General features: G+C 33.6%; 1 protein-coding gene across 3 annotated transcripts; it reads left to right on the forward strand.

The window, feature by feature from the left end:
• The first annotated feature begins 31,770 nt into the window (after positions 1-31,770).
• On the forward strand, positions 31,771-58,554 carry LOC131858622 (uncharacterized). 3 transcript variants are annotated; one of them, XR_009358992.1, is made up of 3 exons: positions 31,771-32,321; positions 37,858-37,958; positions 58,389-58,554. XR_009358992.1 is itself a non-coding variant. In XM_059211919.1 (3 exons), exons 1-2 carry the CDS (start codon positions 31,790-31,792, stop codon positions 32,297-32,299), a joined length of 396 nt encoding a protein of 131 aa, XP_059067902.1. In that variant the 5' UTR covers positions 31,771-31,789; the 3' UTR covers positions 32,300-32,321; positions 36,541-36,756. The 3 variants fall into 3 exon arrangements, 1 of the variants encoding a protein (XP_059067902.1); XM_059211919.1 differs by lacking the exons at positions 37,858-37,958; positions 58,389-58,554 and adding an exon at positions 36,541-36,756 and having other exon boundaries at positions 31,771-32,083; positions 32,198-32,321; XR_009358993.1 differs by lacking the exon at positions 58,389-58,554 and having other exon boundaries at positions 37,858-38,856.
• Positions 58,555-72,089: the final 13,535 nt, after the last annotated feature.

The raw sequence follows: 72,089 nt of genomic DNA on the forward strand, positions 1-72,089 counted from the left end.
ATTATTGTCGTTATTTCCTCCATTGATAACATTCCTATTCTTTGATAAGAATTTAGGTTTGTCATTGTTATTGTTGTTGTTGTTGTTGTAATTGTTATTTTAGGAATTATTGTAAAGCTTTAGCTCTCCTTTCTTTACCATTACGTCTTCTATTTTTAGACCATTTTCAATCATCTTGGCAAAAGAAGGACATTGTATTTTTAGACGGTAACTCATTTCACTGATAAGATTGTCAATGAATATATCCATTTTCTCTTGATCAGGTACATCTCTTGGATACCTATTAAACATTCATTTCCATCGTTGTAAGAAGATCATGAAAGATTCACCATTATTTTGCTTAACATTGCATAAGTCTAGCATTGTTATCTCATTTCTTACATTGTAGGAGTATTGTGAGATAAATCTATTCACAAGTTCTTCAAAAGATTTGATTCCAGAGGGTAGTCTTGAGAACCATTCCATCGATTGTCCATTTAATCTCCTAGGGAATAGACACATTAGGTAAGTTTCATCGTATGCAAATTCCATACTCATAGTATAAAATTCCCTAATGCGATCTTTAGGATCAGATCTCCCATCGTATTTATCATATTTAGGGATTTTACAATGTTATGGGAATGGTATCATATTTTTAAACTTTTGTCAAAAGGATATGGGCAAATATTTTCCAATGAATACTTCTTGGAACTCATTCCATTCTGCATATCTTGTATTTTTTGTTGTAAGGTTTGCATTTGTTGAGCGAGAGTTAACAAAGGATTATCCATATGGATTCTCCTTGTATCCTCATAAGTTGTTCTATCACTACACTCTCTTCTTGTATCATCATGATCTTTTCTCATTTTATCTCCCCTTGTTTCCTCATGACTTTCTTTATTTATATCCTCGTTATTTGGATCATCTGTGTTTTGATTATTACTTGTCTCTGCATCTTGTTTTAAGACTTCTATGTTAAAGTCTTGTGACAATTTAGCTCATGATTTCGCCAACATTAAAACATATTTTTTATTTTTCTTTTTTCTTTGCTAATAACTTTTTCATTAGTCTATCAAATTTGAAATCTTGCTCAAGGTCTCTAATGGTGTTATTGACAGCTTCTTCATGAATAGTTGTATATTCAAAAGTTTGGAACATTGAATTATCTTCTTCCATTTGTTTTTGTTGTTTTATGAATTGCTTGTATTGAGCTCTAGTCCAAACTGGCATGTGATTGCCTCAAAAAATTTCTCAAGTTTTGACCTTCTAAAAACAACTCAATAGGTGATTATTGGTTTAGGAAGGTAGGCTTTGTTGATTTTACCACTGTTATTGGTTTGTTGTGATAAAGCGTCTCTTTGCTGAAAAGAACATCCTTGTAAAATTTCCCCATCAAATTCTGTCCTGCAGCCATGTAAATAGTGACAAAAACGGTGTAGGAATGTCCTATGTTTTAACAAGATCTTGTGATTGATATAGAAGAATCTTATTCTCTTCTGAGTAGATTTATAACTGGGTTTTGTTTTATTAAGCCAATATTTAAAAGTCATATAAGCATATGATAGTTTACAAGTTTGTTTGATTCCAATGTGAGTGCAATTCTGAATTTGATAAAACCTAGGTTCAAAATAGGAACAATATATCCAAGATAATGAACAAAAGGTGGATTGATCAAGTTTCGTGATAGAGGATTTGATATATCCTGATGAGAAACTGATAATGATGTTAATTTTTGCACTTAAGATGATTGAATCACTATCTTGTTGAATGTTTTATGCTTATGGAAACCTTTTGAAAATAGCATGTTGGATTGGTAACCCAATTATCGAACTAGTTTGAAGATCTGCAATAGTTTAAAGACAACTCTAGTCAAGAAGGGTTTTTGATACTGAATTTGAAATTTTGGTCTGATATGCTCTGTCTCAGATGCAAGAAAGCATTTTGCGCTAACTTTTTGGTCAAAAGCGCTACTTTGTTGCTTGAAAGCGCTGCTTTGTGATACTAAAAGAGGAAAATTTTGTTATAAAAGCATTGTTTCATGTTTAAAAGCGCTAATCCACTGATCAAATGGGTTAACATATGGCATTAAAGCACTACACTTTTGTTCAAATGCATCGTTTTGCATAATAAATGCGTGATTTTGCGCCTCAAAAGTGTTGTTTTGACCGTGTTAAAGGATTTTTCAATTTTTCCAGAAAGTTGTTAGATTTTTGCTCATTTTTAGATAATGATTTTCTTCAATTTTTGACCATTCTGAGCATGTTATAGACATAGAAGACACAATGTTTGAAAAAAAATACACAAGTAAGCACTAATCCTATGGCAGGCTGCGACAATAATTGTTGAATCTCACATGGGGTTTCCCCCGAGGCTATGCTATTCAAAGTGGATATTTAGATGCTTGACCCAACTGGCTCCACCCTCAACACTCACTTCTTCGGGGCAGCCAAGCACCAGTTTCCATGAAAACCTCATGGAAAACAATATATCTCTACTAAGAATTGTATGTGTGTGAGCCACTTCAGAGATCTGACCTCCTGCGCCAACAATTAGAAGGATTTTGGCAACTAGTACAAGTGGTTTTTAGTAAAGGCTTTTGGTCATGTGGCCATACATGCGGCACTTTCAACTTTGTAAATATAGAAGGTTCCCAACCTATAGAGGTTACACTCCCTAGGGTTTATGGGGAAACATAGTGTCAGTATGAACTTATTAGCACATGTTGTTTATGACTTTCATCACAAACATGATTTATTTAGAGTATATCGAAAGGACTCAATATTAGCCATTTCCACTTAGGTCATTCCCCTCTCACTGGCCGCCTTAAGGCAACTCGGGAAGGCAAGCCCTCTAAAGGTTACACATTAAAAAAAGAGTAGGTTTGGTTTTCTTATCACCGTATGAGGGTGAGAGCATACTTACCTACTACTTCATCAAGCACATAATAGACAAGTTTATTTTAGCCTTCTACAATCTATGTGCAACTACTTTAAAGAAGTCACTCAAAATGCAAGTTGCATGCTATCAATTTTTCCCCTTAGTTAAGCTACATGAGTAAGATATGATGTGTTACTCTCCAAAATAAAACTCCTAATTAACTATGTGAGGAAATGCATGAAATTTTCTTTTAAAATAATCATGCACATAATAGTTTGAAATTTTCAGTTCTTGGACAATAGTTTGAAATTTTCAATTCTTGGACATTTGGACCTGCAGAAAAGTTTGTTAGCTAAGAATAAAAGAGCCATCTTAGCAAATGCACGGTCTTCCACCTCAAAAGCGTTGACCTAGGTGAAAAAAACGTGAACCTGCGATACGATAGCGCTGCTCTACAGACTAAATGCATGATTTCATAGACAAAAGCGCTAACCTAAATGACACATGCATTAACCTGTGAGACAAAAGCACTAATATGAGAATTAAATGTGTTGATTTGCAGACAAAAGCGCTAACCTAAATGTCAAATGCGCTAACATGCGAGACAAAAGTGCTAATCTATTAAATGAAAGCACTGTCAGAATTCACATAGGTGTGAATCTGGATTACAAATGCATTAAACTTATGTTTACAAGAACTAGACAGGATATTGGAAAGATATATGTGAGGCTCCAGCCCCACAATGGGCGCCAGAATGTGTCGATTTGAATTTCATCTTCAGAATACTACCTACAACATATTAGTTTCACAAAATACAAAGGAAATGCTACAGGAAATCCAAACTCAACCAATGAAACTACATGAAATGAATATAAAATAAAAACACTATTATTACCTTCATGATTTAAGTCTCATTGTGTCCTAACTCCACTATTCCTGTTTGCAGGTGATTTGCTCTCAGACAAGCACTGGAAGCTTCCAAGATGGCATATGAAGAATGGACTAATAACTGATAATTAACTGATACTATGATATGCAATGCAAATGATTATACTAAATGAGAAATGCTAAATTTCTTCAAGATAAAAACTCATAGATGCATAAGTTTACTCAAATTGTTAACTTGAAGACTAACTCTTTCTCAACTCAAACTCCTACTTTTATATACTCTGAGAGGATAAGATGATGTGTCTAAGATCAACGGTCATGATCAGATCTGCAAATTTGGATGGTTGTGAGCAAAGGTGAAGGTTGCGAGAAAGGGGGGAGGAGAAGACAAGTGACAGTCATCTCACCTTGATTGGGTTGAAAACTGAGGAAATCTAGGGATGAATGGAGACGATTTAGGCATGAGAGGACAAGTGGACTCAAGTCCTTCCTAAGATATAGGGATGTTGGAGAGAATCTAGAGGAAGGTTAGGAATTATGTGTACGTACACAATATTTCATTTATTTTGGAAGTTGGAGATAAGTGGCTAATAAATGATTTATTTATTTTAATTTTGTTGAATTAATTTAGCCACATGATGGATGAGTTGGCAAAGGAAAGATGAAATGGAGATGGAAGATGAGTTGAAAAAAGGATTAAATAATTAAGAAATTATTTAATATAATGAGACTATAGGATATAAGAATAACCATTAATAGATATTTAATTAATTGATTAGAAGAAAAGGATAAATGAATTAATTAATAAAATATTTTAATTAAATTAATTAATAGAAGAATATGAAATGAGTTAAATAAATTAATCTTTTCAAATCAACTATTTAATAGAAGAATAATTATTAAATAAATATAAAATATTTATTTAATTGCTCATAGCCATTTTTATGTGTATACATAATGAATCGAAAATAAAGGGGAAAAGGGTTAGAAAGATCTAAATCTACTCCTAAGGGTAGCGATATCAACAAATAATGCTCTGATGGACGGATTCCAAATAAACCAAGCTCTACTTCGCCAAGATAATCTACAACTCCGCAAGAACTAGTGCAATCTTCTGGGGATGCTAGAGGATTTTTAAATTGAGAAAGTGCATTTGAATACCCAAAATGACACAATCCAAACGACTATCCACAACCTAACTTAGCACAATTTTAGTGGCTCAGGCTAACTTTACACTACAACTTACAATCAACAAGATGCAAAACGTATGAAACATAAAAATTCATCAAACTAGTCATTACAATCAAAACACTTTATCTAACAACTGAGAAAATAAATTCTACTCTAAGTGAGGAAGGTGAAACCATGCAAGTCTTGAAAAAATAATTTAAGTGGACACCATCAAAGAACAATGTTTCACTGTTATTATCTCAAAACTTATCGCAACAATTTCATACAAATCTCCCTCCTTTACAAATGATGGGGGTCACCCCTTTATATAGGCCATAGGTCATGATTACATGCAAAACCCTAATTAGGGTTTCACTCTAGAAGATTCCCCACTCAAGATGCAACAAGGTGGGAATTAGCAATAAATACCCCATAAAGCCCATATACAATTAATTACAATCCTTCCAATAATGGCACCCATAAAGCATTAATTAACCATTACATTCAAAAAGTGCCCACTATGCAATTAATGTACCCTCATGCAAAAATCACCCATGATGCCATAAATGCACCATCATCTCTTGAACGTGACGATTGCATGTAGAAGGAATCTACCATAATGCCATAAATGTGACGGCTACATGCAAAGAGACGCTTCATTAATTCAACGTGCATTGACTTGACTGCCACTTGGTGAGAAAACCTTGGAGAGAGAAAACTTCAGGAGAGAAGAATTTGATCCATGAAGAATTTCATTGGAGTTTCTTAAACTTTCCTTTCTCTTGAGGAGATTTTTAATGATTTTCCACCATCTCCTATTTTTTAGGAACTTTCCAAAAACAGGGTTCTAGGTTACAGGAGAGAGAAAAGTCTCCCACGAATCCAAATCTGAAAGAATTTTGATATTTGGATGTGATTTGATGCCCAAAAATGGAATTTTCAAAATTTTTCCCCAAGGGAATTTTCTCATTCAGTTCATCTTCAATTCCTCCCTTGCCTTGGAATTTTTATTTTCTTCCTTGGGCGGAATTTTCATGTCATGGAGGAATTTCATCTTGGAAGGAAAATTCATTCCTTACCTTCATTTGGCACCCATTCCTTTCCCGGAGCGTATTTTCTCCATGGTGAAGGAATTTTGATGTGGAGTAAAAATTCCTCCTTAACCTCATTTTGACCTTGATTCTACTTTATCCCTTGAGGAAGGAATTCCTTCATACCTTAGCCAAATTTCACATTTCCCAAGAATTTTGTCCTGAAGGGAATTTCCAATACTTAGTCATTTTTCACTTTCCTAGAGTTCTGTCCTGAAGGAAGGAATTTCCAACACAGTCAATTTTTCCACTTTCTTGGAATTTCTTCTTCTTGGGCGCAATTCTTCCCTATTGAAGGAATTTTTTTGAATATTGAAATTTTCTTCTTGAACCTTGATTTTTATATCCTGTTTCCAACCTTGGGCACATTTTGGAACTGGAGAAGAAATTCTAGAAATTTTATTCCTTGAGGAAGGAATTTTTGTGCTCTTTGCATTCATCATGTTCGTAGGGAGATTTTTGACCAATTTTTTGACATCTCCTATTTTTTAGGAACTTTCCTAAAATTTAGGTCCTAGGTCCAGGGGATAGAAAATTCTCCTACGAATCCAAATCTGCAAAAGATTTGAAATTCAGACGAGATTTGGTGTCTAAAAATGGATTTTAAAAAAAATTTCCCGAGGGGATTTTTTGTTTTTTCAATCCATTCGTAACCTTCAATCTCCTCATTGACCCTTGGATTTTCATGCCTTAGAATTTTTTTTTTCATTTTTCCACCTTAGGCATGAAATTCCCTATGTCTTTGAATTTCATCATTTCCTTGATTCTCTTTGACTTAGCCATTTCAACATTCTTCCTTGCCCAGGGCGCAATTCCTCAAGGAGGGAGGAATTCATGATTTTTTTACATTTTCCATGTATTCTTCATTTTGGCGCCCCTTCACAGTGCTTGGGCAAATTTTGACCATGAAGAAGGAATTCACACTTTTTCCATTCCTCCTTGACTTCTCCATTTTGGCGCCCTCTTGAGGAGTAGGAGGGATTTTTGCATAAGGGGAGGAATTCATCATCTTTCACGCTTTCCATGCATTCTTCATTTTTTCTCCTTAACTCACTCATGGGTGGATTTTTACATAGGTGGAGGAATTCATGATTCTTTCAATTCTTCCTTGACCACTCCACTTTGGCACCCTCCACAATGCTATGGCAAAATTTTCCATGTGTGGAGGAATTCATGATTTCCTTTCTTCTTCCCAACTTAGGCGAATTTCTGAGCTTCTTTCGGATTAGGCTACCATATATGGATTTGAGGTGATTTCCCAGACTTAGACAAATTTCTCAAGCTTTCCACTTTAGGAATGAGCTTCCAATAATTAGCCAATTTTGACTGATTCTATCTACTTTTCAAACCTTATGGATTTAAAAGTAGTCGTGAATGCTTGATCTTCATTGCCTGCTTGAATGGTCCTATCAAAAATCAAATTTCCAAAAATAGGACCCCAAAACAGGACACAAGAATGAATTACTATAAATAGAAACTTACTAAAAATAGTAAGTTTGATTTTTGGCAAAATGAAGACATTTCGGGACTCAGTAAAATCCCTAAAAAATAGGAACTTTCTAAAAATAGAAAGTTGCTCTGTTTTTGCTCAAATTTTATTGGGAGGCTCCTCGAAGGGTCTTGATTCTAGTTCCATGTTCATTTTTTCCAAAACCCTACTAGAAGCCCCTAAAATCTAGGACTAAAGGCAGAAACCCTACAATTGACGAAACAAGTCCTAGACTTCACCAAAACCACTCCAACGAAAAGCAGACTTGACCAATTCAACCCCCCAAACACCTGCAAAGAAAAGAGATTGGAGAGATTGCCACCAAAAGACCCCAAAAACCAAAATAAAAGACCGCGAGGGCCTAAAAAGTAGGGAGTCCCCATCTGGAATGGGGCGATGTGTGAAAACGTCACAACATCTCTTTAGTGGTAAAACCCTTCTGATACATTCATGATGAATAACACTCTCATTAGGTCTAAAATGTTATATAATGGCTATAAAAGATATCACGAGCTTGTGTTTTTTCATTTATTGACAACACCTATGTTCACCGCTCTTACCAGCTTGGTCTGTCTTTACTGTTCTTTCACTTGTATGACCATATACTCTAAAGTTGTTATACTATTTCTTTGTGTTTTCCTTGGCTTTGGACTGCTTTTTATCATCATTCTACTATCTTCTAAGACTGCTTTGAGCATACATTTGTGTTCATATGCATAATATGGTTGTTCTCTATGAACTTCAAGTCTGAGATCCTCTTTTGAAGTGCCATGACTATTGATAGATTGTCTTGTGAATGCTGATAGTTTGTCTTGTGAATATTTGCTGCTATGAGATCTTCATGGTTTGATTTCTTGTCTCTGATTCTTTTTTCTTCAAATAGTCATTATGTTTATGATTGTTCTTTCAAAACACTGTTCTTATGCTTTTTGAATTCATTGTTTTCAACCTCCATTGTCACTATGTGTTGGTTGTGTTTCTCTGTCTTTTGTAGCCTCAAAGGCACTGAGACTGCTCCTTATAGCTGTGATTGTACTATGCATGAGGCTAGCTATCCTTATTGTGTTGATGCCTTAAAAGAATAACTCCTCTAAGGTTTTGAGAGGAAGCTTATAAAGATAATAATAATAGGATTATATTTCTCCCATATTTCTTTGTTGCTTTATGACTTTGATTGTATTTTCTATGTATAAACAGTGAATTCGTTTACTGTCTTTTGGCTCATGTCCTAAACACCCTTTTTATCATGACCTTTTAATGATCTTATTCCACCATATACTCTTTGTCTAATGGGTCTCTGTCTTAGATCTGTTCATTTGTGTTTTTCAATGCTACCCTTTGTGACTGTGAATGTGCTCATCATTGCTCTTCGCTTCTATTAGTAGGCAACAAAGCTGCAAGGTTTTAGTTCATTATTATTTTGTTTGTGTTGATTCAATGATATTTCTTTTTCGTTTGTGATATTTTTTGATGTCTTGGTTGTTTGAATATTATTTTTCATAGTAATCTCTAGTTTGTTCTAGGTTTGGAAATAATTTAAGAACAACAATCATTCCAATATTATCATTATCCTAGAATTTAACAAATTGATTCTACCAGATATGAACATTCTCACTTTCTCATTAGATTATAAGCTATGTACACCTTTATTTCACAATTAATTTTTGAAGCTAACATTTATTTCTAAACTATCTAAACACCAATGATGATTGATTAATCTAGATTAATTTATGTTGTATATAATTTATAATTAGTAATAAAGACACTTCTTTATCAAAAATAAAAACATTTCTTAAAGAATTAGTGTGTCATGTGACATATAAATCATGTTTAAATTGGACAAGCAACTAAAACCATGATAATAAAATCCTAATAAAGAAGAAACAAAAATTATAATAGTCGAGAAAGAAAAATAAGAAAATGATTGGTAACGAAATGTTGAGAAATTACCAATAAAAAATAAAGAAAAAGTTGTAATGAGTGAATTCATAAATAGAGTAAACCATCAAAACATTAAAATAACATTTTCTAACTAATATTAACAAGAAAAAAAATTAACACTAAATTTAGAAAATTTAGTCAACACTAAATTTAGAAAGAAAAGAAAAAATAGTTAACACTAAACACCTCAATACTGATTATTCTAGGGTTGATTTGCGCACATTTCCAAAAGTGCAAATAAAGAAAAAGTAATCCTAATTTTACAATATAATTTTTTTTAACAAAAAATGTTTTACTTAATAACAATCTATGTAAGGAAAGGAATGTGAGATTAAAACTAAAACTAAAATAGTGGGGGAATGTAGACTACAAGCGGCATTTAACAAATCTACAAGATATGCATCAAGAATTCAAAATGAAGTAGTAATCAATCCATTTGTAATTGTTAAACTTGAAACATATGTAGTCTACAAATGGTGGAATCCTTCCAAATAATGGAAACAACAAGCACAAACTTCTACAAGAATGCAAACAACAAATGGAATAATGAAAACTAGAAAAGGTTTGGGTTAAGAAAATTGGCAAAGAAATTGGGTGAAAAAGGACTCACATACAACCATGACCTAAATAGTAAATACTTGGAATGTGCTATTTAAATCTCACCAAATTAACTAATGATATTTTGTTGAATTTAAAAATACGTGTCAACAATATCTGTAGTGTCAAAAAAACAAATTAAACTAGCGATCGTAGTACATGAGGTAAATCAATAGGTCATTTATTAAGTGATTTGTATGTGCAACAAAGGTCTAAATGGAGAAGTGATAGCTTCAAATCATCCATGCATTCACACATAGGGATCTAAGCATGATTGAAAGAAAGCCTCTTGTAGACACTTAAAAGCAATTATTTTTAATTCCTCACATAATTAATTAATTAATTATGTTAACTCAAATTCTCCTGAATATTAATTAAATATAATTGATATTGTCACTATAGTATGTGACTGATTTATTTAATAAATCAATCCCTTTCTTTATTCTTCTAAAAATTAAATTCTCACAAATCTCCCTCTTAGCTAATTAATTTCAATTAATTAGTTAACCCACATGCTTCCTACAGACCATCATCTTAATTTATCATTAACCTAATAAAGTCTTCTAGAAACTCCCTAAACTCACTTAACCTTATTCTTCTAATTTTTAATTCACTCCACTCATTCTCTCTCCTAGTCAAATCCTCCTACAAATCCTAATCCCACCTAACATTTCCTCTAATCCCCTTCCTAATGAGTTGCTAGTGACTAATCATCATGATTAGTCACAAAGTCAACCCCTTGTCCCTTCCATCCAACCACTAGCTTTAAATGCTCTTTTCCTAGGTGAATGTGAGATTTTCAAAATCTCATATTCCTCTAGGCATCCCCTCTCCCAAGGAATTTTTAATTCCTTCTTATTCCTCCAGTCCCTATGATTATCCATTTTTGGAGAATTTTTAATTCCTCCTCTCCATTCTTCAAGGAATGTCACATCTCTTGCTCCTCTTAAGGCACATTGGGAAGCATTCCCAATGCACCTTGCTCCTCTCAAGGCACATTGGGAAGCCTTCCCAATGCACCTTGCTCTTCTCAAGGTACCTTGGTAAATCTTCCCAATGCACATTGAGGAGTGTGGAGACAAGAAATGCCTTTAAGGCATATCTCTTGGTCTCCACACCCACTCTTGGGCCTTGTGTGAGCTCACAAGCAATCCTAGCCCTTATCTTGAATCCATCCTAGCCATCCATTCTTCCTCTCCTCTTCCTATAAATTGAGGACTCCATCCCTCCATTCTTCATCTCCAAGTTTAGTAATCTTATGTTGTCCTTTTGAGCCCAGGAAATCATCTTGGCAACCTTATCATGTTCATATCATATCTCATCCACACTTGATCATCTCATCCTTATCATCTTCCAAATCCATTCTATTTGTGCACAACATTAGAGAGCCATCCACATCAAGTAAGCAAGAGGAGCACAACAAGTGGAACATCACCAAGGGGTGCCTTCACTTCATCAAGCTCAATCTGAGGGAGAGGTATAAGGTTTTGTGAGGTATATGCATCTTATTCATGTTTTTATGTGTTTTGGAGTTATGTCTTTGATTTCATATGATTATATGTTTGACTTGCACGTTTTCTAACTAAATCCACTTCACAAGTCTTTTCCCCTCTTCACCTCTAAATTAGTAAGATAATAAAAATTAATTACCAATAGGCTCATATTATGTTTGCAATAAGGAGAGAGAGAGAGAGAGAGAGAGAGAGAGAGAGAGAGAGAGAGAGAGAGAGAGAGAGAGAGAGAGAGAGAGAGATAATGATAAGTAAAGATAGGAACATACAAATAGATATAAGAAAGGACAAGTAGAGAGAGGGAGAGATATAGGGGTAGAGAGATGGATGAAGAAATGTAGAGAGAGGAAGACAGATGTAGAGATGAATAAATATAGGAAGAGAGAAATAGATAGTGAGATAGAGGTAGAGGTAGAGATAGAGATAAGGAGAGAAGTAGAGATAGAAAAATAGAGATGGAGAGAGAGAGATAAAGAGAGAGAAATAGGGAGAGATAGAGAGAGATATGGAAAAAGAGGGAGAGAGATCAAGATATATGGGAAAAGGAGGGAGGGAGGGAGGGAGAGAGAAGGAGAGAGATCAATAGAGAGAGAAGAGGGGGAAAGAGGGGGAGAGAAGGAAGAATGGGAGAGAGATGACTCAATATATAGAGAGGGAGAGATATAAATAGAGATGGAGAGATATACATAGAGATGTAGAGATAATAAGATATATATATATATATATATATATATATATAGAGAGAGAGAGAGAGAGAGAGAGAGAGAGAGAGCTAATTAATTTATTCTTTTACTTAAAAGCTAACAACCTTGTATTTATTATATAAATTAAAATTATATGTACAACTTTCGTATCATTTGTTTTATAGATAATGATGTGATCCACTAGAAACATTAATATCAAGCTTTGTTATTTCAAATAGAACATTTCTCCTATCACATATAAATTTGGTTCCAAATATAATTTTTGTCATGTGCATCACCACTTGTTTCATTTCTTTTGTCAATACACGAGTTTACAATTATGCCGAAATTATTAATGGCGATGTGACCTTCCCTGGGATTTGTTTTTTATTTTCGCGGAAATCATTTCAATGAGAATATATTTTTCGATCCCTCATTTTTTATTCCATAGATCTCTTTGTCTCTATCGATGATATTTTTATTTTGAATATTACTTCGAGTATGTATTTTCTCCCTTTGTCGAAATGCCACATTCGATCATTATAGTTGTCTCCCCATCGAAATATTTTTGATGTCCATCAGGTTTCATGTCGAAGAGACCTAGGGCTTCGGTGACTTCCTTTATCCTTCCATTGAAACTCTCTTTCTATCGACATCACTACACCCCATCGATAAACAGGTCTGTCATTTCATCGAAGTCTTCTTTACTTTTGCTAACTTGCTTCTACCATCATCTTTTCATCGATGAGCTCATTTGTAATTTTTCTCGATCAAGTTGCATCGGTGAAACCACACATATCGACAACATACCTTTTAGCCTCCTTGAAACTCATATCCTTATCGATATCTTTTATCAATATAGTTTTCTTCTGTTTTATCGATATCACTCTTTCAATAAGAATACTTCTTTCGGTGAGTTTCCTTCGTGCTACGCCGATAGTATTATTTCCTCGAAAGCTTTCTCCTGTCGATGAAAATGTCTCTACTTTCTTCGATATCTTCTGTCGACAAAAAAATTGCTTTCGATGGATCCTTTTTAGAGTCCATCGATGTTCCCTTTCCTTCAATGCCCTTTTTATATCGATGAGACATTGCTGGGTCTCATTGATATTATTTGGATTTTGGATATTTCGATAGAATGCTACCAGATTTGTTCAATAACTCATGGGTTATTACGGTATGATGATTTCCTCCAAAGGTAGATGGCTTCTAAGATTTAATTTTTCAAATCAAGATATTTTACTTAATTCAGATTTGATGCTCAACACAAGGTTCATGACATCATAATCATAATTTGGCATAGATTAGGTAATGTCATAGATAGAATGCTATTGATGATAGTATCTCCCAAGTCTTCTCCAATCAGTTCTAACAAAATCAATATTGGTATTTTGTGGTTCACAATCAAGAGACTCTTCATCTGACGTTTGTCCCTCAAACGAATGGATTATATTAGCACATACATCTTTAATATTGCAAGTTCCTTCTTGAATAATTTCAATAGATTAATTTTTATTTTGAAGTTGACATACTCATGTACATGACATAAAGGATTATTTTGCTATCTTTTGTCTTCTCTCGAACTCAGCTTCTTCTGGACTAATAGTCAATCTTGCTTGACTATCTATTAGTTCTTCCATACCTTGGTACGTCTTACACATCATTTGATAGAAATCTAATATTTCCTGATACTGATCAATAATTGTTTGTGTTTCTTGTGGTGTTACTTCTTTTTCTTTTTCATCCTCTTTCTTTTGTTGTCTTGTATATGCCTCTTTCCTTTGAATTCTGAGTTCTTGTCTTCTTTCTAATTCTATCATTTGTTTTGTGAAATTGAGTATTCATTTATAATAGTTGTTTGTTCTTCATCCTTTTCTTCACTTGATACACTAGATGATAAATCTAAACCCCATTCATATGCATTTGAATCTATCTCTGAACCATTGTCTAGGATTATACCACTACACCATACAAGAATATTGTATGGTGCAAATAGTTCTCTGATTTTGACCATCTCTTCTTTCACTGCTTCTAGAATATCTTGCTCAGATTCAACACTTGTTTGTATTCCTTGAACTTTTTTGCAAGATTCTTCTTCTCTTTTGATTGCAAGTTCTTTTTGTTGTTTCTCATATTCTTCTTGTTTTTGTTTGTTGGCTACTATTTCTGCTGCTTGGTGTAGATTTTCTTTCCATGGTTCTTCTTTAGGAACTGCTTTCTTTCTCCACCTTGGTTGTTGATAATTATGTTTTTTTTAATTTGATTTTGGATATCCAAGTCTTGATTTATCTTCTTTAGATTGCGAGTGAGGACAAATAGGTTCTAAAATACCTTCTTGTCACTTACCAATTGGTCCTTTTCCTTCATATCCCATTTTTTGCATGATCTTATAACCATTGCCATATTGCTCTATGGGAATATTGACTTCTGCAACTATTGCTGTAGTTTCATTTTCATCTTTGTACAACCAACTAAGAATGTCCTTGTTTTCAGGTTCTTTTGCAAGTGTTCCAACTCTAACAAATGCTTCATCAAATATTTCAACTGATTTTTCTGAGATCAGCGGTTGAACATTTGTAGGCTTTCCATATGATTTAGGTGAAAGTGGCAAGCTATGTAAATAATATTTTCCCATTCCTTCATCATTTAATTAGATTTTTTTCTCAAAGGTTTCCCATAATTTTTATTGAATTTCTTTGGTGGGATAGACCGATTCTCTGTTATGTGGAACTCTTGTATCTTGTGTTGGCTTCAGATTATTGCAATATTAGCTGGAGTATGCAATTATAGTGACTTATTGTCCCTCATGGGGAAACTTTACACATTGGTGATATGTAGAAGAAACTGCTTGCATGTTGTGAATCCATGGTCTTCCCAGAATAATATTATAAGATAGATTCAAATCTAAAACCTGGCATAATGTATTCCTTTCCACAGTTCCTTTAGAAGAACACTCTTCTTCATCATAAGACTGAATGGTTATCTTCTTCTTTGGATCTACTGCATTTTTTAAATATCCCAAAACCTTTATTAAACTTAATGCACAAATATTTAAGCCAACTCCACCATCTATGAGTATGCATTTGACACGAGTTTTGTGAATGCTGACTTCGACATGTAAGGGAGCATTGTGAGGATGTTGCAAGGATGCATCATCATTTTTAGAAAATGATAAGAAATGAGGGGCTATAAGGTGTCCCACCATGTTTTGGAATTGATCTACATCGAGGTCTTTTGGAATTGTTGTTTTCGTTAGAGCTTTTTCCAAAATTTCCTTATGCATAGGTGAAACTTTGAGGAGCTCTAAAATTGATATTTGAGTGGGTATTCTTTGCAATTGTTCTACTAAGTTGTAGTGTCATGAAGTGGATGTTGATTCATTTGTTATACCCGAACAATGTAACCTTCGCTTTGCTTCTCATAATGACATTGATTGGTTCTGAAGGTGTGTTATCTTTAACGATGATGACATTTACCACATCATCATACGTATAAGTGTAGTTCACTTTAGCTTTGCCTTTGTCATCTTTTGATTTAGATTGTTCACCTTTTTCATAGTTTGGAAGCGGAGTTTTGAAGGATATATGTGATTTGTTCTTCTTATGACTATCCACTGTGATAGTTCCATTATCGATTAAATATTGGATAAGGTGCTTCAATCTTTGACAATCATTAGTTTGGTGTCCTTTATTTCGATGATAATTGAAAAAATGATTGTCATTCCACCAATTAGGTTTGAATTGTGGTTCATAATTTCTTGCTTTTGGTAAAGTAATTAGTTTATTCGCAACAAGAGTTTTCAAAGCTGATTCAAAGGGTTCTCCAATGTTTGTGAATTTCCTGCGAGGATTGGAGAAGAAATACTTGGATTTATTGTTCTCTTGATTTTTATTGTTTGGGATTTGACTTGATAGATTAAAGATTGGTTGTTGTTTTGTAGCATTATTGTCGTTATTTCCTCCATTGATAACATTCCTATTCTTTGACCAGAATTTAGGTTTGTCATTGTTATTGTTGTTGTCTTTGTTGTGATTGTTATTTTTGGAATTATTGTAAAGCTTTAGCTCTCCTTTCTTTACCATTACGTCTTCTATTTTTAGACCATTTTCAATCATCTTGGCAAAAAAAGGAGGACATTGCATTTTTAGACGATAACTCATTTCACTAATAAGGTTGTTAATGAATATGTCCATTTTCTCTTTATCAGGTACATCTCTTGGATACCTATTAAACATTCATTTCCATCACCGCAAGGTCATGAAAGATTCACCATTATTTTGCTTAACATTGCATAAGTCTAGCATTGTTTTCTCATTTCTTACATTGTAGGAGTATTGTGAGATAAATCTATTCACAAGTTCTTCAAAAGATTTGATTCCAGAGGGTAGTCTTGAGAACCATTCCATCGATTGCCCATATAAACTCCTAGGGAATAGACGCATTGGGTAAGTTTCATCGTGTGCAAATTCCATACTCATAGTATAAAATTCCCTAATGTGATATTTAGGATCAGATCTCCCATTGTATTTATCATATTTAGGGATTTTGCAATGCTGTGGGAATGGTATCATATTTAAACTTTTGTCAAAAGGATATGGGCAGATATTTTCCAATGAATACTTCTTGGAACTTGTTCCATTCTTCATATCTTGTATTTTTTGTTGTAAGGTTTGCATTTGTTGAGCAAGAGTTAACAAAGGATTATCCATATGAATTCTCCTTGTATCCTCATAAGTTCTTCTATCACTATGCTCTCTTCTTGTATTATCATGGTCTTTTCTTGTTTTATCTCTCCTTGTTTCCTCATGGCTTTCTTTATTTATATCCTCATTATTTGGATCATCAATTTTTTGATTATTACTCGTCTCTGCATCTTATTTTAAGACTTCTACGTTAAAGTATTGTGGCAATTTAGCTCTTGATTTTGCCAACATTAAAAGATATTTTTCTTTTTTCTTCGCTAATAACTTTTTCATTAGTCTGTCAAATTGGAAATCTTGCTCAAGGTCTCTAATGGTGTTATTGACCACTTCTTCATCAACAACTATATATTCAAAAGTTTGGAACATTGAATTATCTTCTTCCATTTGTTTTTATTATTTTATGAATTGCTTGTATTGAGCTCTAGTCCAAATTGGCATGTGATTGCCTCCAAAAATGTCTCAAGTTTTGACCTTCTAAAAATAACTCAATAGGTGATTATTGGTTTAAGAAGGTAGGCTTTGTTGATTTTACCATTGTTATTGGTTCATTGTGATAAAGCGTCTCTTTGTTTAAAATCACGTCCTTGTAAAATTTCTCCATCAAATTCTATCCCACAGCCATGTAAATAGTGATGAATACGATGTAGGAATGTCCTATGTTTTAACAAGATCTTGCAATTGATATACAAGAATCTTATCCTCTTCTGAGTAGATTTATAACTGGGTTTTGTTTTCTTAAGCTGACATTTAAAAGTCATATAAGCATATGATAGTTTACAAGTTTGTTTGATTCCAATGTGAGTGCAATTCTGATTTTGATAAAACCTAGGTTCAAAATAGGAACAATATATCCAAAATAATGAACAAAAGGTGGATTGATCAAGTTTCATGATAGAGGATTTGATATATCCTGATGAGAAACTGATAATGATGTTGATTTTTGCACTTAAGATGATTGAATCACTATCTTGTTGAATGTTTTATGCTTATGGAAACCTTTTGGAAATAGCTCGTTGGATTGGTAACCCAATTATCGAACTAGTTTGAAGATCCATGATAGTTTAAAGACAACTATACTCAAGAAGGGTTCTTGATACTGACTTTGAAATTTTGGTCTGATATGCTCTATCTCAGATGCGAGAAAGCATTTTGCGCTAACTTTTTGGTCAAAAGCGCTACTCTGTTGCTTGAAAGCACTGCTTTGTGATACTAAAAACGGAAAACTTTGTTATAAAAGCGTGGTTTCATGTTTAAAAGCGCTAATCCACTGATCAAATGCGTGAACATATGACATAAAAGCGATTACTATTGTTCAAATGCACTATTTTGCGTAATAAATGCGTGGTTCTGTGCCTCAAAAGCGTTGTTCTGACCGTGTTAAAGGATTTTTCAATTTTTCCAGAAAGTTGTTAGATTTTTGCTCATTTTTAGATGATGATTTTCTTCAATTTTTGACCATTATGAGCATGTTATTGTTAGGGTTTCAAGCAGATCTGAAGCAAATATGAACTAACAATTATATGCAGATTTAAATACGAAAAATAAAGAAATAAAACAAGACACAGATAACACAGAGATTTAACGTGGTTCACCCAGAATGGGTTACATCCACCATACACAACCGTCCAATCTTTCTTATTATCTAGCAAAAACAGTACATCAACCTTACAATGCCTTAAGCATCCCAACCACTTATAACATGCATTTTTAGGGCAACAAACAAAGAAGACCAACAAAAACTGATGAAGAAATCAGCTTCTCCTGTGGAACTGCCTTTGTGAACATATCGGCAGGATTCGCACTTGTGTGGATCTTCTCAAGCCGTAACTGACCTTCCTCCAAAACAGTCCGGATGAAGTGGTACCTGAGCTGAATGTGCTTTGTCCTTGAATGAAAAGCAGAGTTCTTTGCAAGATGAATGACACTCTGGCTATCAGTATACAATGGGCTATCCTCTTGTGTCTGACCCAATTCCTTCAGAAAACATTGCAACCAAATCATCTCCTTGCTGGCTTCTGTAGCAGCAACATACTCAGCTTCAGTGGTTGAAAGTGCAACAACCTTTTGCAGCCTAGAAACCCAACTGACTGTAGTTCCCCCTATAGTAAAAACATACCCTGTAGTACTCCTCCGTGAATCAATATCACCCGTCAGATCAGAGTCAACAAATCCACTTAGAGCAGCATTAGATCCTTTGAAACATAATGCCTTCGTAGTAGTTCCTTTCAAATACCGAAGAATCCATTTCACAACATTCCAATGTTCCATACCCGGATTACTCATAAACCTGCTCACAACTCCCACTGCATGTGCAATATCTGGCCTTGTGCATACCATTGCATACATCAGACTGCCAACAGCTGATGAATATGGGGTGTTAGACATTTTATTAACCTCTTCCTGTGCCTTTGGGCACATCTCCTTAGTCAATTTGAAATGACTAGCCAAAGGTGTACTAACTGCTTTTGCATCCTGCATGTTAAATCTTTTCAACACCTTCTTTATATACTCACTTTGGGACAAATTCAAGGTTCTATTTTTCCTATCCCGTGTAATCCTCATACCGAGAATTTGCTTAGCTGCACCCAAATCCTTCATAGCAAATGACCTGGCTAATTTCTATTTAAGATCATTTATATGTTGCATGTTAGACCCAACAACAAGCATGTCATCAACATAAAGCAACAGGATAATATAACTGCCATTATCAAATCTCTTAAAATATACACAATGATCGGAATGACATCTATGATAACCGTGTTCAACCATGAAACTATCAAATTTTAAATACCACTGTCGGGGTGCTTGCTTTAGGCCATACAGACTTTTCTTCAACCTGCACACCAAGTTCTCCTTACCTTTGACCTCATATCCCTGTGGTTGCAACATGTAAATTTCCTCCTCCAAATCTCCATGGAGAAAAGCTGTTTTGACATCTAATTGTTCAAGATGTAAATCATCTGCAGCAACAAGACTAAGTACAGTTCTAATTGAAGTCATTTTTACAACTGGAGAAAATATTTCATCATAATCTATACCCTTTTTCTGTGCAAAACCTTTTACTACAAGTCTGGCCTTATATCTTTTTTGACCTCCTTCCTCCTCCTTCAGCCGATAAACCCATTTGTTAGGCAAGGCTCTTTTTTCTACAGGTAAAGGGACTAAGTCCCAAGTCTTATTTTTCATCAAGGAGTCCATCTCCTCTTTCATGCCTAGCTCCCACTGTTGTTTGGCATCTACTTGCATTGCTTCTTCATATTCTTCTGGTTCACCAGAATTTGTTAATAAAATAGAATACAAAGAAGGAGAAAATCTTTCAGGGGGTCTACTTATCCTCGTAGAATGTCTAACACTTGCAAGAGTTTGTGGGACAATCTGTTGTTGCTGAGCATTGGGTACCTGTGGCATTTCATTTTCAAGAATCTCATCCAACACCACATATTCTTGTTTGTCCTGTTCATGCTTCTTTTCCTGCATCTGTTCTTTATACATAACCTTCTCATTGAATATAACATCTCTACTTCTAATTATTTTCTTATTTTCAAAATCCCATAACCGATAGCCATATTCATCTATCCCATATCCAATGAAGGTACATTTCTGAGATTTAGCATCAAGCTTGGTTCTGTTTTCTTTATCAACATGGACAAAAGTTTCGCAACCAAAAGTTTTTAGAAAAGAATAATTTACCTTTTTACCAGTCCATGCCTCCTCTGGAATACCACCATCCAAAGGGGTTGAAGGTCCTCTATTTATCAAATAGACAACAGTATGTACAACATCTACCCAAAAATGTAAGGGCAATCCAACATGCAATCTCATGCTCCTCGCACGTTCCATGATAGTCCTATTCATTGTCTCTGACACACCATTTTCCTGTGGAGTTCCTGGAACTGTCTTTTGCTTTCGAATCCCATTTAAGGAACATTAATCTTCAAATGCTTTGCTACAATACTTACCTCCATTATCTGATCTGAGACACTTCAACTTTTTTCCTGTCTCATTCTCAACCAAAGCTTTCCATTTCTTAAAAGTTTCAAAAACATCTGATTTTTGCTTTAGGAAATATACCCATGTTTTTTTGGTTGAGTCATCAATAAAAATAACATAATAACAAGAGCCACCAAGAGATGATACATGAGCCGGTCCCCATACATCTGAATGTACAAGCTCTAACTTCTCACTCTTCTTCTCTTTCCCAACCTTGAGAATTCTGACTCTTTTCTGTTTACCATAAACACAGTTTTCACAGAACTCTAAATCAATCTTCTTTAGTCCTGGCAATAGATTTTTGGAGTGAAGGATTTTCATCCCTTTCTCACTCATGTGCCCAAGCCTATGGTGCCATATTATCGAATCTGTTCTTGCAACATTTATTGTTGTTGTCCTTGCAGTAACTTTATCTGTAGTAGCTAAGGTAGAGTAAGTGTTACCAGTACACAGATATAATGTGCCTACCTTCACACCTTTAGCTACTACTAATGATCCTTTAGTGACCTTCCACATACTGTCTGAGAAGGTAACTATGCAACCTTCACTACCTAGTTGCCCTGTAGAAATTAAATTTCTTCTTAAATTAGGAACATGTCTTACCTCCTGCGGAAACCAATCATTACCATTCTGCAACTTGATCTTTATCTTTCCTTTTCCAACAATTTGACAGGGCTCATCATCACCCAAATATACCTGTCCAAAATCACCTTGAACATAATCTAGAAAATATTTTCTATGGGGTGTAGCATGAAATGAAGCCCCAAAATCTATTACCCAGGAATCATTAACATTATCCAAACATAAGATTAAAGCATCTTGTAAAGTATTACTTGCAATATTAGCTTCCTTACTGTCATTTTCATTTTTGTTTCCTTCTTTGTTTTTCTGAGACCAACAGTCTTTTTCTAGATGACCAGGCTTTCCGCAGTACCAACAATATTTCTTTCCTCTAGATTGAGAGTGTCCTTTCTTTGACTTCCCTCGTGACTTCTCATTCCCAGGGCCTTTTCCTCTTTCCTTTGATCTTCCTCTGTTCTCCACATTCAAAACACTACCCGATGATGTTGAAGTCTCACCTGTGCTTTTCCTTCGCATTTCCTCGCTTAGGATAACACCAACAATATCATCAAATACCAAAGTATTTTTACCAGAGACAGAGTTACTTACAACCATAACCAAACTATTCCAGCTTTCTGGCAAAGAACATAAAATCAAGAGAGCCCGAACCTCTTCTGCAAAGGTAATTTTTACCGAAGACAATTGACTAGTAATTGTATTAAATTCATTTAAGTGCTCCGCTACAGATCCTCCCTCACTCATTTTCAAATTAAATAAATGCTTCATAAGAAATACCTTATTCGAAGTCGAGGGTTTCTCATACAGCTTAGCCAATGTTGCCATCAAATCTACAGTCGTTTTTGCTTCTGTTATATTGAATGCTACAGATGACACAAGGCACAATCGAATGGATCCCAGTGCCTTTCTATCTAAAATGTCCCACTCTTCATCTGATATTGTGGTCGGTTTCTTTGCCTTTCCTTCCAATGGCCGCCACAAATCCTTTTGATATAGGTAATCCTCCATCTGCATTTTCCATAACTGATAATTCTGGCTGTTAAACTTTTCGACCTTGAATTTGGAATCCTCCATTGCTCCCACTCAAATCTGAAAGTCCTGCCAATTTACAGAAAACCTCGCTCCGATACCAATTGTTAGGGTTTCAAGCAGATTTGAAGCAAATATGAACTAACAATTATATGCAGATTTAAATGCGAAAAATAAAGAAATAAAACAGGACACAGATAACACAAAGATTTAACGTGGTTCACCCAGAATGGGTTACGTCCACCATACACAGCCGTCCAATCTTTCTTATTATCTAGCAAAAACAGTACATCAACCTTACAATGCCTTAAGCATCCCAGCCGCTTATAACATGCGTTTTTAGGGCAACAAACAAAGTCGGCCTTTTTAGGGTTTTATTACAATGTTGGTTTTCATCAACGAAAAACGACAAAATTTTTTTTTCTCGGGGGCTACCGCCCCTGAACCCCCGCTTTTCTCGGGGGTTGCCGCCCCCGAACCCCTGCCCGGGGCCCAGCCTAGCCCCGGACCCCGCCGAGGATACGTGCTGAGTGTACAGTACTTTGCTGATCAGTCGCCACATTTCAACAGTTATAGACATAGAAGACACAATGTTTGAAAAAAAAAATGCACAAGTAAGCATGAATCCTAAGCAGGTTGAGACAATAATTGTTGAATCTCACATAGGGTTTCCCTCGAGGCTACGCTATTCAGAGTAGATATTTAGATGCTTGACCCCACTGGCTCCACCCTTGACACTCACTTCTTCGGGGCAGCTAAGCACCGGTTTCCATGAAAACTCCCCATGGAAAACATTATATCTCTACTAAGAACTGTATGTGTGTGAGCCACTTCAGAGATCTGACCTCTTGTGCCAACAATTAGAAAGATTTTGGCAACTAGTACAAGTGGTTTTTAGTAAAGGATTTCGGTCATGTGGCCATACATGTGACACTTTCAACTCTATAAATACAGAAGGTTCCCAACCTATAGAGGTTACACTCCATAGGGTTTATGGGGAAACATAGTGTCGGTATGAACTTATCAACACATGTTATTTATGACTTTCATTACAAACACGATTTATTTAGAGTGGATTGGAAGGAATTGATATTAGCCTGTTTCCACTTAGGTCGTTCCCCTCTCACTGGCCCCCTCAAGGCAGCTTGAGAAGGTAGGCCCTGTAAAGGTTACACATTAAAAAAAGAGAAGGTTTGGTTTTCTTATCACCATATGAGGGTGAGAGCATACTTACCTACTACTTCATCAAGCACAGAATAAACAAGTTTATTTTAGCCTTCTACAATCTATGTGCAACTACTTTAAATAATTCACTCAAAATGCAAGTTACTTGCTATCAATTTGTCCCCTTAGTTAAGCTACATGAGCAAGATTTGATGTGTTACTCTCCAAAATAAAACTCCTAATTAACTATGTGAGGAAATGCATGAAATTTTTTTTTAAAATAATCCTGCACACGTATATGTTAGTAGTTTGAAATTTTCAGTTCTTGGACATTCGGTCCTGCAGAAAAGTTTGTTAGCTAAGAATAAAAGAGCTATCTTAGCAAATGCGCGGTCTTCCACCTCAAAAGCGTTGACCTAGGTGACAAAAACGTGAACCTGTGATACGACAGCGCTGCTCTGCGGACTAAATGCATGATTTCATAGACAAAAGCGCTAACCTAAATGACACATGCATTAACCTGTGAGACAAAAGCGCTAATATGAGAATTAAATGTGTTGATTTGCAGACAAAATTGCTAACCTAAATGTCAAATGCGCTAACATGCGAGACAAAAGTGCTAATCTATTAAATGAAAGTGCTGTCAGAATTCACACAGATGTGAATTTGGATTACAAATGCGTTAAACTTATGTTTACGAGAACTAGACAGGATATTGGAAAGATATATGTGAGGCTCCAGCCCCACAGTGGGCGCCAAAATGTGTCGATTTGAATTTCATCTTCAGAATACTACCTACAACATATTAGTTTCACAAAATACAAAGGAAATGCTACAGGAAATCCAAACTCAACCAATGAAACTACATGAAATGAATATAAAATAAAAACACTATTATTACCTTCATGATTTAAGTCTCATTGTGTCCTAACTCCACTATTTTTGGTTGCAGGTGATTTGCTCTCAGACAAGCACTGGAAGATTCCAAGATGGCATATGAAGAATGGACTGATAACTAATACTATGATATGCAATGCAAATGATTATGCTAAATGAGAAATACTAAATTGCTTCAAGATAAAAAAACAAAGATGCGTAAGTTTACTCAAATTGTTAACTTGAAGACTAACTCTTTCTCAACTCAAACTCCTACTTTTATATACTTTGAGAGGATAAGATGATGTGTCCGAGATCAATGGTCATGATCAGATCTGCAAATTTGGATGGTTGTGAGCAAAGGTGAAGGTTGAGAGAAAGGGGGAAGGAGAAGACAAGTGACCGTCATCTCACCTTGACTAGGTTGCAGATTGAGGAAATCTAGGGATGGTTGGAGAAGATTTAGGCATGAGAGGACAAGTGGACTCAAGTCCTTCCTAACATATAGGGATGTTAGAGAGAATATAGAAGAAGGTTAGGAAATATGTGTACGTACACAATATTTCATTTATTTTGGAAGTTGGAAATAAGTGGCTAATAAATGTTTCATTTATTTTAATTTTGTTGAATTAATTTAGCCACATGATGGATGAGTTGGCAAAGGAAAGATGAAATGGAGATGGAAGATGAGTTGGAAAAAGGATTAAATAATTAAGAAATTATTTAATATAATGAGACTATAGGATATAAGAATAACCATTAATAGATATTTAATTAATTGATTAGAAGAAAAGGATAAATGAATTAATCAATAAAATATTTTAATTAAATTAATTAATAGTAGAATATGAAATGAATTAAATAAATTAATCTTTTTAAATTAATTATTTAATAGAAGAATAATTATTAAATAAATATAAAATATTTATTTAATTGCTCATAGCCATTTTTATGTGTATATAGAATGAACTGGAAATAAAGGGGAAAAGGGTTAGAAAGATCTAAATCTACTCCTAAGGGCAATGATATCAACAGATAATGCTCTGATGGACAGATTCCAAATAAACCAAGCTCTGTTTCGCCAAGATAATCTACAACTCTGCAAGAACCGGTGCAATCTTTTGGGTATGCTAGAGGATTTTCAAATTGAGAATGTGCATTTGAATACCCAAAACAACGCAATCCAAACGACTGTCCACAACCTAACTTAGCACAAGTTTAGTGGCTTAGGCTAACTTTACACTACAACTTACAATCAACAAGATGCAAAAAGTATGAAACATAAAAATTCATCAAACACCATTACAATCAAAGCACTTTATCTAACAACTGAGAAAATAAAATTCTACTCTAAGTGAGGAAGGTGAAACCATGCAAGTCTTGAAAAAATAACTTAAGTGGACACCATCAAAGAACAATGTTTTACTATTATTATCTCAAAACTTATCACAACAATTTCATACAAATCTCCCTCCTTTACAAATGAGGGGGGTCACCCCTTTACATAGGCCTCAGGTCATGATTACATGCAAAACCCTAATTAGGGTTTCACCCTAGAAGATTCCCCACTCAAGATGCAACAAGGTGGGAATTAGCAATAAATACCCCATAAAGCCCATATACAATTAATTACAATCTTCCGAATGATGGCACCCCTAAAGCATTAATTAACCATTACATTCAGAAATTTCCCACTATGCAATGAATGTACCCTCATGCAAAAATTGCCTATGTTGCCATAAATGCACCATCATCTCTTGAACATGACGGCTGCATGCAGAAGGAATCTGCCATAATGCCATAAGTGTGATGGCTACATGCAAAGAGATGCTTCATTAATTCAACGTGCATTGACCTGACTGCCACTTGGCGAGAAAACCTTGGAAAGAGAAAACTTTAGGAGAGAAGAATTTGATCCATAAAGTTTTTTCTTGGAGTTTCTCAAACGTTCCTTTCTCTGGAGGATATTTTTAATGATTTTCCACCATCTCCTATTTTTAGGAACTTTCCAAAAATAGGGTTCTAGGTTCTAGGATAGAGAAATTTCTCCCACGAATCCAAATCTGAAAGAATTTTGAAATTTGGATGTGATTTGATGCCCAAAAATTGATTTTTCAAATTTTTTCCCGAGGGGAATTTTCTCGTTCTGTTCATCTTCGATTCCTCCCTTGCCTTGGAATTTTCATCTTCTTCCTTGGGCGGAATTTTCATGTCATGGAGGAATTTCATCTTGGAAGGAAAATTCGTTCCTTACCTTCATTTGGCACCCATTCCTTTCTCGGAGCGCATTTTCTCCATGGTGAAGGAATTTTGATGTGGAGGAAAAATTCCTCCTCAACCTCATTTTGACCTTGACTCTACTTTACCCCTTGAGGAAGGAATTCCTTCATGCCTTAGCCAAAATTCACATTTCCCAAGAATTTGTCCTGAAGGAAGGAATTTCCAACACTTAGTCAATTTTCACTTTCCTGTGGAGTTCTGTCTTGAAGGAAGAAATTTCCAACACAGTCAATTTTTCCACTTTCTTGGAATTTCTTCTTCTTGGGCGCAATTCTTCCCCGAGGAAGGATTTTTTTTTAATTTTGAAATTTTCTTCCTGAACCTTGATTTTTATATCCTGTTTCCAACCTTGGGCACATTTTGGAACTGGAGAAGAAATTCTAGAAATTTGTTCCTTGAGGAAGGAATTTTTGTGCTCTTTCAAATTCATCATGTCCATAGGGAGCTTTTTGACCAATTTTTGACATCTCCTATTTTTTAGGAACTTTCCTAAAATTTAGGTCCCAGGTCCAGGAGATAGAAAATTCTCTTACGAATCCAAATTTAGATGAGATTTGGTGTCTAAAAATAGATTCTAAAAAAAAATTTCCCAAGGAGATTTTTTGTTTTTTCAATCCATTCGTAACCTTCAATCTCCTCCTTGACCCTTGGATTTTCATGCCTTAGACAAATTTTGATTTTTCCACCTTAGGCATGGAATTCCCTATGTCTTCGAATTTCATCATTTCCTTGATTCTCTTTGACTTAGCCATTTCAACATTCTTCCTTGCCCAGGGCGCAATTCCTCAAGGAGGGAGGAATTCATGATTTTTTTACATTTTCCATGTATTCTTCATTTTGGTGCCCCTTCACATTGCTTGGGCGGATTTTGACCATGAAGAAGGAATTCACACTTTTTCCATTCCTCCCTGACTTCTCCATTTTGGTTCCCTCTTGAGGAGTAGGGTGGATTTTTGCATAAGGGGAGGAATTCATCATCTTTCACACTTTCTATGCATTCTTCATTTTGGCACCTTAACTCACTCATGAGTGGATTTTTACATAGGTGGAGGAATTCATGATTCTTTCAATTCTTCCTTGACCACTCCACTTTGGCGCACTCCATAATGCTATGGCATAATTTTCCATGTGTGGAGGAATTCATGATTTCCTTTCTTCTTCCCGACTTAGGTGAATTTCTGAGCTTCTTTCGGATCAGGCTACCATATATGAATTTGAGGTGATTTCCCAGACTTAGACAAGTTTCTTGAGCTTTCCACTTCAGGAATGAGCTTCCAATACTTAGCCAATTTGGACTGATTCTATCTGCTTTTAAAGCTTTATGAATTTAAAAGTAGTCATGAATGCTTGATCTTAATTGCCTGCTTGAATGGTCCTGTGAAAAATAAATTTTCCAAAAATAGAAACTTTCAAAACGTCAGCGTTAGACCCCAAACCAGGACACAAGAATGAAGTAATATAAATAGAAACTTACTAAAAATAGTAAGTTTGATTTTTGGCTAAATGAAGACATTCCGAGACTCAGTAAAATCCCTAAAAAATAGGAATTTTCTAAAAATAGAAAGTTGCTCCGTTTTCGCTCAAATTTTACTAAGAGGCTCCTCGAAAGGTCTTGATTTTAGTTCCATGTTCATTTTTTCCAAAACCCTAGCAAAAAACCCTAAAATCTAGGACTAAAGGCATAAACCCTAAAATTGACGAAACAAGCCCTAGACTTCACCAAAATCACTCCAACGAAAAGAAGACTTGACCAATTCAACCGCCCAAACACCTGCAAAGAAAAGAAACTGGAGAGATTGCCACCAAAAAGACCCCAAAAACCAAAACAAAAGACCTTGAGGGCCTAAAAAGTCACAACATCTCTTTAGTGGTAAAACCCTTTTGATACATTCATGATGAATAACACTCTCATTAGGTCTGAAATGTTATATAATGGCTATGAAAGATATCACGACCGTGTGTTTTTTCATTATTTGACAACACCTATTGTTCACCGCTCTTACCAGCTTGGTCTGTCTTTACTGTTCTTTCACTTGTATGACCATATACTCTAAGGTTGTTCTACTATTTCTTTGTGTTTTCCTTGGCTTTGGACTGCTTTTTATCATCATTCTACTGTCTTCTAAGACTGCTTTCAGCATAAATTTGTGTTCATATGCGTAATATGGTCATTCTTTATGAACTTTAAGTCTTAGATCCTCTTTTGAAGTGCCATGACTATTGATAGACTGTCTTGTGAATGCTGATAGTTTGTCTTGTGAATATTTGCTTCTATGAGATCTTCATGGTTTGATTTCTTATCTCTGATTCTTTTTTCTTCAAATAGTCATTATGTCTATGACTGTTCTTTGAAAACAATGTTCTTAATGCGTTTTAAATTCACTATTTTCAACCTCCATTGTCACTATGTATTGGTTGTGTTTCTTTGTCTTTTGTAGCCTTGAAGGGATTGAGACTGCTCCTTATAGCTGTGATTGTACTATGCATGAGGCTAGCTATCCTTATTGTGTTGATGCCTTAAAAGAATAACTCATCTAGGGTTTTGAGAGGAAGCTTATAAAGATAATAATAATAGGATTATATTTCTCCCCTATTTCTTTGTTGCTTTATGACTTTGATTGTATTTTCTATGTATAAACAGTGAATTCGTTTATTGTCTTTTGGCTCATGTCCTAAACACCTTTTTTATTATGACCTTTTAATGATCTTATTCCACCATATACTCTTTGTCTAATGGGTCTCTGTCTTAGATCTGTTCATTTGTGTTTTTCAATGCTACCCTTTGTGACTATGAATGCGCTCTTCATTGCTCTTGGCTTCTATTAGTAGGCAACAAAGCTGCAAGGTTTTGGTTCATTATTATTTCAATGTTTGTGTTGATTCAATGATATTTCTTTTTCGTTTGTGATAATTTTTGATGTCTTGGTTGTTTGAAGATTATTTTTCATAGTAATCTCTAGTTTGTTCTAGGTTTGGAAACAATTTAAGAACAACAATCATGCCAGTATTATCATTATCCTAGAATTTAACAAATTGATTCTACTAGATATGAACATTCTCACTTTCAGATTATAAGCTATGTACACCTTTCTTTCACAATTAATTTTTAAAGCTAACATTTATTTCTAAACTATCTAAACACCAGTAATGATTAATTAATCTAGATTAATTTATGTTGTATATAATTTATAATTAGTAATAAAGACACTTCTTCATCAAAAATAAAAAATATTTCTAAAAGAATTAGTGTGTCATGTGACATATAAATCATGTTTAAATTGGACAAGCAACTAAAACCATGATAATAAAATCCTAATAAAGAAGAAAGAAAAATTATAATAGTTGAGAAAGAAAAAGAAGAAAATGATTGCTAACCAAATATTGACAAATTACCAATAAAAAATAAAGAAAAAGTTGTAATGAGTGAATTCATAAATAGAGTAAACCATCAAAATATATTAAAATAACATTTTCTAGCTAATATTAGCAAGAAAACATGAACACTAAATTTAGACAGTTAAAATTTAGAAAAAAATAAAAATAGTTAACAATTAATTTAGATAGTTAACACTAAATGCCTCAATGTTGATTATTCTAGGGTTGATTTGCGCACATTTCCAAAAGTGCAAATAAAAAAAAAAGTAATCCTAAATTTACAATATAAAAATTTTTAACAAAAAATGTTTTACTTAATAACAATCTATGTAAGGAAAGGAATGTAGACTACAAGCCACATTTAACAAATCTACAAGATAGGCATGAATAATTCAAAATGAAGTAGCAATCAATCCATTGGTAATTGTTAAACTTGAAACATATGTAGTCTACAAATGGTGGAATCCTTCAAAATAATGGAAACAACAAGCACAAACTTCTACAAGAATGCGAACAACAAATGCAAAGAAATTGGGTGAAAAAGGACTCACATACAACCATGACCTAAATAGTAAATACTTAGAATGTGCTATTTAAATCTCACCAAATTAACTAATGATATTTTGTTGAATTTAAAAATGAGTCAACAATATCTGTATTGTCAAAAATAATAATTAAACTAGCGATCGTAGTACATGAGGTTAATCAATAAGTCATTTACTAAGTGATTTGTATGTGCAACAAAGGTCTAAATGGAGAAGTGATAGCTTCAAATCAACCATGCATTCACATATAGGGGTCTAAGCATGATTGAAAGAAAGCCTCTAAATTAGTAAGATAATAAAATTTAATTACCAATAGGCTCATGTTTTGTTTGCAATATGGAGAGAGAGAGAGAGAGAGAGAGAGAGAGAGAGAGAGAGAGAGAGAGAGAGAGAGAGAGAAAAGAAGTGACAAGTAGAGAGAGGGAGAGATATAGGGGCAGAGAGATGGCGATATAACAAGATACAGATATGGGGAGAGATGGATGAAGAAATATAGAGAGAGGAAGGCAGAGGTAGAGATGAATACATATAGGAAGAGAGAAATAGATAGTGAGATAGAGGTAGAGGTAGAGATAGAGATAAGGAGAGAAGTAGAGATAAAAAAATACAGATGGAGAGAGAGAGATAAAGAGAGAGAAATAGGGAGAGATAAATAGAGATATGGGAAAAGAGGGAGAGAGATAAAAATATATGGGAAAAAGAGGGAGGGAGGGAGAGAGGGAGGGAGGAAGAGAGAAGGAGAGAGATCAATAGAGAGAGAAGAGGGGGAGAGAAGGAAGAATGGGAGAGAGATGGTTCAATATATAGAGAGGGAGAGATATGAATAGAGATGGAGAGATATACATAGAGATGTAGATATCTATCTATCTATCTATCTATCTATATATAGAGAGAGCGCTAATTAATTTATTCTTTTACTTAAAAGCTAACAACCTTGTATTTTTTATATAAATTAAAATTATATGTACAACTTTCGTATCATTTTGAGTCGATTTCCGAACGATTTCAAACGTTCAGTGGGAATGGAATTTGTTCTTCAAGTGCAGATTCAATCCATTTTGAGTCGATTTCCGAACGATTTCAAACGTTCAGAGGAGCGTGCCCTAACGGCACTCAAGCGCAGATTCAATCCATTTTTACGAATAACTGTCCAGATTCAATTCACAATGTGCCCTAACGGCACTCAGATCGTGTTACCGTTGGAAAAAGCAGATCGTGTTACCGTTGGAAAAAGCAGGATTTCAATTCTTTTAAAAGGAGATATACTAGAGAAGCAGAGCAGATTATATTGTTCTTTCATTTTTTTTGTTTTCTTTGTAAGTTTAATTTTTTTTGGCGTGGCCATGCCTCTGAGTCTTGCTTTCCTGAGTTTGTAATTTTTACTTTTTATACTCAGATGTTTTCATTTGCTTTCTGGGTTTGAATTGCAGTTTTTTGTTTTGGTATTTTGTGTATTTCTTTTCTGTGGGGCGTCATTTTTGATGGGCATGGAGGTAGGCAGCAGCAAGAATTCTACGTTCTGGAGTGGCTGATTGGAGTTATGGACAGAAAATGGTGAGTACATCTTATACTCTGCTCTCTTGTTTTTTCTTTCATTTTGAAGAATTTATATGTTTCAAGTAGTTCATTTACAAGGGAATTTGGTGTATATTATATTATTGAATTTCTCCATCCATTCAGTTGAACGGTATAAATATTTCTTCTCTCTACCCTCTTTGGATTTCTGTGTAGGATTTGAAATTGTTAGGGTAAGAGGATTTCTGTATAGGATTTGAAATTGTTAGGGTAGGGTACTATCAGGAAAAATTCATAGGTATTCTATAAGGAAAAATCCACGTATATGAAGTTATGAAGTTATGAGTTCAGCAATAAGAAAATTTATGCATTCAAATTCAAACATTTATGTATTTTGTACTAAATAAGATTCATGTATCCTGTTTTAAATAGAATATATGCATTTCTACTCGCATTGTACATTGCATTTAGTTATGAGCAAAATCAATAGAGTTGAGAATTAATTGCAAACTATAAAATGATGTATCATAGAGAAGCTTGTTCTTCCAATTAGAGAAACCCTTTGCATGCTGCGGAATATCTGTCAGCAGCCCTTTTTGGCAGACGTTTTCGGAAGATTTGTCAGGATTAGTAATTTAATATTTCAGGTTTTTTTTCTCCATTTGTAATCTTTTTTTTTGGTTTTTTGGTTAGTTTGCTTTCTGAGAAAAGGGTTTAGAAATTACAAGAACGCTTGTCAAGACTTAAGTTACCTTTCAGAATAAGAGCATTGAGATTTTAGAGCAAATACATTTACATTTGAGTATTTATGTGAAACTTTACTTCTAAAATTTCATCAAAGATGGGTTTCACTTGAGTAATTGAAAAACCAATTTGATTGGAGTCAAATGTATACTCAAAGCTACAGTTGCCTATGTTTTAAGCAGAGTGGTAAGAAGCCATTTTTTCGTCTAGTGACTAAGCTCAGTTGAATTCGAGGTTCTTGATGTGTACTTCAATCAATTCTGCCAATTGTGCGCTTGTTTTCTCGAAGGTGTCTGTGAATTTCACGGTGCATTTCCTGGAGTACCTGTTTTCTTTGTGCTTTTTCATCCTCCATTTTTTTAATTAGATATTTCGGATTCTCGCTCGTCTACTTTATGTGTAGGGGCTTCCTCTGTTTCTTGTTCAGGCCAAGTTGTATTTCCTTTCGTCTCCATTTGGTCCTCAGTCTTCTTTGTTTGTGTCTGTCTGACTTGTTCTTGTCCTGTTTCTGCCATGATGGCACTATGTTTTGTGTGGCAAGTATTTTGGCCCTTGCTGAGGATATTGTGCAGAGGCTTGACAACCTTGTCATCCTATTTGACGGATGCATTTGATGCATCATCATACTCTTCCCTTTTGGTTTTGGTTGAGATTCTTGTGTCCTCTTTTGTTGATTTTGGGTATTCAGCAAAAGAGGAATAGCTGGGTTTGCTCGTTAGCACCTGTATGCAAGGAATTCCGTGGACAAAATTGTGATCAGAATGTTTATTTTGAGACTGTTACATAGCATAAAAACTTTATTTTATAGATTTTTTTTTAATATGTTCCATGGCCATGTTGTGGCAAAAGCAAAACGGATGATAAATTAGGTTCCTGTAAACAAATTTGACCGACATAAAAGGTTTCCCTACCATCAAATTTACACTGCAAATGCATTACATGTATTAATATTATAATATATTTCCTCTGTTTTCTAAGATAGACATTCTTACCCAAAAGCCAGTACAACAACTTATGTTTCCCGTCACTTGGGGACAGATCTCTTCCCATCTCAGTAGTCACAATTGTGATATTTTTACAGAATTGAGATGAGAATGCAAAGGTAGAGGTGGTTATCCTACATTGTAGTACATTGTTCCATTCTAACATATACAATTTGCAACCTTACATCCTTAAATAAATATATCTATAGGTGAAAGAAGTTATCCCCTTACTGTGAATACTTGGTTGCTGTAAATGTAATACTGGAGCTCTTGAATATCATGCAATGCTATTATATAAACTTTGTATCTGTATGCCCTATTTTAGTAAGCTAAAAATAAAATGAAGGAATGATAACTAGTGTGTATTTTGCAAGTAGTTAGTGTTATTGCTATTCAAAATTGTTGAAATAATATAAATGAATAAATAAATAAATAAGGGATTATTCACCCAAATCCCCTGTAACTGTAGATGGAGTTATTCAAAAGAGGGAGGTTTTAAGCTTGAGAATAGGATTTATTAATGAGAATTCCCCAACAGTCAGTGTCCTATGTTTGTCTTTATAAACTTCGAACGATTTATAGAATAATTATGTAGTTATGAATTTTTCCTTATAAAATATCTATTTATTTATGTATTTATGCTACTATAAAATTTCTCCCAACGATATATAGAATACCCTATGTATTTTTCCTTATAGAATACCTATTTATATATGTATTTATGCTACTGTGAAATTTCCAATATGCACAGGGTTTCACAATCCTATTATATAGTTAGCTCCTAAACTTATTATTGGCAGAATAGCTGCCGAAGATTTGTCAGGAGCTCTTTTCGGTAGTAATTCTTATTAATTTTTATATAGGATTAGTAATTTTGTTGGTGTTGAAAATAAGTCACACCTGGACCGATAATGGACTGGTCCAAGAGGGGCCAGTAGCTCAGTGGTAGAGCACTCCAGCAGCGTATGGAAGGTCCTAGGTTTGAGTCCTAGCTGGTCAATGTCTCAACATGGTATCAGAGCCAGGTCTAGGCTAGGAGCCCCAAGCACACGAGAGGTGTGGCTTAAGGGGGATGTTGGTGTTGAAAATAAGCCACACCCGGACCGACAATAGACTGGTCCAAGAGGGGCCAGTAGCTGAGTGGTAGAGCACTCCAGCAGCGTATGGAAGGTCCTAGGTTCGAGTCCTAGCTGGTCCACGTCTCAACAAATTTAACGTTTCATGTTTTTCTGCACCATTTACAAACATTTTTTGGTTTTCATGTTAGTTTGCTTTCTGAGAAAAGGGTTACCTTTCAGAATAACGGCATTGAGATTTTAGAGCAACTTTTTGTGCTTGTGAATTTTATTTCTAAAATTTCAGCTAACATGGGTTTCATTTGAGTAATTTAAAAACGAATTTAATGGGCTCCTTAATGGAAGGGTTGAAGTGATTGCCGAACATGTATACTCATGTTCGTGTTTTGTCTTCTCTTTAAAGTACATGCTGAGATTAGCTTTTAGGGTTTTGATATTTACACTTATAGAGGAATTAATATATAAACTGTATATTGAATTGTGCTTGAGGAAAGTGGGCCAAATATTGTAATTATGAGTTTATAATGTCGTGAGATTTCCAAGCCAAAGAACACCGTAGACTAAGACAGAAATAAAAAAATATTGAACTTAACTCAAAGTAACTTGACCATTCGATTAGGGTCATAAATCAGGAAAAACATTGGAAAGGTGAAGATTTAGGCTATACTAGCAGTTTCTTGCCTCGTGCCCGAAAACAATTTTCAACTCGCAACCAATATTTTCATTTAAAAGATTGCAAAACAGTTTCCAAAATAGTTGAAATATTCCTTGACTCGCACCTGAAAACAAATTTCAACTCGCAACCAATATTGTCATTTAAAAGGCTGCAAAAATCTGTCTCGATCTCAAGAATCCACCAGCTCTAAAACCCATCATTTATCCACACTGTACCAAGTATTAATGGAGCAAATATAACAACGGTTAGGAATATTCTATGGTTGTACTTAGCCTTCTAAAATATAGGTCACTTGGGATTATGTAAACGTTCACATCATGGTTAGTCTGTATTGTTGAGTACTAACTTGTCCTAGTACCACTCATCCATGACATTGAACATTATGGCTAGAATTGTTAGATGATCATTGGCTCACTTGATCACCTTTTTTTGGTCTGTAATGTTTTTCAGCTGTGAAAAGATCAATGTTTAGTCTCTGCAATTGATTTTGCATTGATCTTGTGCTTTACTCTTGTTGCTAGCTAATTCTGAACCTATGACTTCATTGAAATTTTTCTTCAGCAGGAGTATGAAATTGTGGGAAATAATTCATGCCGTAGTTTAATTTAATTATTTACTCTTGGTAGATCATCTTCTTCCTTAACTTATTATGTGACATTTGTATGATAGTTTCACTGAACAGTATAATTCAATCCCAAACCTCTTTTTGTCTGTTATGTTTTTTCAGCTGTGAAAAGATCAATGTTTAGTCTCTGCAATTGATTTTGGTCTGATGGCAGGTTGCAATTTAAACTTGATCGATACGTGAGAGCCAGTTCTTATTAACTGCTCTTCTATCTTATCTGATCGATGGTGATGATATTGGATGCTTTTGATTCCTTTCCTTTTGATAGAAGAGCAGGGGATTGTTTCTGCCCTGTGAAAGGGACACAACCTTTCACAATCAAATCTGTACTTCTTATTTAAATCGGATCTGCATTTCTGATTCCCCAAATTATCTTCCTTCAAATGAGAATCTCTTCTCTCTTTTATATCTCATGTTTGAAGGAGTCACAACTTTTCATTTTGTCTTTTGACCATTCATTAACTTAATAAAATTTTAATAATATTTAATTATATTATTTTATATTTTAATTTTATTATTAATTTATATTATTAAATTCTATTTCAAAATGAGGACATTACACTTTTCAAAATTTATAATTTATCAAATAATTACTCATTTAAATGAATATATTGCAAACTATTCTCTAATAATAATCCCAAAAATCATTGTTTACTACGAAGTATTTTTAGCTCTTCAGATTTTGTCAATACAGCAAGATATTACAAAAGATAGTACCATAGACAACACGAGATCTGCATAAACATATTTTATAGTCCAAGGCTTAACAAAATATCTTCACTCTACAAGCCTGCAAGTTTCCAGTACAGATAAAAGAGTTCTGTGCTTCCAAATCCTCATTCCAAAATCTTCTGCAGCCAAGACATTTGGAATTTGGAATTTTCAACAATTTGCTGGGATTTTCGGGAGGTAGATCCCCTGAAAAAATGCAACATCACCATTCCCAGTAATATAGACTTTTCAAGTTTCAACTAGGTAAAGCTCTTCCATATATTTTGATAGGATCCAAATGACTTTAATGTTTATCTAAGATCAATTTGAACTTTTAGTAGAGGCATTAATGAGGATAGAAGAGTAGATGGTACCGTTAATTCATAGTTCAGAAATTAGCTAGACAAATTACAAACAAAGATAAAAAATGCAGGAGGATAGAAATAAATTTGTAGATAATGATTCTCTGTTTGAGGATACAAACAAAGATAAAAAATGCAGGAGGATAGAAATATATTTGTAGATAATGACTCTCTGTTTGAGGATAGTTTTTTTCAGGTAGACCTCAAATTACTATTTAAAATTTTAAGCTAATTATCTGAATTGAGTTAGTAATTCTAGTTAGATATAGTGGCATCCTTTACAACACTTTCAGTTTGAAGCATGAAATTTGTCATCCTCTACATAGCATGTAGCAATCAACTAGTTTAACACTCGAAGGCATTATATATTAACTTTTTAATATTTTTTCTCTGAACAGGGCAGAGCCGTAGATTGACTCCGCTCGACCATTTTAACAGTAGTAGAATAAACCTCACCCCACTAATACGTTCACCATATCTTGGTCACCATGTTGTCGAGGTAAGCTTATTTCTTTGTTTTATCATCTATGCATGGTGAGATTTCATGTTTCTTGTATATGGGCTTTCATGTTCTTTTAAATGTATTGGGTTTTTATATTGGTCTCTGTGTTCTCTTAAATCTGTTGGGTTTTGTAAACGAGTCTCTGTTTTGCAATGCTCATTCCGCATGACTCTTGGTGGGTTTTTATACTTTTATGTTTTCAATGTTGCTCAATGCTTTAATCACAGGCGTGCCATCGTAATTGTAATTGATTCTTATACATTCTCAAAACCCCCAACATAATTCAAGATTAAGATATCTTTGTGTGCATTTGGATCGGCTGCTGCATTATTAACATAGCCTTTTTGTCAAATCCATTTTGTGCATACACTGAAATCATTTTATTCTATTTGTTTTATTTTGAAGCATTATAAGCTGTACCTTGACCATACTCCCGCATTTTGCATGCTTATCTGTGTAAATGAATGGTGTGTTACCCCTTTTATTTTATTTTTACAGTTTATACAACTTCTGACAGATGAGTTTTGTATCGATCTCTTATTTTACAAATAGTTTGGTTAACTTATTTATGTTCTGCATTTTGCATGCATGGTTACCAAACATTTGTAATACCATAGAAAATCATTCAGAAATTTAGATATTATTGGTATTTCCAAGGTGAGTTTTCCCTCACTTAGATAATATTTTGAAAAATTCTGGATATTACTGGGCCATGAATAAGAGTATCGCAATAGTTATGTTTCAAAATACTTCATTGTCATTGCCACTCTCCATGGCTTTTACATTTCTGTAGAGAAGAATTTTAAACATATTTTGCATTCTTCATTAACAAGGGGGTGGGGCATGCTTTATGACATTTGACATAGAGGAGTGTTTTTTAAGTGTTATATTTTGTCTAGACTATCATTTTCTATATTTGTATATCAGAATTACAAAGATTTATAATTTAATTTTTTGTTTTAATTTTTTTTAAGGTTTTGGTGTATGTAAAAGAATCTGCAACATTATCTGTGTATTTTCATTAAATTCATTTATTGATTTTTCTTATGTCAGTTTAATTTGAATAATAAAATATTTAAATATTGTATAGTACATTGGCAGGGGAATTGATTTAAATTTCAATCATGGTTGAGTTGAGTGTTTGACTTGTATTTTCTAGAAATGTTTGAATGCAACATTTAATATTTAAAATTGAAAAAAATATTGTACTTTTGAATCAATTGTTGAAATCAGTATTTGTAAATTCATATGTAAACAAATTTGTTGTATTTTAGTTTTGAATCAATTGTTAAAATCAGTATTTGTAAATTCATATGTAAACAAATTTGTTGTATTGTAGTTTTGAATCAATTGTTAAAATCAGTATTTGTAAATTCATATGTAAACAAATTTATTGTTTAATGCCAAATTTTTATTTGGAAGGGGTTGAATTGTGCCCCCCTTCCCAAGGCTGTGGGGAATGGTCATTGGCCATGTCCATTGTTTTCATTCTAGTGTTCATGTTTTTCTTTTTTTGGTTATGTTTTTTTATTGCATAAAATTCAATATTTTTTATTTTTTATTTATTTCACCACATTTAATGATATGACATCTTAGCATAGTTTAATTATTTAAGTATGACAATGCCCTTCAATTATAATGTCATGTAGTGAATTGTAGTGTAATTGTGTTTGAACATTGATTTACTTATTATCTATTGAAACATGGTTTTGAAGTTTGGCATTAATTTATATTTAATCCATTTTGACTAAATTTCGACACTTGCCTTTTGCTTTAATTGCATTTGTTGTTGAACTAATTTTTTGTGTTTACTTCATTTGCATTTACTTTGTGTATGGTTGAACTTTAAGTTTACTTCATGTGTAGTTGAACTAGCTTTGTGTGGTATGTGTTTGGATTTGAACTTACACATTTATTGTGTTTACTTCATTTGTGGTTGAACTAATGTTTTGTGTTTACTTCATTTGCATTTACTTTGTGTATGGTTGAACTTTAAGTTTACTTCATGTGTAGTTGAACTAGCTTTGTGTGGTATGTGTTTGGATTTGCTGAGTGTAAAAAGTTTGCTACTTTAGAATTCATTGAGTGTAAAAAGTTTGCTACTTTAGAATTCACTGAGTGTAAAAAGTTTGCTACTTTAGAATTGACTTATTTGTTTAAGTTGGTTGTGTTTTCACTTTTACTTTCACTTTGTATGAAGAGTGTGCTATTTTGACATTCACTTATGTTGCATGTTTGAAATTTAGTGTTGAAGTGTGTTTGAACTTTGACATTCATTGTGTGTGTGTGTGTGTGTTTGCATACATTAACATGTTTGAACTTAAGTGTTTACTTTGTGTGTGGTTGAAGTAACTTTTTGTGAAACATGTTTACAACCACTTTGTTTATATTTATACTTTAGAATATGCATTTGGGTTTAACTTTCAATTTCACTTTGGATGAAGAGTGTACTAACTTTACTTTGACATTCACAATGTGTGTTTGTACATTAACATGTGTAATCTCGAGTGTTTACTTTGTGTGTGGTTTAAAACCACTTTGTTTATATTTATACTTGGCATGTGTATGTGTGTTTTAACTTTCATTCACCTTATATTAACTTTGAGATTCACTTTTGTTGCATGTTTGAATTTTGTTATTCATATTCTATTTGTTTGTACCTTGTCATGTTTGAACCTAAGTGATGCGTGGTTAAAGTATATTTTTGTGAAACTTGTTTAAATTAGGTGTGTGACCACTTTTGTGTATGTATACTTTGGTATGTTTGAACAAACACAATATCTTTAGAATATGCATTTGGGTTTAACTTTCAATTTCACTTTGGATGAAGAGTGTACTAACTTTACTTTGACATTCACAATGTGTGTTTGTACATTAACATGTGTAATCTCGAGTGTTTACTTTGTGTGTGGTTTAAAACCACTTTGTTTATATTTATACTTGGCATGTGTATGTGTGTTTTAACTTTCATTCACCTTATATTAACTTTGAGATTCACTTTTGTTGCATGTTTGAATTTTGTTATTCATATTCTATTTGTTTGTACCTTGTCATGTTTGAACCTAAGTGATGCGTGGTTAAAGTATATTTTTGTGAAACTTGTTTAAATTAGGTGTGTGACCACTTTTGTGTATGTATACTTTGGTATGTTTGAACAAACTCAATATGTGAAGTGAACTAGCTTTGTGTATAAACTTTAGTAGTTATTTTGTATGTGTATAAACTTTTGCATGTTTGAACAAGCTATGTGTGAAATGAACATTGTGTAATAAGTGTTTTAACTTTGGTAACCACTTTATTTGTGTTTGTACTTTGGCATGCGTGAGTATGTTTGAATTTTCACTAACAATAATGTTGCATGCTTGTACTTTAGTATGAGGTGTCTTTGAACTTTAATATTCACTTTGTGTGTGTTTATACTTTGGCATGTTTAAACTGTGTTTAGTTTGTGTGTGATTGTGCGTATATATTTGAAATTTAATATTGACATACAATTTGTGTGTGTTTCAAATTTGGTATTCACATTAACTTTGACATTTAATTTATGGAGTGTGTTTTAATGTTGTCATTTTTTAATGAACTTCTTATGTGTCTTTGTTTGAAAGTTAATTTGGATATTCAATTTTTGTGGTGTGTATTTGCACTAAATTTGACATTCATTTTGTGTGGTGTGTGACCTTAAATTTACTCATATGTGCACAATGTTTCGACTTAGAATGTTTTTGTTTTATGACTTTAGTATTCACTTTGTGTATGGTTGTACTTTGTGTGAAGTATGTTTGAAATTCACTTTTTGTTTGTATGTGTGTTTTTGTTTGAAAGTTAAGTTTGGCATTTACTTCTGTGTGTTCTTATTTGAACTAACTCTCAACTTTCATTGTAGTGTGCGTATGTTGGAAAGAACTTTGACATCCATTTTTTCTATCTTCTTTTCTATGGAATGTATGTATAAAAAAACTTCTTTGATGTTCATAGTATTATAGTGCATGCATACGTGGATGTGTGAAGCATTAATTGTGTGTGTGTGTACATGTACGTTTGGATGTCAACTTTAAGTGTGTTGTGTTTGAACTAAATTTGACATTAACTTTGAGTGATGCATTTGTTTTTGTCATGTTTGAATTGAATCCAATGTGTTGCATGTTTTTTAGTTTTGTATAGTTTATAAATTCGATTTTTGTTATGTGTGTATTTAGCATCAACATTCAATTTTTGTTTGAATAAACATTAGCATGGTCACTCCATGTGTGTATGTTTAAATAAACATTGGAATTCAATTTATGTGGAGTGTAGTGCGTTTAAATTTTGTAATTCACTTTAGTTGTGTGTCCGCGTGTGTGTACACAATCACTTTTATGTTTTAAAACTAATTATGCATTCATTTTTGTGTGAATTGTGTTAAAAAAATTGGTATTTCCCTTTGTGTCGAATTCATTCAGAATTCGACATCTCTTGTGGCATGTGTGTTCTTAAATAAACTTTTTCAAAGGAAGAGATAATGTGAGTACATTATAATTAATTACATATGTAGAAAATAAATAATAATATTTAAAACATGTGAATTTCAGAATTTGACATTTCTTGTGGCATGTGTGTGTTTAAATAAACTTAGGGTTTGGTAGTTTTCAAAGCAAGAGATAATGTGAGTACATTATAATTAATTACATATGTAGAAAATAAATAACACTATTTAAAACGTGAATTACATTAAATCCTTAAAAACTTCATATTCTTTGATGTACAAACATTTTTTTGTTTTTTGTTTTGAGGAATTGTAATAATTGTTTGATTAATTTATCCCACTTCTTTCTTGTATGTAAAAAATTAAAATAACATTTTAATTTGAAAATATTGGACAGATAAATTTTTTCATATTTCCAAGAATTTGAATGATTTTTTTTGCATATTTTAAATTAAATTTATTTTCTTATTTTTTTTTTTAATATTGCTCATAAGGAGAGAAGACTATTACAAAAACATTTGCAGTTTTTCAACCTGGACAACAGGTCCAACCTTCACAAGTTTAACAGTTTTACCAAGAGATATAGACAAAGATGTAAAAATTTATACATATAATACTCTAATGTTTAATTCAAAAAAGGAGTCACTATGTAGAGCATCCATCCATGAAATATGTCAATTATCCTTGTAGAATTTGCTCCTGAGGAGTATCCATCCATGTGGTCCAACCCCTGGGGTCCTCCATCCAAATGGCTTGTTTTTCGTCAAGGAGTTCTGTGAGCATTTGAATCTGATCTTGGATAGGATCTCGCGCTCTAGCCACCTCTGCTTGCACAGTCTCTAGAGCCAGGTCCACCTCTTTCTTCCCTTTGAGTGTCCTCTTCCATTTATATTCGTTCTCCAGCTCGTGAAGGAACATCTTTGCGTTTCCATCCTTTATGAATCTGAAGAACTTGTTCTTCTCTACATTCATCGTCACTGATACTTGCAAGAGAATTCGATGAAGGGTGAGTCCACGAAAAGACTCAGTAAGGGCCCTACTTGAGCCGTGAAATTTATCTTCATTTCTTAATTTCCAAATGTGCCATAAAATCTCAGAAGTAAGAACATACTAGAAAAGGTTAGTGTCCTTTTTTAGATCTTTAATATATCCAATTATAACCTCAAGAACAGTGAATTGAACAGGAAATTGAATACCAAATAATAACCAGATTTCTTTAGCAATGGTACAATAAAAAAATATATGTCTAACTGATTTAGGAACCCTGCAAATATTACAAATATCACTGCTGTTATGATCTTTTCTGATTGGTAACCTGTTTAAAATCAACAACCATTTAAAACATTTTTCTTTAGGAGCGACATGGCTACTCCAGAGCCTATTGAACACCTTCTGCCATTGTTTAACTGAAAATTCTGCAAACCATAGCTTGTTAACATGAAAAATTATTGCTTCATCATATGTTAGGGTCTTATAAATAACACTAGTTTTAACATTATGAATTGAGATGGCATTATTCCACAAAAGATCCTTAGAAAATTCTATATCATTTTTGCATTTCTTGGGCAAGAGCTTTTCACAGGCTTTCTGTAACATACTATATGTGCGTTTATGGGAACTCAGAAGGTTAAATCTAGCTCTAAGGGTATCCCAATCCAGCAGCTTATCATCCTTAATAATATCTTTAAAGAGGCAGATGCCTTTTGCCGGCCATGCTTTGGCAGAGCACCCCTGAGTGAGGGCCAAGGGTTTGGATGAGTGCAAGAGGTTCCACCAAATGGATCTAGCACCATGGATAAACTCATTGTTGCTGACTCTAAAGTTGGTGATGAAGGGCTTAACACTACTCCAGGCCTCCCAAATAGACTTGAAGACATTGGACCCTTGTACTGATACCTCGAAGTCTCCAACCACAAGGTCACAGAAAGGGAGGGATTTCCAAGTTTTGACCTTCTTTGGTACGACCTTCAAAATATTATTCCTAACCAACACTTTCCACGGTTCATTCCCAGCAAGAGCTTGGATAATCCACTTTGTTGCAAGAGCAATTCCTTGGATCCTCAAGTCCTTAAGTCCTAACCCTCCTAGACTCTTGTCCTTATGGCACCACTCCCAATTAACAGAATGCATTTTCTTTTTACCTTTTCCATCAGACCACAGGAAGTTCCTGATGGTTTTCTGTATTTCTAGGATCTGGTAATTGGAGAACATCCATACTGATGAGTAATAAATGTTGTAAGAGGATAGAACTTTTTGGCAAACCTGCATTCTCCCGACAAGTGAAAGATATCTGTTATCCCATCTGGTAAGTTTTTTTTCTATTTTGGTTCTAACCCATTGCCACATTTCTTTGAGAGATGGGGATATTGCAAATGGAATTCCTAGGTACTTGACTATCTTGTTAGGTCCTCCCCATTGGATCCCAAACTGCTTCAACCAATCCAAAGGCTGCTCCTCCCATCCAAGCATGGTAGATTTGCTTTGTGAAACTTTAGCTCCTGAAATCTCCCCTAGAAATTTGATTTTACCTTCTAGGGCTTCAAAGTTATGTTTACTGATATCTAGAAAGAGTGCTGTATCATCAACAAACTGTGCATTGATCAATTCTTCCCCATTTGGAAGTTGGATCCCTTGAACTTTAGGAGAGATAGTAGAATCTCTAAGAATGTAGAATAGGGCATCGGCTGCAATAAGGAAGAGAGCAGGGGCTAAGGGGCAACCCTGTCTAATGGACCTGCCTAGAGAAATGTTTTGAGTTAGGGATTCATTAACTTCAACCTGAGCTGAAGCATCTTTGAGCAAAACCATAATCCATTTACAGAATTCTGCTGGAAAACGAAAAGCGTCTAACATAGTCAGAATAAAGCCCCATTCTACTCTGTCGTATGCTTTTTCGAAATCTAGGAGAAACATGGTTGCGTTTTGTCCTGAAGTCCTCACCCATTCCATGGCCTCCCAGCTGGTAATTAGATTTTCGAGTATATATCTTCCTTTGATAAAGCCTATTTGTGTGGAGCAGATGAATTTAGGGAGAATGTTTTCCAATCTGATCGCTAGAGTTTTGGCCAATATTTTGTAAGAAACGTTAAGGAGTGTTTATCGGTCTCCAGTTTTTGATAAGGGACTTGTCCCCATCCTTAGGAAGTAGTTTGATAATCCCACTGTTAATTCGTTCCCCTAGAGAGCCAGTGTTATTCATATTCTATGTGTTTGTACCTTGTCATGTTTGAACCTAAGTGATGCGTGGTTAAAATGAATTTTTGTGAAACTTGTTTAAATTAGGTGTGTGACCACTTTTGTGTATGTATACTTTGGTATGTTTGAACAAACTCAATATGTGAAGTGAACTAGCTTTGTGTATAAACTTTAGTAGTTATTTTGTATGTGTATAAACTTTTGCATGTTTGAACAAGCTATGTGTGAAATGAACATTGTGTAATAAGTGTTTTAACTTTGGTAACCACTTTATTTGTGTTTGTACTTTGGCATGTGTGAGTATGTTTGAATTTTCACTAACAATAATGTTGCATGCTTGTACTTTAGTATGAGGTGTCTTTGAACTTTAATATTCACTTTGTGTGTGTTTATACTTTGGCATGTTTAAATTTTGTTTAGTTTGTGTGTGATTGTGCGTATATATTTTAAATTTGATATTGACATACAATTGTTGCTGAATCTAAAGTTGGTGATGACGGGCTTAACACTACTCCAGGCCTTCCAAATAGACTTGAAGACATTGGACCTTTGTACTGATACCTCGAAGTCTCCAACCACAAGGTCACAGAAAGGGAGGGATTTCCAAGTTTTGGCCTTATTTGGTACGACCTTCAAAATATTATTCCTAACCAGCACTTTCCACGGTTCATTCCCATCAAGAGCTTGGATAATCCACTTTGCTGCAAGAGCAATTCCTTGGATCCTCAAGTCCTTAAGTCCTAACCCTCCCAGACTCTTGTCCTTATGGCACCACTCCCAATTAATAGAATGCATTTTCTTTTTACCTTTTCCATCAGACCACAGGAAGTTCTTGATGGTTTTCTGTATTTCTAGGATTTGGTAATTGGAGAATATCGATACTGATGAGTAATAAATGTTGTAAGAGGATAGAACTTTTTGGCAAACCTGCATTCTCTCGACAAGTGAAAGATATTTGTTATCCCATCTGTTAAGTTTTATTTCTATTTTGGTTCTAACCCATTGCCACATTTCTTTGAGAGATGGGGATATTGCAAATGGAATTCCTAGGTACTTGACTATCTTGTTAGGTCCTCCCCATTGGATCCCAAATTGCTACAACCAGTTCGGAGGCTGCTCCTCCCATCCAAGCATGGTAGATTTGCTTTGTGAAACTTTAGCTCCTGAAATCTCCCCTAGAAATTTGATTTTACCTTCTAGGGCTTCAAAGTTATGTTTACCGATATCAACAAACTGTGCATTGATCAATTCTTCCCCATTTGGAAGTTGGATCCCCTGAACTTTAGGAGAGATGGTAGAATCTCTAAGAATGTAGAATAGGGCATTGACTGCAATAACGAAGAGAGCAGGGGCTAAGGGGCAAACCTGTCTAATGGACCTGCCTAGAGAAATGTTTTGAGTCAGGGATCCATTAACTTCAACCTGAACTGAAGCGTCTTTGAGCAAAACCATAATCCATTTACAGAATTCTATTGGAAAACCAAAAGCGTCTAACATAGTCGGAATAAAGCCCCATTCTACCTTGTATGCTTTTTCAAAATCTAGGAGAAACATGGCTGCGTTTTGTCCTGAAGTCCTCACCCATTCAATGGCCTCCCAGCTGGTAATTAGATTTTCCAGTATATATCTTCTTTTGATAAAGCTTGTTTGTGTGGAGCAGATGAATTTAGGGAGAATGTTTTCCAATCTGATCGCTAGAGCTTTGGCCAATATTTTGTAAGAAACGTTAAGGAGTGTTATCGGTCTCTAGTTTTTGATAAGGGACTTGTCCCCATCCTTAGGAAGTAGTTTGATAATTCCACTGTTAATTCTTATTTTGAATAATTTGAACGATTATTTTAATGTCTTTAAACCTTTTTTTTAAGTTCGATAAATTTTCATCTTTATTTTCATTGTTTGAACCAATTATATTATAGATTGATAGATAATTCAATATATTGTGAAGGAAATAACCAAAAACTTAAACATTGAAGGAGCACAAACCTAAGAATGTGAAGAAAAAAGAATATATAAGACAATTCATGTAAGTAAAATATTAAAGTACATAGATGAAGATATTCTATCTTTGCCAATTCAATTAAATCATGATATGAAAGAGACCAATTTTAGAGAAACATGCAATGAATGAAAAAACTTCATGCAATTAAACCCCTAAGTTGAATGAGTGATTAAATGTTAATTATGAATTAAAAATAATAAAATAATCGATAATGATATAACTTAAATATAAATCTAGATGTCACACGAATTGATAATATCAAATCTTATAATGAACTAAATTTGTGTAATGTAGAAAGTTTACTATTGAGAAACTCCTAGAATTTTTATATAAAAGCATAAATTTTGAATTGGGTATAATGACAACGCCCCTAAGAGGACCCAAAATTATTGCACATATTTCAACATCATTGCATTACAATCATGATAAGTGAGTAAATGAATATCTAGAGCCAACAATGCAAAGTAATTTTCAACAATATAATATTTCACTATTCATGCATACTACCATGTCATCCACAATAACAATATAATTTATAACGTAATGACTAGTGGAGGATTAATTGCTAATAATACTTGAAACATGCCTTTCGTGTTTAGTATGGTCATGTAGAATCTGTTAGGAAATAAATAGGTTCAATGTTAAAGATTGTGAAGATCAATCTCTACCTAGTAAATCAATCATAAAAGATACAACGTTTGGGCAACTAGAATGTGAAAATTTGAAACTTATATGCAAATCTGAAAATTAAGTTTCTTTAATGTGAAAAACTATGATTAGATACTTCTTTTTAATAATACGAAAAAATTAGCCTACATACCATGCTTAATATACATATTTTATGTGAACTTATAATATGTATATATAAAAATATCATTACCATAAGATAGTTGCAATAAGATATAAATCAATAGCATAAAATTTTCACATAACATAAGATTTACATGGAGAAACCCTTGTGGGAAAAAACTCCATCAAGAAGAGAGGCCATGTAACCATGCAAAGCAACCATGTCAACTATCACTGAAACTTGTACCAATTTTTACATGAACATAAGCATTAGATTCAAATGATAACAAAGGATCTATGTAACTACAACCAAACATGTTGCAATATCCCTCTCACCACTTGTCTCCATAGCTCTCCCAAGTTCTTCACACAACCATGTGAATATAAACATCCAAAAACCAAAACAAGATCAAATAGAGAACTTGCAATTAAAACCATATCCTTGTTCCACACTAGCATGTACCAAGTTGTGTAATTTAAGATCTCCTTTGCCATTCCAAAAGTAAAAGGATATCAAGATCTAATATTCAAATAAAATGAAACATGACAACAACAGATGTAAACCTTGCACATCAAAGTTAAAACAAACAAATCAAGCATTTCCATAACAAAGGGAATATGCCTAAAATCACAAACCATTTCTTGTACCTCACCAAATAAGTACTCAAAACCTTATCTATATCTCAAGACCAACAAGGAGAACAATGAAAACCCATAAAACTATGCATCATATTCTCAACAAGTCCTTAGAATTGTTATATTCAGGACTAGCTCACATGAGAAAACAAATACAGACTAAAAAATACATTTGATAACCAGGCAGCCAATACCTCTCATATCAATCACTTTTTGAGTAGATCAAGAGTGGGAAACAAGATTGTCATGAGGACACAAAACCAAGCAATCAAATCTTACAATAAATGACAATTTTTCTCTTCAAATCCATAATGAATTAACATCCATAAATAGGTATAGGTTGTTCGACCTTTCTATTGAAATCCTTATCAAAGAGTAGCCATCTTAGCACATGATCCCAAAAAACATGAGATCTCAACCTCACCCAAGGCTCTCTAGTTTGCATGAACATCTAAACCAAATAGAACTAACAAAACCATTGTCAAAGTTTCAATAATAAGATCAGGAACATATCATGATCTAAGATCTCCTTCAAAGATCATCATCTACTCCAAAATACATATTGTAAACCAACATCTCACCAAAACTCAAAAGGCCTCCATGGCAAACCAAGATGTCACCATCTCCAAACCACACGAAGATAACCATGCATCATAAAATGGTGAATCCATATCATTGCCAAAGCTCCCACTGAACTACTTAACCAAACTCTCCATGAGTAGTGATAACCATCTCCTAATTGAAGATCCTCCGTGGTCCCAATATGATCAAAGAACTCAACACCAAGAGTGCTCAAAGGGAAGAGTCAAGCCACAATCTCCAAACCAAAAAGATATAAAACATCACATCATTTGTCAATAGAACCAAAGATATCAAAATCTCATAGCATTTTAAAGGTAGAATCCAAGAGTTTCATGAGACCAACACCCATTGTAAAAGATCATCCATATTCTAATGAAATATTGTCAATGATTCACTACACATAGCAACCACAAAAAGATTATAATGAAAATCTCGAAACAAAGAAGATACAACGCATTATGTAATTCCATAAATTTCCCATTGAAAGCGATACCAAATTATACATGGCATAATGAACATCATTACCAAAATTCCACTAAAAGTGAATAGATCTTTTCATGGACCATAAACCACTATTAATATTCAAATGAACATCTCTATGAGGTATTCCTGAAAAATCCCTTTCTCACTGCAATCAACATACCAATGTAATAACGGTGATCAACAATAAGGCCTACTGAACAAATTCCTCATTAGAAAATTTACAAGATCAATAGATGTGAAATGTCTCAAAGGAGAAACACATAGTCAATGCTCCAATCTCAAATAACTAAAAGGTTTAACCCCAAATTAGTGTCATGCATAACAAAGATAATCAAACATAACATGTGGATTTCCAAGTCTCTAACACAAAAAACAATAATAGTTTAGATTTGCAAAACAAACCCACATAAGAATAACCATAGGTCAATAAGAACCCTCTCAACGAGCATGCAAGTCTATAATTGTTTTCATTTAGAACACCTTCAATACAGTCTTACCACAGATTTTAGTTAACATGTAAAACCTGCAAACCTCTGTAAATTTGAATCCGCTTAAATCTCTAGACATTCACATTAAGCATGTCATTTGAACAGTTGGATAAGCAAATATCTACAAACTAACATATTAAAAGGAAGATAAAAATTCAACTCAATAGGAAAACCAATTCAAGAGCTTAAAACATCTGAAACATATCAACTCCACAACTCATAAAGAGGTCAATGGCTTATCTTTCAACGCTTGCCTGCAACCATGGGCTAAAACCACGAACCCAACATAAGAACTCCATTTTGTAATCTAAGTCGGTGTTTCTCCATATAACTAGGATGCCAATACCTATCCAATATGAAAACCTTTTCACTACACATGATCATAAGGTAAAGGAACAAAATCACCTAACAAGAGGTTAAATATTGTCAAACAAGAAATCTTTTATCAATCTGAAAATACTTCTAAAAAATAGATCATAACCAGTACCGATAACTACTCAATCAATCAGTTAAAGCAAATCTACCAAACTCCTCATTTGTGTGTTCATCAACATGTAAGCAATGTAATAGTATTAAATCCACATATAAACAAATCAACCACCATGTGAACATTGAGATTTTTCATGTGGAAACCCAAATGGGAAAAACCACGGTGGGAATTGGTACCCACAAAATTTGCACTATTTTCGAATGCGCCTTGTTAAAGGCCTAGCTCGGTTAGGAGCTTTACAATAATGCCCGATTAGGAGTAGACCCTGTTAGGAGTCACCCGGTGAAGGGATTTTAAGCTCAACCCTATTAGGAGTAACATTGCTAAAGGGTATAAACTCAAGTTAATGAGCCACCCGGTGAAGGGATTTACAATATCAGGCCTGTTAGGACCTACTCGGTAAAGGGATTTTAATATTGCTGTAACTGTTAGGGAACAATAGGTAAATGAGCTTATCACAACACTGTCTCCTTGCTAGTATAGATCCTTTTCAGCTCAATCTTTGCTTCTCACATGCAGACTCTTTAATCTGGTTCGTCACACTCTTCTTCTCTGATCACCAACACAAAATCTCTTCTCAAACTCGAGCTAAATACACTATTCAACTAGGTCGGTTACATAACCCTAACTTACAATGAATTTACATCATAGATCATATCAGATCATTACAAATCATTACAGATCATCATTTTAGACCATTACAACAAATTTCAAGACAATTACAGCCGTTGAATGATCATAACACATTACCGCACGTCGATTTGATAATCTGTCAAACCCTTATTACATTCTATTAAGCACTTCACTGTTTCCCAAGAAATTCGCTCCTTGATCGTGCTCAAAGAACATCTTATCACTTTACATGGATTTTGACACATCACCACTAAGTAATGAACATGATAAGATTCACCGCCAAACCATAAATAATTACCGGTTAAAGATCTTGTCACCGGTTCTCAAACCCTACACTGAATATACAACAGTTAATTAAAAACATGACTTCCAGTTCTCCAAACATGACGCGGTTCCAGTCATAGACTGATTATAATTTCATAAGCATACATGCCAAACCACAACACCTAGCTCAACACGGATCTCTACCACAACCATCTCCTTCTTTGTTCCTGCTTACCAGTTGACTACAACTTAGCAATTTTTCTGTCCAACTCAATTCATTACCAGTTAGGCTATACGTAGATAACTTAGATGATATACCAAACATGAACAAACATGGTTGCCATCAATGACAACACAAATAACTAATCATAAAACATCATATCACAATTATATCATCACCAACAATCCATCAATATATCATCGTCATCCTTTACCAATACATCATCATCTCCATCAGTTATGCCAACATGCCAGCAAGCTATTGCCTTTTCCAAGAGCCCACTTGGAGAAGTCCAAAAGTCACTCATTTTTCCACTAACTAAATCATTAATTATCTTATTCTAGGTGTCCACATACGAGGAGAATAAGATTAAGTAATTATGTTCACAACCCACCTTTACTGTTGCTAGTGGAACCCATCATCCCTAAATGTATTACAAACAATAGTGAGAATTAAATATTACAAATTATTTTTTCAATACACCTTAAGTGCCTTAAGACAACTTCCAAGGATGTTGGAACAATGCAATAGGATGTATAAGATAGATGACACCTTAATCCTAAGATACCCATGTCCTTAACTTCTCTTCATTTGCATTGGGATGCAATATGATCCCAGGCATAGTGGATTCCATCCCTATCCTCGTTTAAGCAGATTTTGTAGCTTGTGATGAGAGAGTAGACAATCAACTAGCCTAAAGTTCAATAGGTCAACTCCCCAATGGTCATTCACCTAAGGTGTTACCTACAACTAATAAGTTAAAAGACCATTTTCCTTATTAGGATGCAACATAACTATACTATGAGGTTAATGTGGTTTGTTATCTACCAATTCTTCATTAGAAAATATATTTTCCTTACATTCTATAGATGAATATATAAACAAAAACCTCCATTGTTGTCTTGTCATTGGCCCTAAGACCCACCCACTCTTAGTAGAATCCATCTAACTATCTAAGTGGTACGACTGATAGTCCATCAACACAATATGCTCCTTGAATACTATTTTTCTTGACTATCAATAAGCTTTTCTTTAAGAAGTCATAAAGTTTATCCATTGGTGCTTATGTTGGATGGAGAGGATTAGCCTATGTATTAGAGGTATATGGCCTCAAATTATGCCCTCATAAGGTCCCGATTCCATCCATTGTCATAAAATTCATCACCTGTACTCATCTTAGCAATATATCTAAAAATAAATTCCTAATTTGAGAATTATTTTCTAAACCTAACTCCCTCTATGGCTCACCTATATAGATCCAACAATGGTAGGATGAAAAGAATGTATTTTAACCTTTCCTTTACCTATATACTTTTAGCTAATACTCAGTCGATGGAAAGTATACAATCATAACAAGGAAGAAAGGAATTATAAGTAGAAACTTGCTACCCATTCTCATACGTTAGATTGCTATTGCATATCACATGGCCTAAAAGGCACTAGAGTTATTCTAAATTTAATTATAGTGTTGGTTGTCTAGCTAGAATGCAAGGCATGAGTTAAAGAGAGGGCTTGTTTGCCCCCAAAGTCCTAAGGTGAATATAAAGTTAAGCCATTCTTTCTTTTACAACCTGTTTGGTGAACTCCTCTCACTTCCAACCTTAATTTAGTAATTCCCACATAATGTTTACCAATATTGACCATTCCCTTCTATCCCTTTATTAAGGGTCAATGCAAGAAGCCGAGTCCAATTTTTGGCCAAAAAGTGGAAGTGTTTTCCCTAATTTTCAGATTTTGTCTCATTTGAGCTTAAATTTTGAAACATTTGGAGATTGAATCTTGGAAAAAGTCACTAATATAAAAAATAGCCATCTGAGTCTTCTTTCCAAATATGTAATTTATTTTAATACCTACATAATGAAAAATAACTTTTTGAATGGAGTTCTAAAAACTATGTTTTAAAAATGTATGTTTCAGGACCATACCATGCATGTGTACGACCTACACTTTTTGACACAATTAAAATTACTTTCTCAAACTGTTTTGAGAAATGGTTTGTAACACACTGAAGATTGATGAGCATATTTTTCTGTATTTTTTTTAATTAATTTTTTAATGACCGTAATTATCTTTTTAAAAATTTGACGTGTACGGCCCACATAATTTGATGTAAACTTAACAGTTTTTGATTTTTTTAAAATAGAAAATAATTTTGTGTAGATTGATGAAATATAATTTTTTTTTCAAAATTCATTAAAATAAAAAAGTTATTAAATTAACAAAATTAGTTAATATTTCAAGTTTATGGACCCGATTTAGTATAAATTAAATGAAAAAATAGTTAAAATAATCAATTTTTAAATAAATTTATATATTTATAATCTAGACAGTATAATTTGAAATGGGTTTTAATTTCGTATAAAAATTATCTAATTAGAGGCACGTAAACTATTTCAGACGTTCATATTTGTGCTTTCGTTCATGGAGATTTGAATTTGCAGGTCCATGTCTCAAGTGTGGCCATAACAGGCCTATCTCGAACCTAATCTCGAGGCAAGTGGCGGGTTGTAGAATCTACTTCTATAGAACGAGAAAATGGGGGCCCGTTCCTTTTTTTAACCGTTGGTTTTGGGAATGGACCCCCGTTTTCAAAAGGAGGACCCGTTCCTAAATTACCGTTACTATAAAAAAAGGACAGTTTGCATCAAATTACCAGATTATCATTGGAATCCGTACTAACAAATATTTTTTACAACATTTGGCACCGCTTTTTTTAATCTTTTTTACACAAATTTCAGAAGAACTCGGTAAAAAGAAATATTATTTTTTGAAGAGGAATTTGTAAAGATGGGTTCTAAGAAACAACAAAAGAAACAAAGGAAGACAATGACAACAAACAAAATTCAAGCACAAAGAGAGGAGACAAAATGCCAAAGAGATCAAAGATCACAACAACGACAATTGAATAACACTGAAGCATCTAGTTCAATGCCCATTGCAGATGAGACCATTGAAGAGATCAAGATGGACGCAAGAAATGTAGAACCAAACACGGGTATGACTGTTGATGCAAATGTTTATGTGTATGCAAATCTTGGTATGTTTTTAAATCCCCAAGACTATGATACCAATCAAATTGCTGATTTAAATGAAGCTGGATATAAATTTAATACACCAATACGAAAATAAATAAAAATTGAAAATATTACACCACCCTCTCTGAAAGAAAATGAATGTAATTTGTTTACTATTGATAGCAATGTGCTAGATAATCTTAATGGGTTAGTTTCTTGGAGATAAATTAGAACACATGCGAACATATCATATAAACAATTTTTCTATAATAAAAAGTTAGGATTCCAATGTGAATTAATGCTACAATTAATAAAAATGTTAAAAATGCGTAAAATAAAAAAAATAGGTATCTATGCAAGACCAAAAAGAAAAGATGAATGATATAAGCAAGTTGTATCTACTATTGCCAGTGCCATCGATTCTATCAGAGAAACAAGTCGATCTAAAGACAAGAATGCGGCACATAGAGTTATAACAACTGCTATAGTTGACAAAACAATTGTTAGTAAAAGTATGTTAAGTGACATAAGTGGCTATTTAAACTTACATCGTAGAACCTTGTTAAGAGTGGCCAAAAGAAGAGACACAATTGAAATTGATCCACTAAACCATTGTTGGAGTTTCAGTGGTAGACTTCAAAGGTCGGACATGAAATTAAATGATGAAACTAAACAATTAATCGCAAAATTTTGGCATGATAACACTAGAGTTTCATCAAATACTAGAGATGTTTTAAAATTAAGCCTGGGATCAAAAATTCGTGATCGTCATCCAAAACCTCTTCTTGACATGACTCAAACTGAATTCTTTAAAAATTTAGTGATGAATCTGTGTTAATGAATTTACGAATTAGTCAAAGATCATTTGAAAAATGCAAACCCTGGTATGTTAAAATCAATAAACAAAGAAAATCTTGTTGTTGATAAAAATGTTCAGTTTCGTTACTATTATGATGTTTTTCGTTATATATGTTGTATATTTCATGGTAATGATCTTGTGCAAGATTGTGGTGTTTATGTTCCACCTGAAACTATAAAAGATTTTATTGCAAGTTTATTTTGTGAACCACCTAATGAGCAATTATTTCTTTCCAGTTCATGCATTTATGACCTTTGCAATTTATGTGGGAACTATTCTTTGATAGGTGAATGTTTGCACATGAACATTTTTCATCTGAGTTTGGACAAAAAATGATTGATGTTAAGAGATTTAAAAATATATAATACCCTTTAAAGGATGGAAAGATGGGGAAACGTTTAGAATTGATTACAAAACATAATAGTGTGAATGCACTTATCAGTGAGTTTAAAAGTCATATTGTTCAAAAATATGTGAAACATTCCCAACATGCCCGATGGCTTGATGGACAGTTTCGCATATGCAAGAACACAATTCCAGTTGGAACAATAGTATCAGTTGTGGATTTTGCAGAAAAGTATACTCTAAAACCACAAGAGGAAACTCAATCACAATACTACAACTCAGTGCAAGTGGCCATATTTGTGCACATTATATATAGACACAACCATGACAGTACAAAAGATAACATAATTTTTTTGCGGGAGTATCATTTCTATGTTAGTGATAATCGATTACACTCATCAAAGTTTTTTCAGCATTGCTTCGAGGCATTTCATGATAATCTTAAGGAAAGAGAAATTGACATGAAACAACATATGATATGGTCAGATAACTACACTGGACAATTCAAAAATGCAAGAATGTTTTATTGGCTACACAGAGTTCACAAGAAAACCAATGTCCAACATTTATGGAGTTTTTTGAAGCAAGACTTGGTAAGGGGGAACACGATGGAGCTAGTGCCTGTGTAAAAAAAACTCTTGCTAGAGAGCAATTGAAATTTGAGGATGGAGTGAAATTAAGAGATGCTCGTGTAGTTGTAGATTGGTGCAATTCAAAGTTGTCAAAAGGATCAACTGAGAACTCTGCAATTCGACGTTTCTTCTGGTTGGTAGAGGAAGATAGTATTCCTATTCGACATGATTGTAATACCATCATTGGATCAGATAAATGGCATTCGTTTAAGAGTTCTAATTCAAACACATGGACTATATTCACAAGGGAGCTTGCTTGGTTTTGTCAGTCTTGTGTTTTTCAGAGATTGAGAATTTTGTGAGAATAAAGAATGGGTTGAAGAATGAAAACAAAGATCATTGACACCCATAGATGCAAATGATCCACATGAAAGAACTGATGAAGATATGGACCACATGTTTGCATCAAATGACTATGATCGAATTTCAGATCTTATACAACAAGGTAAAATTGTTTTTGAATTTTTTTTTGATTTATTAAATAGTACATATATGAAATCTTACAGTGTATATATGTATATTTTTCTATCTCATTAAATATTAAAATAATTTTTTTTGTGCACAGGACATGTCTATGTTGTTGTTGCACCAGAGGACAATGAAGAGGGGACAGAGTATTGGTTGGCTCAATGTGTAGAGCCAAACATAAGCTAACCACTCCTCGAGTAGATGATGATGGTTATGACTATCCAATAGGATCTGTGGTTGTTGTTGGCACCTGGTTATGCAAATATCTAACAAGAAATAATGGATTTACCACATTTGAAGATTATGAATTAGAGAAGAGAAGAAGATTATACATTACTCGCATTTGGTAGTGGCAACTAATATAAAATTGGATAGATATCATGGCAGACCTGCTAATAAACAATTATGGACTCTCTCTATGGAAGAGCACGAGACAATTATAGATTCTTTTCAAAAGAAAGAGGATGCAGATGGTATAACAGAATAAATATATACAAGTAAGTTATAATTTTAACCCTTAATCTAGTAATTTTGTTTCAGGTCTACCACAAGTAGAAGGCATCAATGAAAACCAAGTTATTTGTGCATACTTTATATTTCATTTTGAATAATTACAAGTAAGTTATTTAGTTTTGTATCCTTAAGGCAACTCCCATTGAAGAGTCATGATGTATGCTTTATGTTGTATTTTAAATTGAATGCATCCTCATTATAAAAACTAATCATGACATCAATGAATATTATTATTTGTGCATTTACAAATATGTTTAAGGTTAAATTTTTAAATTTTACTTGAGTAAAGTAATATTCTTGCACTTGAATGTTGAATTATGATTGTGTATTTTATACGATATGTTTTTTTTTGCAGGTCCCTTAGGAGATGAAGTCAAAGATTTTAGATAGGTCTGCTTGATTACACTTTGTGTAATATAAATAAATGAGAGTCTATTGGTCAAATTTATGAATGAGATAATTATGTTTTAATCAAGTTCTATTCAATATATCATATATTCTATGGGGTATATTTAATTTCATACATAGCACACTAGTTCTACTTGTTGGACCCCACCATACCACCTACTTTGTTCCTTACATTTTTCTCTTATCATCATTGTTATTGAAATGGTAATTACATATTTAAACCTATGTTTTGATACTTTTCTCTTATGATAATTATTATTGTACAATGGTAATTATATATTTGATTATATATTTTGCATATCTATATGATGATTAATAATTTTTAATTTAGTTTAAAATATGTTATAATTATAAGATATGTTTTGATACTTTGGTCTTATCATCATTGTTTGTTCACGATGTACATCTTTATTTTATCTAATCACAAGTTATTTAAATAAAATCCCATAAATAAAATTTCAAGTCCACATAATCCATATAATATCTAATCCATATATATCTGAATGGTAACATGATGAACTCCACATAATATCTAATGTGCATATATATATATAGTCCAAAAAATATATATGATCCAATCCTATTATGCAACTATCCATATATATAAAGTATGTGCACGTCCAAGACAATATATACAATGTTAAAAAATAAGTACATGTGTAAACAAATGTGTAAAGTCCATAAAAAAGTACATATCATATAAAATAGTATGTGCACATCATATCAGAGCCAAATACATAGTAAAATCTAAGTGCTATCATCAATAACATCTCGTGGTCTCTTCTCCCTGGGACGTGGACCATATCCACCCATCTCATACTATACAAGGAAAAAATAATATTAAAATACTTGATTAACTATTAAAAGATAATCATTTAGCAAATACAGTTGGAATTCATAAATTAAGTTACAAACTTACCACGGTATGCGTGTGCACATCAACTCCAGTAACTTGTTCTACATGTACTATATGCTCAGGAGTTGTGCCATCCTGTATACAAGATAAGAAACATGATATAACGAACATGAGCACATACACGTGTTTATTTTTTTATTAAATAAAAATGAATAATTATAATTTGACTAAATAATCATCTAATAAAATATCGTACATAAGGTTGCTCATCTCCTCTAGTAGTATCTTGTGCACCTTGATGTGTATGTACATTGAAATCACTGCCAAATGTAGTGCTAGCTAAGTCCTGTACAAGGTCAAATTCAAAGTGTCCAATTAAATGTCAAATTAAGAGTCAAAATAAGGTCAAATTAAGTATTACATATTAAGACCTCAAAGGATGTCGATGCACGTTCAAATTGGCTCTGATAAAAATGACGAGGATAACATATCCTGATAGTAGTGTCCACCTGCAAACATGCATTTAATGAAATCATATTTATTAAATAATTTCAAGTTAAGTTACAATGTTGTAAGAACATATTTAATTTATGAATTCTAAGATACATACAATAGATGGTGTCACAGTTGTCACACCCTCTTCTCGATGTGATGTAGAGGGTCCCTCATGACCTGAAGCCTGGAGAAAGAAGAATTCAATGTATCAACATGAAAATATATATAGTATACAATGATAACATATTAACTTAAAAAGCTAGTACAATGTCTAGATAGAAATTGATACTATACCCCAAAAGGCGTGCCAAGCTGTGTAGGAGTAGATGCAATATTGACTCTAACATTTGGTGTAGTCCTTATCTACATAAACCAAATTTATTTAATGAAGTATTAGATTGTATAAAAAAAAGACATGCACTTAATTTATACCTATATTTAATGAAGTATTAGATTGAGATGTACATGTATATATATCTATACCTACTCAAGATGATCATCTGAGCAAAGAAAATCCATATATGATGTCATTATAGTATCATCTGTTGCATCATGCTCAATTGCAACTGATGCGGATCCTCGCTCAGTAGTAGGACCTACACACATCTGATGACAACTCGTACACATATGTGGCATTGATCGAGGAGTGGATGCCATCTATGCAGCTTGCTCACTCAGGTTACTTGTGAGGGAAGTCAAAGCATCTAATGTTGAAATGAATGATGTATTCTGAACATCTCCAGGAATCGATGGAGTAACCAGTGGAACCATGGGATGGATCTGGTAGGGGATTATTACTTCATGCCCCTAATCTATGCTGTGACATTCCATGACCAACACCCTGGAATGACTTAATATCAAAATAATTTGGTTTTTGGTGCATTACAAACTCACAGTATAATTTCTTCAAAAAATATAAAGGGACCCCAAAATTACGATGTGGTGCATAATAAAAAACCATCCACCATCTATCCCAAAAGTGTCTAGCCATTTCTGGATGATCACACCACCTAATTGAAATTATTTTTTGGGTAGGTTCCTTTGGTTCTCTTGTTTTTGGGTTAATAAAATATGGACATAAATGAGCTTTGGTTATTTTAAGATCAGTGATCTGCCTATAAGTTAATCCATCAGCATAAAAAATCACGCAACTCTTGTCGTCGTCTATGAAATTGATCTAATTGAGAATCAACTGATCTAACTGACTCGACAACAGTTTGCATTGATTTTGCAAACTCTAGAAGATGGGAGGGGGGAGGGGGTGATTGGCTCATTTTGGATTGAAGTAATAGTTTTTTCAATAACTAGTAGGTTTTTATTAATTCTTTCTCTTAAATGGATTTCATCTAATCTAGGGGGTGGAGGTGGTGGTGGTGGTAGTGGTGGAGGTGGAGGACGAGGGGGTTGTGGTGGGGGATTATCACCTAACAATTCATCTATGTTAAAAACATCCATCATAACAAAGAACTCGTGCATATATAAAGATATACATAAATTATATACAACTCTATGTCAAAGAAGAATCTATTTTAGTTTTAAAAAAACATTTATAAATAATAACATTTCTATGTTTTTAAATGAGATACATATGAAATATAATATAATATTTAACTTAAAAATATACATGTACATACTATTGAATCTTTAAATATATAATTTGCGCACAAAACTTAATACAAACTATAATTGAAACTTCATAAGCCTATTATATATTCAATTTAATGCATCCATTTCTTGTAAAATGCATCAACTATTAAAATCAATATAAAATATTCCATACATGAACTTGTAAAAAAAGTAAAATAAGATCAACATATATAAAGTAATTTATATAATAAATAATTAGTCACAATTCTGGTAAACATGTTGAATTAGTACATTGTGTTGGAATAGTACTAATATATTAGATGGTAACCTCTCTAAGTGGTCATTTACTAAATAAACATGTTGAATTAGCACTTCAGTGTTGGAGATCAATTAGATGATGAAGTTGGCAACTCAAGAAAATCCTGTCATGTCATGGCTTAATAGGTCCTATTATGGATGGCATAATAGGTCCATAATTGGTCCTATCATACTAAGTAAACATGTTGAATTAGTACTTCAGTGTTGGAGATGAATTAGATGATGAAGTTGGCAATTCGAGAAAATTATATTACTATTATGCAATGCCATGGCATAATATGACTTATTATGCCGTCATAATAGGTCCTATTATGCCATGACATGATATAATAGGAGCAACTATGGACCTATTATGCAATGTCATGGCATAATAAGACATATTATGCCATCATGACATATTGTGTCCTATTATGCCATTAATTGGTCCTATCATACCATGAGATGGCATAATAGGACCATAATAGGACTTTTATGCCATGACATGGCATAAACCTAAGCCTAAACTTTGATATCTAAAATTTGAAGCTCGTAATGTTAATTACTTAAGGTTATACATTTGGATTTCCCTCTTCTAAAATGAATTTTTAGTTACCCTAATGTCCAGTAGCTCAAATTGTGGTTTTAATTATGGAATTTGTCTAATCCATTAAATTTAAAATGTATCTCCTATTTTTTTGACTTCCCATAACCCACTAGAATATCCCAAAATGCCACATGGTCACCTAAAAATGATCCAAGGCACTAGAAAGGTACCAATAACTAATAGTGGTAACTTTTGTATTGCCTAATGAGGATTAAGAATAATTTTGGTACATATGTTCAATTTAAAGAATTGGAAGGGTGGCTTTCTAGAAGTGGTTAAATTTTTTCGTTTATTGGTTGAAAGGCACAATACCTAAAAACATTTAACCAAAGTATCACAAATTCAATATTGAAGGATGAATTGAAATTTACTATAGTGGATCAAATGTTACTACAAGTAACATCTCTTGATGTCTCAGTAGTTTTCACTATGGATTTCATGAATTCATTGACTATCTTGCATGTAGATGGTGATGTGATTGGTGAGAAAACTAACATATCTTAATGGAAAGATCTTGATAGTTCAAGTATGGTTTTTGATGTCAGGATTACATTTTTGAGACAACACGGTGCAACATGCAACATTTTTGATAATGGCATAATAGGTCTTATTATGCCCTGACATGGCATAATTGGTCCATAATTGGTCCTATCATACCATGACATGGCACAATAGGACCATAATAGGACCTTTATGCCATGGCATTGCATAAACGGTCCTATTGTGCCATTTCATGGCATAATAGGACCTATTATGGCATGCCATGGCATAATAGGACCTATCATGTCATGATAGAATAATAGGTCCTATTATGCCATGACCAACTATGGACCTATTATGCAATGCCATGGCATAGTAGGACATATTATGCCATCATGACATAATGTGTCCATAATAGTTCCATAGTTGGTCCTATCATACCATGACATGGCATAATAGAAACAAAATTTTCCATCATGGCATAATGTGTCCTATTATGCCATGTCCTACTATATTCCTATTATGCCATGACATGCCATAATAGGTCCATAATTGGTCCTATTATGTCATGTCATGGAATAATAGGAAAATAGTTATCAAATCTATACTAATTTGACTAGGTCAATGGCTAATTCTTAATGAATATTTCATTTTGGTTTTGGTTTTGATACATCCATTTAATTTCGGTTTGGTTTGGATTTGGATTTGGTTTTGATTTCCATTTAGTTTTGGTTTTGTTTCGATTTGGTTTTGGTTTTGATTTCCATTTACTTTCGTTTTTTTTTTATTTGGTTTTGGTTTTGATGTTTGTGAGATATCTTGTATTTTTTAAATTTGATATTTTGTTTTGTAAACTATCTAGATTTGGTTTTGATTTGTAAATTTGTTGATTTTGGTTTAGGGTTTAGGGTTAACTATGGAAGAATATTTCAGATCAAAATTAAGAATTTAAAAATGTAAAAACAAATTTACTTATAGGCTACTTTAAAAAAAAACTTAAATAATATCCAAAAAATAGGAAAAATATACAAGAAAATTACAAAATGTGAAAATGGATTGTCGAATGTGTACCTGGGATAGTGGTGGAGGCTTGAAATGGAGTCTACAACACGACGGCTTATTTACTTATGTGCCCTAGAAAAAAAGGGGTAAAATTTGATTTAGAAACGGGGGCCCATTTTTTAAAAATGGGCCCCCGTTTTTTTTTCAAGCGGGCCCCCATTTAAGAACAAAACGGGGGTCCATTTAGTTTCACCTCGGGCCCCCATTAATTTTTGCCTCGGGAGCCGAAGCAAAAATGGGCCCCCGTTTCTAAGAGTGCATTTTCCAACGCGTGAACTTCCGCCAATTTGTGACCCATTACCTTGCACTTACCCTTAATTTGATTATTTCTTTCATCATTTTACTTTCTTAACAAAAAGTACTCACATATTCATGATCTATAGTTTCACCATAGGGAGTTATATCATTTATTCCTCTATCTCCTCAAATGATCTTTTCAAATGAATAAACAGGGTTATTACAATTTTAGTTTAAGGTTCATGTCATGCTAATATATTAAAAACAAGAAAAACATAATAACTTTTTTTTTGACACATCGTAATAGCATCCTTTTCCTTATGAAGGTGGACCTTGCAATAATTTAACATGCAACTAGGAAATTCACTTATTGGATACTGCTACTCCACTTGTAGAGACATACTTACAAGAATAAAGCACAAGCCACATTCCACTAAGAAGAAAAATATTAATTAAAGAATGCTACACAACTACCTTTTTGGGTGTATCCCCAAACCAAAATACATTGAATATTATTATTTTTGATTAAATAAGCAACAAAACAAGGGTGTTGGCCCTTTTACAATCAACCCATAGGAATTAAAAGAAAGACAACAAAAGAAGGGTGTTGGCCCTTTTACAAGCAACCCATAGGTAGAAAAAGAAAGACAACAAAAGAAGGGTGCGAGCTTCCACAAATTACTTCCTAGATTGCTTTGCAAGTTGGATAGTCTCTTCCTTTGTTTTAGTAAATTTTTTAGAATGCTCCTTTTTCTTCTTGTGTGTTTGTTTTGAAATTTTAAAATATTGTTGGAAGTTTGTTTGGCATATGGAGTAGTTTGTTATGTGATTCAATGAAATTTGATTTTTAATTTGTTTTGTTGAAAGCTTCTCCAATCTCCTTTTTGGCTGTGTTTTCTATTTCATGCATAAAATTTAGTTTGTGATCATTTCCTCCATTTGTGTAGTATGGATGGAATTGATTTTCTGAGTTTTTACAAGTTTTGATTTGTGCAAATTTAGGGGATATGCAAAATTTTGCCAATTTTGCCCTCTTTGTGTTATCCAAAGAAAATTCTTGCCGAGTGTTTGAAAAAGAAAGAGAAAAAATTGAATTAAATCTTCCCTCTTTTTCTGTTAATTACCATTTATATTTTGCCCAGATTGTGATTTGGGTTTTGTCATTTCTTTTGTTTTTTTGTGAATCTTGTTTGGGGAAAGAAAGATTTAAAAAAAAAAATTGTTTGTTGCTCTCTGTTTTGTCACAATATTTTTATAAAATTAATTAAATTTTTACTAGTAGATTTATTTAAATCGGTTTGTATAGTTTTAATTTTTATATAAAAAATATAATTAAATTAGTAATTGGGTTGCATGGCGAGGAGCTGGGATCGACCTAGCCACGCACCGAGTAGCTGAAGCTGCTACCGCATACATGTGGTAGCAGACGGATGTGGTAGCAGGCTTTGCTGCTACCACATATATGTGGTAGCAACAGTGGGCCCCACCGTTTATTGCTCATGTTTTTTTTTAATTATTATTTATTAATTAAAGTTTTTTTTATTATTATTTTTATATTAAAATAAAATAAAATAATGATATTAATTTAATATTGATTATTAAGAAATATTCATGTTTAATAAATATTAATAATATAAAGTTAGTATTTTATTAATCATTAATAGTTAATAATTATTAGTATATATATATTTTTATATATATTAGTTTTTTATTAATTTATTAATAGTTTAATAAAATGGTTTAAATTTATAAATTAAATGATGCCTTTAGAATAAATGTGCTATTTGATTGGGGGTGTTTGTTCATTATTCATTGTGATTTTTGGTGGTTAAAATTAAAAGAATTAGATTGATTATTATGATTAGTTAGATTTCTAATCCTATCAGTGCAATGATGACTTGAAGTTCTCGTTATTTCCCTGTTGGTGTTTTATTTAATTTAAAAAGATGAAATTGCAAGTATATATGATGATGTTCTTTTCAAAGATTGACTGTGTTGGGACTTAGTGAAATTTAGCTTTTCTTGCAAGGGGTTTAATTGGTTGTCATCCCTCATTCTTATTAGTCATCCTACTGTGGTGTATTTTGTATCTCTTGACCAAGTAATGTAGTATGACCTCGTTGTCTTAACCGTGTAGTGCTTATTCCTTATGGTTAACTAGGGGCTAATATGTCTTTGTTTTTGGCCACTTGTATTTGCATAGTGGTGTTATGGCTGTCTAATTCACCATAGGGTCCTCACAGAGTGACCATGTTCGTTTAGTGTCCTATGAGAGAGTGAATTTTGAGTGGGGGCCACACCTGAAGTGGTTGGCAGGATAACCCCTCGAAAATCAGTTCATAAGTGATAACTTAATACTTGATTAGGGGGTGGGTAGTTTTAACATTAATTAGGATATTATACCCCACGCATGGTTGAGTGATTGTATAGGCTCAAGATATAGTGGGAAGGCTTGGAATGGCAAACCGACCACCTTTTCTTCATGAAGGGTTGGTAGGGTCTGCATGAGACTTAGATGGAGCCAGTTGTTCGGGAAAGTTTACTAGGATAACCCAGGATGGGGCCCGAGACGTATGGAGGCCTACCTAGGGTAACCATCATAAGCTATCCGATGACACTCTCTCTTTAGGGTCACTAGTGTCTTGTGAGGTTGAGTCACATGGAGTATTGTGGAGTCATATTGTACTGTCGTCCTTGTCTGTTTATGCTTGTTTGAGGGTCCTCTACTATCTCCTAGCATGGTGGGGTGATTCCATTTTGGGATCACATGGTCGGGTGGTAGTGCCACTTCCCATAAGATATTCTTGTTCGTACCTTCATGTGAGGATTGGCTTCACAGGTGTTCCTGTGGTTCGTGACTCATGCTCTATCTCATGTTGGAGATTATTATTCTTTGGAGACCTATGTGGTCAATTGTATCAATGAATTTATGTAACCTTGTATTTGATTATATGTTAACTTTGAATGTATTATTGGAAGCCATGTATTTTTTATGATCAATATAATCCTAATATTTGGATGTTATTTATCAGCTTTCTATATGATTTGTGTAAAGGCTTAATTTAAGAGAAAATTATATTGTTACTCTTTCAATCTTTAAATGGTGTAATTCTATTATTGTATATGGTTTTTTTTAATGTTCAATGAGTAATGATGGATAATTGGATTAATCATAATTATGGAATTTAACTTTTAGTTTAATTCTTCGTTGGTAACCCTTTAGAAATTCTGGTGTAAGTCTTTCGCTTGTGTTAATGTTAGCGCCTTTGAATGCTACACATTAATCATCTTTAATAACAAAAATCTCTTTCATGAGTATTTGTGAGCCTCATCCCTACTATAATTAAAAGGCAAGCCATAAAAGTTTTAATTTCTAATGTATGATTAAACTTTTATTCCTCTTGTTAATTGAATGTCATTGTGATAACCATCATCACAATCACCTACCACAAAGTTCCACCTACCTATCACGGTACACCCTGAAATCCTACATCACAATCCAGATTTTCTCAATCCCATTCACCCACAGAAGCTACTATAACCCAATTGGTAAAACATATTTCATATTTACAAGAACAATTGACCGAAATACTGCATTACTGTGCTTGGTTCCTTTAGAGAACCAAAAAATGCAAGATTATCTTGAAGGCAGATTATGAGCCGAGTTTAATTGAGCTGAGAGTAGAATCAGTAGCTCTGGTAGCTACAATGATTACTTATGGTAAGCATATCTTTGAATTGGAGAATATCATTAACTATATTGCACATGTAACATTAAAGGTGTTGGATAAACTAAGAATGACACTCTAAAGTCTTAGATCTATTTAATAATATATATACAGTAGTATTAGAAATGACCAATTTATTGAGAGTTACCACTATCCTATAAATTCTTCTATGAACATATGTAATATACGAATATATTGAAAGATGACTAAAATGCTCCTACTTTTCTTAGGTATATGAATAATGTACTTTTGTTTGGAGTGTCAACGGTTGAGAAAAATGTTGGTTTAAGGTTGTTAATGATGGTGATTAATTGGTACAACTATTTAAGATGATGATCACTATTAAGAAAAATAACCTTGTTTATAAATTTCAATTTATATCCAATTTTTAATTATAATTGAAAAAGTCCCATAAGATATATGAATTTTAAGATTTAGTTGAAATATTTTAACATAAATGCATACATTGAAATTAAATAAATCTATATTTAACTACACATTACAAATTCAAAACTATTTATATAAATTACCATGTCCTTCACATACTCATTTATTAACATAATTTGAACTTTTAAAATTATACATACTAAAGAATTCTTTTTAATATTTGAAGAAATAAACTATTTGATTATACCAAAAACAGAAAAAAAAACATATAATATTTTGTTTTACATAGATTTTTATTATAATTTATTTATCTGCATTCTCCCACTAGAGAATACCGGTCACTAGTGCATGCATCGTTGCACTCACTCTCCCTCCATGCTACGCATTGCCCACTAAATGTACCACTCCAGCTGGTACAATTAGTCTCATGACCCTTACATGGGCAAGGGTTTTGATCCACAAACAAAAAAGTTTTAGATAACCGGTCATTATTCTTTTTCAGTTTCTCACCATATTCACTTTAAATTATCGTTTCATCAGTCAATAGATGTATGCTTTTATTAAATAATTGAAAACCAGGTAACTGTATAGTATGCCTATAAACTATACCCATATATTAATATTTGAAAGCTAAAAGCAATAAAAAGTATGTAAAATTAATTTAACAAAAATCTTAAATTAGGATTTTCATATTGGCAAGAAGGAAATTGATGTTCAAATTAATAGCAAGACTGGTATAACAATAAAATCATACAAATATATGGTTGATGAGGTGTGAGAACCCCACTTGGTTTGCATGCACTCTTGTTGGATAGTTAGTGCCTTATTGTTTGCTTCATAAGTTCAATTGGATAGTTGACATGTTGACCTTTGTACATCACTATTCAATTAGTTTTTTTTCTTAGTGTAGGGAAAATGATTCTATAGTTGTGCATGTTCTAAAAGTTTTCATAAAAATTGTTGATATATATCCAATATTTTTAATAATATAGCACTAATAGTTGTAACTTTATAGTTTCACCCACTTGGTTTCTCTTAAGAGGCCCAGTGTGTTTGTAATGGGGGGTGGGGACTTAATCCAAGTTGAACCTGATAATTGTGATGAATGAAAATGCAAACCCCAACTCTGGCAAAAAGTGATCAAAGGGAATTTAGACAACTATGTGGAAGGCATGCAGGGTTTCGACCCAGAGCTCTATAAAAACTTTGCGCAAGTGTAGTAGAAGGCATAAGTGCAGATTGGCAAGGTTTCTTTCAAAGTCATGTTTGAGTTCAAGTGCTACAACCATTACTAGACTCCGTAGGGTGGTATAACATTCCCTAAGAAGAAGAAGGGATCATATAAGAAAAAAATTAAATAATTATTCAAGAAGGGTGAAGGAGTGCCGAGGCTATAAAGTGGTTACAATAGGGAAGAGCTCCTTGGGAAATGGAAGGATGCATCCCTTTTATTGATAAAATTTATCACCCTCAATGACCGGTTTAAAATATTTCATACCTAGATCTTTCCTATGTTAAGCACCCAAGGTATGTAATTTAAATGAACTTTGCTTGTTGGGTTTGTTCGTCTTTATCCCAATCTATTTCTAGAGGCAAAGACAAGAAATGCCTACCCCTCCACCGGGGTTTGATCCTTGGTATCTATAACTTTTATCTTGCTTTAACCCCTCTAAGTGAGTCCCTGCTAACCCCATTAATCCCCTATCGGACCCAAATTTGGTAATTGAGATCTTTGGGGCCCCTATGTCAAATACTACCTCAGTTGTTGGTTCCTCCACCAAGCCCAATCTTGTCCCCAACTATTTTAATCCTTACCCCACCTCCCCAAAAAGTGGAGGTGTTGGAGTCTAGCGAAGAGGAGGAGGTTGAGATCTTTAAATATTCTGATGATCCCGAGTCTAAGTGGTCCCTTGTTGTGTCTAAGTAGGTTTCCCCATCCCCCCCTAATCAAGAGAACTCTGACCCTAAAAAACCCCTATGGATGTTGAGGCTACGATGTTAAAGCTGGAGGAGAATATGGAGTGAGAAAAAATGGTGATAAATGGCTCCTTTCACAATTCGATGTGGCAATCAAAAAAATTAATAGACTCAAAGAAGTGGCTAGGGCGGGGGCGAGAGCATACAAATAGATTATGGACATCAAGGATGAATGTGTTTGGGAAGTAGCAAGTAATATGGACAAGAAGTTGGAGAACTATGAGAAAGTGGAGGGGAGATTAAAAGATCTCTATGAAAGGGTGATATAGAAAAATTAGGATAAAATTATTCTAGAGCTAAAGGAGAATTAGGATATACTAAAGGGAAAAATTGAGGAAATGGACAAACATAGCTAGGAAATGGTGGTAAGGATTGTAATAAGATAATTTCCTTCTTTGATAAAGTCCTTAGTCTTTTTAAGTATTGATAAGTTTGGCTGTATAAGGATTGATCGGTTCTAGATATATGGAAAATCATGTGGGTATGTTGGGATTCAATGGTAGGTTTCAAGATATCTTCCACCGAGAATTCATAACGTTATTGATTCTCCTGATTCTGCAATAGAGATGCTATTGTAGCCATTGCATTTGCTGCTTTATTCTCATTTCTCAGGATATGAGTGAATGATACTTCTTCAAAGTATTCTTTAAACTCTTCTACCAACTGTTTGTAGGACATGAGCTTGTCATCCTTAGTTTTATAATCATCATTTATTTGGTTGATTATGAGCAGTGAATCACCATAAACATTTAATTCCTTAATGTTCCATTCAATAGCCATTTTGAGCTCAATAGTCAAAACTTCATATTCTATTATATTGTTTATGCATGGAAACCACAATCTATATGATTTCAGAAATGCGTGTCCCTCAGGTGTGATGAACAAAATTACTGCGCCTGATCCATATTGTGTATAGGAACCATCAAAGTACAACTCCCAAAATTTTGTACTTATTGTCATAATGTCTACATCAAGAAATTCAATGTGCAATGGTATGTCATCTTGTAAGGGTTCTTCAGCTAATTGATCAGCAATGACTTGTCCTTTGATAGCTTTTCGATCAACATATTCTATATCAAACTCACTTAGTACCATAACCCATTTTGCCAGTCTTCCTGTCAAAGTTGACTTGTTCAGCAAATACTTTAGTGGATATATTTTTGCTATCAGTTTCACAGAACGAGTCAACATATATTGTTGCAGTTTTTGAGTTGCAAATACAATTGCTAGGTATGTCTTCTCTACTGATGTATAGTTCAATTCATAGCCTACAAGTGTTCTACTGATGTAATACACTACTTTTTCTTTGCCTTCTTCATCATGTTGTGCTAAAAGAGCTCCTAATGATACATTTATCGTTGAGATATAAAGAAACAATGGTTTCCCTTTGATTGGTGATACAAGTAATGGAGGATTCATCAGATATTCTTTAATTTGCATAAAAAGTTATTTGCACTTACGATCCCATTTGAATGGAACATTCTTATGTAAAAGATGAGGGAATGGATGACATCTATCTACTAATTGAGAGACAAATCTTTTGATTGATTGCAATCTTCCTTGTAGAGAACTCAATTGACTTATGTTTCTAGGCGACTCCATTTCCATGATAGCTTTGACCTTTTCTGGATCTACTTCAATTCAATGAGCTGATATAATGTACCCAAGAAGTTTCCCAGAAGTTACTCTGAATGCACATTTCTTTGGATTCAATCTTAACTGATATTGTTCGAGCCTATCAAAGATCTTGCCCAAGATGTTCAAATGTTCTTTCCTTGTATGAGATTTTTCAAGTATATCATCTACATTATCTTCCATAAATGTATGCATCATATCAAGGAAAATTGTTGTCATGGCTCTTTGATAAGTTGCTCCTACATTCTTAAGCCCAAATGGCATAAAATTCCAGCAGTAAGTACCCCATGCATATGTGAATGT

This window comes from Cryptomeria japonica, chromosome 9 (assembly GCF_030272615.1).
Source record: "Cryptomeria japonica chromosome 9, Sugi_1.0, whole genome shotgun sequence".
Taxonomy (NCBI): domain Eukaryota; kingdom Viridiplantae; phylum Streptophyta; class Pinopsida; order Cupressales; family Cupressaceae; genus Cryptomeria; species Cryptomeria japonica.

Coding starts and splice junctions, on each gene's coding strand:
- LOC131858622 (XM_059211919.1), top strand. CDS start 31,790: ATGGAATTTGTTCTTCAAGTGCAGATTCAATCCATTTTGAGTCGATTT. Junction 32,084..32,197: donor TCATTTTTTTTGTTTTCTTT/GTAAGTTTAATT, acceptor TTTGAATTGCAG/TTTTTTGTTTTGGTATTTTG.